At 39.9% G+C, this 65000-nt stretch overlaps 2 protein-coding genes across 3 annotated transcripts; both read left to right on the top strand.

Annotated features, from left to right (window-relative positions):
• Positions 1-27663: 27663 nt before the first annotated feature.
• On the top strand, positions 27664-39586 carry LOC110168535 (60 kDa lysophospholipase-like). 2 transcript variants are annotated; one of them, XM_055158663.1, is made up of 16 exons: positions 27664-27935; positions 30349-30472; positions 31847-31967; positions 32243-32368; positions 32446-32529; positions 32809-32935; positions 33025-33137; positions 34857-35042; positions 35131-35244; positions 36530-36649; positions 36760-36855; positions 37150-37313; positions 37832-37918; positions 38491-38587; positions 38678-38745; positions 39359-39586. In XM_055158663.1, exons 1-15 carry the CDS (start codon positions 27767-27769, stop codon positions 38729-38731), a joined length of 1782 nt encoding a protein of 593 aa, XP_055014638.1. In that variant the 5' UTR covers positions 27664-27766; the 3' UTR covers positions 38732-38745; positions 39359-39586. The 2 variants fall into 2 exon arrangements, with proteins under 2 accessions (XP_055014638.1, XP_055014637.1); XM_055158662.1 differs by having other exon boundaries at positions 38491-38590.
• Positions 39587-46928: 7342 nt separating this feature from the next.
• Positions 46929-63095, top strand: parn (poly(A)-specific ribonuclease (deadenylation nuclease)). The gene is made up of 26 exons (XM_020933973.2): positions 46929-47051; positions 49387-49464; positions 51084-51163; positions 52600-52667; positions 52756-52837; positions 52909-52969; positions 54535-54700; positions 55113-55175; positions 55278-55316; positions 55403-55445; positions 55528-55608; positions 56114-56170; positions 56266-56343; positions 57727-57770; positions 57839-57881; positions 58119-58194; positions 58555-58665; positions 59654-59723; positions 59791-59846; positions 60376-60462; positions 60545-60619; positions 60845-61022; positions 61441-61559; positions 61959-62016; positions 62081-62244; positions 62480-63095. The coding sequence occupies exons 1-26, from the start codon at positions 47033-47035 to the stop codon at positions 62524-62526; spliced, it is 2043 nt and encodes a 680-aa protein (XP_020789632.1). The 5' UTR covers positions 46929-47032; the 3' UTR covers positions 62527-63095.
• The last annotated feature ends 1905 nt before the right edge of the window (positions 63096-65000 follow it).

Genomic DNA, 65000 nt, shown 5'->3' with positions numbered 1-65000 from the left:
CTCGTCTTTTCTTCTCTACAGTAAAACAAAAGTCTGTTCATGGAGACTTGGACTCAACAGACAATTTGAAGAACAAACAAGAATTTTCAGGATGTGGTTGGTACATTCATGTAGTTTTCAAAAACATGACAATATCAAGTAATCCAAAGTATTCAGATTACGTCACTCACTTTAAGTAATTTAATGGATTCCGTTACAAACTATATTTTGGGATATGTAATCTGTAATCTGTAGGGGAATACATTTTAAAAGTCACCTTCCCAACACTGCGCTTGCCCAGAGTGACGAGTGGTTTCCATCAGAAGCACAGGAGAAGATTTAGAAAGGGGGAAACAGGCACAGAGGCGCTGTGTCCAGTAGGGGGCGTGGTAGCTTTGCAGATAAACGTGGGACTCTTCTTCATGCATCATGGTCCAGGCAGGAGGCTGTGTCCAGAGGAGTGCCTGTAGGGGGCGCTCTCCTCACTGCTACTTTTGCAAAACGAATCAATCATGAACAAAACAATACAAGACTGTGATGAAATGACAAGAGACTGTGTTTCATTGGCTCATGTGTTTTTCCAATTCAAATCAAAAATATGAAAATGAAAAAAACAACAATTTTCTTCATGTTTTGTCTCCAAAACCAAAATGCAAAAACTGATAATGATATTTTTTGTTCAGTTTTCAATTTTGTGTTTAAATGAAAAATGGAAAAAACTGATAACGGCCGTTTCCCGTTTCTGTAACTTAAACTGCAATACCGAACTGAACCAGGACTAAACCAGGACTAAACCAGGACTAAACCAGGACTAAACCAGGACTGAACCAGGACTGAACCAGGACTAAACCAGAAACTAAACCAGGACTGAACCAGGACTGAACCAGGACTAAACTAGGACTAAACCAGGACTGAACCAGGACTAAACCAGAACTAAACCAGGACTAAACCAGAACTAAACCAGGACTAAACCAGGACTGAACCAGGACTAAACCAGGACTAAAGTCCAGGTCTCAGTCCTGATCACCTGACAGTCTGCGCACCTATGGCTGGTCCCGATACTCAGTCTTGTTTCTGTCCTGTTTCAGTCCTGGTTTAGTCCTGGTTTAGTCCTGGTTTAGTCCGGCATGGCAGTTTAAGTCAAAGAAACGGGAAATGGCCGTTATTTTTTTTTTTTGTTTTTGTTTTGTTTTTTCAATTATTTATTTAAACACAAAACTGAAAAACTAATCGTTATCTGTTTTTTGGGGGGGGGTTTTGTGTTTGTTTTTTGTTTTGGTTTTGGACACAAATAATGAAGAAAATTGTTGTTATTTCGTTTTCTTATTTTTGGTTTTATTTTGAAAAACAAATGAATGAATAATACACGGAGTGAGAAGGTCGACCTGTGGAGCCCAATGGCACAGTGGCAGAGTGGTTAGCTCTCTGCTCAAAACAAGATGGTCTCTGGTTAGATTCCTTTGTTCTCTCTGGTTAAACACATTTCAGATAAATGAATGAAACTGCTGTGGAATTTTGACTGGATTTTCAAACTAAAACATTCATGTGGAACCTTGGTTTGATGGTTTGTACAAATTATAACCATTTGGTGAGTCTGGAGTTAAACAGCTGACAGAATAAAACACGTCACAACTGGACATCAAACTGACCCTTCACATTCAGAGTGTTTCTTCGCTTTTGTTCAGGTGATAGAAGTGCACTATGGAGCTCCTGGGCAGGTCAAACATGAGGGAAAGCTCTAAGTCTCAGATTTACAACCAAAAACTCACACTGACAAACACGTTACAAGTTCTTCTATCCAGGGTTTCAAAATGTACAAATATTCTTCATTTGAACAAGTCACAACCTGCAAATGCACCGATCTCTGAAATCTGGGTCAAATCTGTCCAGCTATAAACTCTTCACCAGCATCTTCTTATTGTTACAGACATGACATATACATTATTTATATATATATATATATATATATATATATATATATATACCACTTTCCAGACCTTCTCCAGCTCCTCCTTGAGCTCCTGGTATTTCTCTAGTTTCTCGTGTTCCTTTTTCCTGATATTACCATCACTTGGTATTGTGATGTCCACCACCACGGCTCTGCTCTGTTTCTTCTCCACCACCACTATGTCTGGTTGGTCCATCACCATCCTGTCAGTCTGTATCTGAAGTCCCACAGGATCTTGGCTCGGTCATTCTCCACAACCTTTGGAGGTGTTTCCCACCTTGATCCTGGGGTCTCCAGCCTGTACTCTGCACAGATGTTTCTGTACACTGTGACTCCACTTGATTATGTCGCTTCATGTTTGTTTCCCTGCAGCATCTTACACCTGCAGTTCTGTGCTGGACTGTCTCAGGAGCTTCTTTGCACAGTCTACACCGTGGCTCTTGTCTGGTGTGGTAGATCTGGGTCTCTATTGCTCAAGTGCCCAGGGCCTGCTCCTGTGCTCCAGGATGAACCTCTGTGTGTTCTTCAGACCCTCTCAAGACATTGGTAGGATTTCTTGATATCAGCCTCTTCAGTTCTGTTCCGGTGGTTCGTCCCATGTAGGTGTTTGTCCTGCCACGATGGTTCCTCCAGCTCCTCTTCCTCTGGACCCCACTGTCTGAGACATTCTCTGAGCACCTCATCTGTCGGGGCCTTGTCCTTGATGTACTCAAGGAGCTTGGATGTTTCATCCTGGACAGTGGTTCTCACACTCACTAGTCCTCGGCCTCCTTCCTTCCGGCTTGCGTACAGTCTCAGGGTGCTGGATTTGCGATGGAACCCTCCATGCATGGTCAGGAGCTTTCGTGTCTTCACATCTGTTAGTGGAGCTGTTAAGGACCAAAATAGTTTGCTTTTATGATACAAGCATGGAACTTTTCCAGATTACCAACACCGCCAGGACTAATATTTCTGGATGTTTAACCAAGTCTAATTTAACACTGGAGATGAGAACTGCACATGTCACAAAATGCACTGCATGAAAAAGAGGCTGTCAAAAAACAAAAATAAATACTGCATAATCCCTTTTTTATTGTCTAATCTTCTTAGATATCAATTTTTTTAAATGTTGAACAGCTATTTTTCTAAACTTCAAAGTATTAAGAAGGTCATGTGACCATTTTCCTCCAGAATGTAAGGGTTGTGTGGGCTTCCTGTGGTAGAAATCCAAGTTAATACAATATTTTATGTTTCAAAGCCATATTTATTGAGTTTTTGATAACAAAAAACATTTCAACATCTCTTTTTGTGATCAAATTTTTATTCAAGTGTTATTATTTGCAGTTATACATATTCCAGTTAGCATTGCTCCCTTTTAAACCCCCCACCCTTAAACTCCCTATTGATGGGCATCAACATACATATGTAGACACATATATACACATACATACATTTACAGCATACACACATATACATATATAACACATATACATATACATATACATATATTATAGTGTATATGTTTTATATACATACACAGTATATACACTTTCACACACACACGTACACGCACACACACACAAAAACACACACACACATATCCAGGTTTATATTCCCTCTGTACAAAACACGACAAATTTCCTCTGTCAAAAGACATGAGCAGAAATTGCTTTATACATACTTGTTATGTACCATACATAGAAAGTCGACTGAGAGGATACATATTGTGTACATTCTAAGAACATATATTATAATGAAAAATCTCCAGGTAACAACTATACGATAGATTCAGATCTCAGTTTGATCAATAGATTGGACCAGCAAGAAATGTTTTTGGTTTTTGCTCCGTGCATTCGAGCAGCAGAAAACTCCAGTTGAACGATTTCTCTGAAAGATAAGAGCCATTCTGTCACAGTCAGAGGTTGAACTGATTTCCATCAGCATATTACCCTTTTTTTGGCAGCTGTAAGACCTGCTAGTAATATACAACAATCGTTAATTGTCAGATTTAGTTTGGCCATGTCGTTTAGCAAAAGAAACCTCTGAGTGAAAGGTATGGTTATTCCTGTTAATTTAGACATTGTCTTTGTGACGTTTTCCCAAAATTGTGCCACCTCCGGGCACTCCCATATCATATGTACAAGGGCTCAGAGTTTTTTCTGTGCAAAAATTGCAGCATGGATTGTCTTATTTTCATTTGGTGTAATTTTCTAGGGTATAAATAAGATCTAGGAATAATTTTGTAATGAATCATCTGGTGATTGGGATTCCTTGATGAAAGCAAAATGTTGGACCAAATCTGGTTCCAATCCCACTCTGAGTGATCCCTCAATTCAATTTCCAAAGCTGCTCGACAGGTACAATTTTTTGTGTGCACTTAACAATTAGTTTATATAATTCAGAGATCATACCAGAGCTTTCTGCTTTGTTCAAAATAGAATGAAGAGGGTGATTTTTTAGCATGCATCCCCAAGGAACACCATGGGACTGCAATGCTGTGCGCAGCTGAAGGTAAAAGAAGAACAAAGTACCTGGTAGATTAAAGCATTTTTGTAAATCATGGAACTCTCTTAATCCTTTCTGGCCTATGATATTACTGAAGTTAGTAACCCCTTTGTGCTCCCATGGTGTAAAAGAGATGGGTTTCTTGTCAATTAGCAGGGAATAATTATGGAAGATTGGTGTCTGAAGGAAATATTGGTCACCTATCCACATAAAATTGTTAACTTTGTCCCATTCTGATATAAGATGTGTAACAATGGATCCATAATGGCCTTTAATGGTTTTGTGTGGCAATATAAGTATAAGAGAGTGGGCATACTGGTGTACTCATACACCATGAGTACCATTCAAAGTTAGGGAGGCCCACTCCTCCTGAAGATTTTAATCTATGTAGAGTTGTAGCCTTAATTCGGGGCTTCCTTTTATGCCATAAGAATGTGTTTATGAGAGAGTGTCATTTCTTAAAGTAACCTTGCGGTGGTGCTAAAGGTAGCATGGAGCTCCAAAAATGAATGCGGGGCAATAGATTCATTTTGATTACTGACAAACGAGCCTGAAATGACGAAAGACCAAAAATGTGGCTGTTTGCTACAGGTGTTCCAATCAGTAGGAGCAAAGAGGGTGCTCTTGGAAAAAAGGATCAAGACTCAAGACACAACGGATTCCAGGCACTCCAAAACAGTAGAAAAAGTAAACACATCGCACAAGGAAAAATATAATTAAAAGGCCTTTATTTGAATGGCCAAAGCCAACATGTTTCGACCTCAACTGGTCTTCATCAGGGCTTAATTAAGAACAAAGCATAGGTGTGGCCTTCAAATAGAACACATCAACCAATAGCAAGACTGGAGTAAATTGGAGGCAGACAAAACAGGTGCACAAAAACAGGACATGGTACAGGCAAAAAAACAAACAAAAAACAAAACAAAACATAAGGTTCCCATTATTACTGTTACCAATAATTTATTAAAAATAAAATTAATATTTTAAAATATTTATAGTCTAGATCATAATTTTTAATTATATATATATATACATATATATATATATATATATATATATATATATATATATATATATATATATATATATATATATATATATATACACACACATATACACATATTTTATAATATTTATATTATATTAGTGTAATTCTATCATATTCATAAATTATATTTAATTGCATCCTTATCAATAATAACAAATAATATACATAAAGGACCTATCAGCCTACAGTGGTTGTAAATGCAACATTGATAAAAAACATTATTAAACCTTATATTATAAGAAAAAATATATTATAAAAAAAAATTAAAAAAATTTAAAATTATAAAAAACAGGACAGATCAAAGTCCTCATTTAAACCTGGATGTTCACATGCTCTCAGTTTATGGATCCAGAAAGCTTCTCTTTGATTTAATTTTTGAAGTCTGTCTCCACCTCTTGCCAGTGGTTTCACATGTTCAATACCCTCAATACGAAGCAGAGTGTCATTGCTATTATGATTCTCACAAAAATGTCGAGCCATTGGGTAATCATGATTCTTAACCCTGATCGCGTACTTGTGCTCAGCCAAACGATCTCGCAGACGCCTTTTAGTGCGGCCAACATAGAAAAAGCCTTCTGGACAAGGGCAAAACAGACGATATACCACATGAGTAGTATTGCAATTAATGAAATAATTTTGTGTGAATGATCTACTATTGTGTACATCCATGAACGTTTTTGTTTGAAGGACATTTGGACAATGAGGACAATTCAAACACTTAAATGTGCCCATGGGTTTTTGTAGCCATGTACTTTTGTTTTCTGGAGGAAGATAAGAATTCATTAATCTGTCTCAAAGATTTGGAGCGTGTTTAAAGAAAATAAAGGAGATTCAGGAAACACTTTGCTTAATACAGGGTCACTTAAAAGTATAGACCAATTGTCCCTAACAATCTTTTTGATTTGTGCTGAACAAATCAAAAAGATTGTTAGGGACAATTGGTCTATACTTTTAAGTGACCCTGTATTAAGCAAAGTGTTTCCTGAATCTTGAGAAAACACAGAAGTGAGCACTGTGCTGTGGTAATAAATGTTCCAGCAAATATAATGTGTACAGAAGTGATTTCTCCACTATCAGCATTTTAGCAAGTGATTCGGAGAAAACAGAAACATTTGATGAACCTTGTACAGTTTTGTTCTCTAGTCCTGCTCTTTTAGCTGCAGCGTTGATCAAAAACACTGACATATTCAAAATTCAAGTTTCACCGGTGAGTAAATATGTCAGGGAAGTGAAGGAGGAGGTGGGGGGTGGTGTCTGTAGTCTTAGCATGTTCCGTGGAAAATGATGACTGGAACCGATCAATTAAAATCACAGAAGTTTATTCCCTATTCAATACAAATCTAATACAGAGCTCTGGGTCAAACCACTGTCCCTGATGGCCTACAGCTACACAGGACTTACGTCAGACAGTCTGAACGCCTGCGTCTTTTCCCTCCACCCAGAAATATACAACCACATGAATATGCAAATGATATGGTGACCAGGTTCACGCCTTGGATCCTCCCTGAAGCCTCTCCGTTTATGGGAATGACCAGATCTATTTAGGTTTGGTGCCAGCCAGGATAACCCCTCATCAGCTGCTCTGTACAGAATTTCCTTAAAAAGACACAACCTACACAGCAGTATCTTTAAACACATACATCAGATTTCAGTGGTTAAGCATTAGCTATTCAAACAAATATATAATTGTAGTATTTAATATATGCATGCAGTACACACACTGAGCCTTTCTGTGTGGAGTTTGCATGTTTCTCCCCGTGTCTGGATGGGTTTCCGCCATCAACCCAAAACATGTTATCGGTCTCCAGAACAGTTGATAGTCAAGGTCAGTTAAATACAATCAGTCAATGAACCCAGGGACAACAGGTGGAAATCAGCACTTTACCTACATTGCCTAGTATAAAAGTGGTGTGTGTGTGTGTGTGTGTGTGTGTGTGTGTGTGCGTGCGTGTGTGCGTGTGCGTGTGCGTGTGCGTGTGCGTGTGTGTGTGTGTGTGTGTGTATGATGGTGGTGGTCGGAGGGACCGATGGTGCAGATTGGCACGGCTGCCACGCTTCTGTCAGTCTGCCCCAGGGCAGCTGTGCTTACCATCACCAGGTATAAAGTGAATGAGTAATGCTGAATAATGCTCTGTAAAGTGTCTTTGTGATAAAAAAAAAAATGTCTGTGAAAAGTGCTACATAAATAAAGACTTACTTACTTACTCACGATACTTTATTTCTCGACATAGTCTGCTACGGAAGCCCTGAGAGGCAAGAGAAAAAAAAAGAAAAAAAAAAAAGGCAGGTCATTTGGGCTCTATTTTCAATTTTTTTTTTTTTTTTTCACCAACTCAAAAATAAATAAATAAATAAAAATCTACAAAAAAATATATAATAATTTCTACAATTGTTTTTTATTTCTATTATTTATTTATTCTATTATTTCCTTTCATGTCTGTTCGGTGCACGGACCTGTGGAGGATTAGCTCACAGTGTTAGGCTCCCGGTTAGGATGTGGGGGGCCGGGGTTCGAGTCTCCTTTGTCCTCAATTACATGTGTATTCATCCTTGCTGAATTCAAAACACTTAGGCTCTGAGTGGTGTTCACATCAACAGTGAAAAAAAAAAAAACACAAGAGAAAAGAAAAAAAATGTAGAAAAGAATTTTTTTTTTTTTTAGAAAAAAATTGAAGAAAAAAAGTGTGTATATATATATATATATATATATATATATATATATATATATATATATATATATATTTTTTTTTTTTTTTTTTTTTTTTTTTGTTTTTTGTTTTTTTTGAGTTGATGAAAAAACACTTACAAACTAGAGCCCAAATGACCTGCCTCTTTTTTTTTTTCCTCTTGCCTCTCAGGGCTTCCATAGTCTTCAGTAGTCATAACATTATTTGTTTTTAGGAGAAACATTCATATAAACTCATCCTATTTGAAGAGTTGTGAGTTTCAGCATAAAACAGACCAAAACTGCCAAACATTTTTCTCCTCAAATACATTGTTATGTTTGATATGAAACTGAGTGTGTAATCGGGTGCAGCTGTAGTCTGTTATTCATCGATAACAACTGAAAAACATGTCGTATAACCATGTCAAGGCTATTGTGTCATGTTTAACAATAAAAAGGCTGTGGGGAGGACGAGAGCTCCAGTGTTAGGTCGAGGCAGGTAGCTCTCGCATTCCTTGTGCAAGTAAAACGAACCACTGTGTCGTCTCTGGCTTGTTCTTTACTAATTGAGTCTTTGGGTAAATTCCCTGACACTGAGGCAGGAGAGGACTTTCAGGAAACGGCAGTAAAGGTACAAAATCTTGTCACATTTGGACTGGATGGTTGTGTTGATATACACATCACTTTTCTGTCATGTTTTTTTTACTCGAAGTGCTCTTCACATTTCACACATAATATGCATACGCTCGTTCATATTGTATGCAGACACAGACAGCAATGGAGGAGAAGTGTCTTGCCAAAGGACACAAAATATAGGGTTCAGACTACCAACCTGGGTTAGTGTCTCTGCCAACTGACCAGTTTCTGCCTTTGAATGAGAATAGAGTCCATTGTCCCTGATAATGATCACTGTAATATTATCCACATAACTGAGAAGAAAAACACATTCAATAATATTAATATGTTCTTAAGAAAACAGATTTAAACATTTTCTCCCACTTGATGGTTGGTGGTTCTATTTCATCTATCATGCAACACTGTATACTGTCGTAAATCCTGTTGCTATTTAAAATATTTTTTATTAGCATTTTTATACATAATCAGTGAGTGGGAGAACATCACCTATAAAAAATGTTTTGCTCTTTTTTCCCATATGACATCGAAAATTGAGAATACATATTTTTCTTTATAACCTATACAATAATTTACCATTATTTAAAAAAATAAAATAAAATTAAAAAAAAAGGTGGTTTAAGCATTAACTGAGCTCCCAGCCTCGTTTTCATGTGAGCCATTTTGTGACATGTGCAGTACTCGGCTCCAGGGTCGACTCGGCCTTGGTTCCATATCCACAAATGTTGGTCCTAGGGATGTTCATAATCTGGCAAAGTTTCATGCTTGTACCATAAAAGTGAACAATTGGGAACTTTTTTGGTCTTTAACAGATCCACTACCTGTCAGTCGAGTCATCAGGTGAAAACAAATCCCGACGTTTAATTGAACCTCAACAGATAGTCCGGTTCCTTATATACTTTTGTGGAAATTTTTGGGGGATTTGCTAACCTATATATTTTTGGAAAGGTTATAGTAAATGGAGTCAGAAAATCAATGTTTGCATTTGCCCACATGTCTTTATGGCGGCCATATTGGATTTTTAAAAAATTGCTGCCAAAAAACACTTTTTGGAATATCTCAGCCTCTGAATAAGTTGAAATGTTGATTTTAACTGCTAAACCCACATTTTCAGGGTCAGGGAATCAAATGGTGCTAGTTACAAACCTGTAAGACCTACCCACATTAACCCTTAGATGAATAAGTGGGTCAAAAATGACCCAGTTTGGTTGTTTTCTTGCAATTTCACTGTAATATTCACATGTAATACTCCATGTTCCTCCAAAAACATGTTTTGTTTTTTGTTTTTTTTTAATGATCCTGCTGAAATACATCAACAATATGGGTAAAACAAATTATAAACATCACATGCAGCTGGTCAGATAACTCAAAGAGTTTAAAAGTAGCTAACATAAAATTTGGATATTGGACGTAAACACACATATTCAGACACAATATGATTACACAACTTTTTTATGAGACATTTTCTATACATCATCATTATCATCATCACTTTCATACAACCATAGACTGTATATATGAGTGGACAGATACAACACTGTAGCCGCCATGTGCCAAATAGGAAGTTCTCCAGGAGGCTCTTCCGGCTCCTTCTGACTCTGGCTCCAATGGACTTACATTAGGATCTTGTGGCTCCTCTCTCTGTACCTGCTGCAGTGAGCCTTGACATTTTGGTCTTAAAATGTTTGTGTTAACCCACGACACATCATCCTATTCATAATATAGAGTCTGGCTCCAGATTGGCTCCTGTAACTGTGAACATCATAAGCCTCATTTGAGAGGTACTGAACTCTGTGGGTCACACTCACTTAGTCCACTTCTTTTATACAGTTCATGCAACAACATGGCTTCGGAATCATCGTCATTCTGGCACTGGCTGCTGCACTGACACATGTCGGTACAGGATAAACCTTTAGTTTCTGGTGTGCAGTTCTGCAGTCGCCTTTGTACTTGGCAGTGGTGAACCGTGGACCTGGACCCTCAGCCTTCATTAGGACCAACTGCTGCTATCATGACATCATTTATTTAAAGAAAACTAAATGAAGCAAATTGCGCATGCACTTATTGCATATATTTGCTTAATAAACATTAGGTACTGTTTAACAAGATGGATAGATCCACGGCTGTCCGGGCTCCGAGCTCTGGTCTGCCCGTGGACTCTGAGCTCCAGTTCTTCCGTCATCCAAATAGGGGTGTCCTGCTTGTTTTTTGACACTGCGGTCTCGCTTATATTTGCTATCACAGGGTATTCACAAGATGTTGTGGTATGTGTGTATATATATATATATATATATATATATATATATATATATATATATATATATATATATATATATATATATACATATACATATACATATACATATACATATACATATATAGGGAATGTGGCTACGGCCAAATACCTGCAAAGAGTGAGGCAAGTCCTAAGAAGCCAGCTCAATGGCAAGAACAAGGCGCAGGCAATCAACAGCTCTGCCCTGCCAGTGTTCAGATCCCTGCAGGAATCATAAGCTGGCCAAAGGACCACAGATGTTAAGACACGAAAGCTCCTGACCATGCATGGAGGGTTCCATCCCAATGGCTTGAGGGTCTGAAGGACACACAGAGGCTCATTCTGGAGGTCAGGAGCAGGCCCTGGGCACTTGAGTAATAGAGGCCCAGATCTACCACACCAAACAAGAGCCACGATGTAGACTGTGCAAAGAGGTTCCTGAGACAGTCCAGCACAGAACTGCAGGGTGTAAGATGCTGCAGGGAAAGCAAACATGGAGCGACGTAACCAAGTGGCGGGCATAGTGTACAGAAACATCTGTGCAGAGTACGGGCTGGAGACCCCAGGATCAAGGTGGGAAACTCCAAAGGTTGTGGAGAATGACCGAGCCAAGATCCTGTCTTCAGATACAGACTGACAGGATGGTGATGGACCAGACATAGTGGTGGTGGAGAAACAGAGCAGAGCCGTGGTGGAAAATAGAAAATTGAAGAAGTGAAGTGGCAAGATGGCGCCAGCAGTGAGCACGGCGCACCATCTCTCCGTCCTGTTTGGACTATTGCTAGTTATTTTTATGCAAGTTTGGAGCCAAAAAGCCGCAGCATTAATAGTTTATGATCGACAAACACTTTTGAGCATTCGTGCATCTTATGAGGCACTATCGATCCATAATTTGGAGCCGCACGCTTCAACACATTTTACACCACCTTTTCTCTCATCTATACCGGCGTTCCTGCGCAGGGTCCCCTACTTTAATCTACGGAAAAAGCGCTCAAGAAGACGGCGTAAGCGAGGCGGTGTCCTCGTCCGAGTCAGAGCTTACCTAAAGGCGAATTCTGGTGGGAATTGCCTCCCTCACGCCTTTCAGCGAGCCAGGATCCGATGGATTACTCCAGTAACTTTGGACGGATGCTACGCTATGGATCACCTGTCTTCTCCGGCTTCCTGCTTCCTTCCCCGGTGCTCGAAAGGCAAACGTGGCATAGACCGGCGGAATATACGCGAACTAGCCCGTGCTCAATCTTTGAGTTCCGGGCACACCAAACTTCGCTTGGCGCTGCTGAACACCCGGTCGTTGGCTAATAAGACTTTTCTGCTTAATGACTTTTTTGTCTCCCGCGATCTGGATTATTTGTTCTTGACTGAGACGTGGCTTCGTGAGGGTGAGTGCTCAGCCTTTTCCGAACTCCTCCCACCTGGCTGCACATACTTTAATTCTCCCCGTTCCTCTGGGAAAGGTGGAGGGCTTGCTACAGTTTTTAAATCTAGCTTCCAGTGCTGCCAGTCTTCAAATATGGGTCCATATTCTAGCTTCGAGCTTCAACTCTTAAATATTCAGGCAAGCCCACGAGTTGTATGCGCAGTTATCTACCGCCCTCCGAAATTCAACAAACGCTTTATTCAAGAATTCTCTGATTTTCTGGCGGGTATTGTAACTGTTACGGACCATCTTTTAATCGCAGGAGACCTTAACGTCCACGTTTGTTGCGAGACCAAGCCACTGGCGAAAGAATTCTTAAGTGTCATTGACTCATTCAATCTTAGGCAGTGGATTTCTGGCCCAACCCACGAGAAAGGACATACGCTGGACCTTGTACTCACTTTGGGTCTAGATGTATGTGTGGAGGAAATTTGTGACATGCACATTTCGGACCACTTGCCAATTCTATTTAACATTGAACTGCCGGGTCCGGTTGTAAAACAGGATACCTCAGTGCGCACAGTGCGCGCGTTTACTCCACTAACCGTGGAGCAGTTTTCGTGTGCTTTTGCCTCCTTTACGCCTCCTGCACTCACATTCTCCGGTGCTCTGAGCGCAGAAGAGCTCAACACAATGTTCAACACTATTTGTACGGACATTCTGGACGCTGTCGCCCCACTTGTAATGAAGCGCGCCAAGCCCACGTCGGAGCCTTGGCTCAATGAAACCACTCGTGCGCTTAGACGCGAGTGCAGGCGCGCAGAGCGGAGGTGGAATAAGGACAAACTACACGTATCGCTTGAAATACTTAGAGCCTGTCTAGCTAATTATCAGAAAGCGGTAAAGACTGCAAAAGCTCAGTATATGTCGAATTTTATTTCAAATAACACCCAGAGACCGCAGGTTCTTTTTAATGTATTAAATCGTCTAGTTAACCCAGAGTCTTCACCTAGTCTTGTGCCATCAGTTTCACTGTGCAATGACTTTTTATTGTTCTTTGTCGGAAAAATATCCCAAATCAGGGCCTCTATACCAGTGTGTAGTCCTAATGATTCTTTGAACACTTTTGAATGTTGTGCCACTTTTAATGAGTTTCTGCCTGTATCGCTAAACGAACTCTCAAATATTGTTCAGCGTTTAAGACCCTCTAACTATCCACTGGATGCTATTCCTGCCCATTTTCTAAAAAGTGTTTTTCATGCTGTTGGCCCCTTTATTCAAAATATCATAAATGCCTCCCTTTTGTCTGGATGTGTTCCAGGAGCGTTCAAACAGGCTGTAGTCCAACCTCATCTAAAGAAACCCACCCTGGATCCTAAAATTCTGGCAAATTTTAGGCCAGTTTCAAAACTGCCATTTTTAGCAAAGATTCTTGAGAAAATAGTCTATTATCAAATGCAGTCACATTTGGACTCAAATAGAATTTTTGAAAAGTTTCAGTCTGGCTTTAAATCACTTCATAGCACAGAAACAGCACTTCTGCGCGTTTTTAATGATCTTCTTTTAACTGTTGACTCTGGTTGCTCTGTGATTTTAGTTCTTTTAGATTTGTCTGCTGCTTTTGATACTGTTGACCACTGTATTTTACTCTCCCGCTTGGAACAATATGCAGGTTTTAAAGGCACAGCACTTAACTGGTTTAAATCTTATCTCACAGACAGATGTTTGTCAGTACATCTTGGCCCCCATAAATCTAACTCTGCTCCACTTACCTGCGGTGTTCCACAAGGATCTATTCTAGGTCCTGCATTATTTTCTCTTTATTTGTTGCCTCTAGGCTCAGTTCTTAGAAAACACAATGTGTCTTATCATTTTTACGCTGACGACCTGCAAATCTATTTGCCCTTATCACCTGCCCCTGGCTCCATTAGTAGCTTGTCCTATTGTTTAGAGGAAGTGAAATCATGGCTAGCCCAAAACTTCTTAATTTTTAATGAGAAGAAGACAGAAATTGTGGTTTTTAATCCTAAATCCTCCACTGGTTTACATCACAACCTTGGCGCACTGTCTCCTTTTGTGAATTCCTCTGTCAGAGACCTTGGAGTATTCTTTGACAATTTGTTCAAAATGGACAAACAAATAACCTCTGTGGTAAAGGCCAGCTTCTACCAGCTCAGAATACTGAGTAAAGTGAAGGCTTACCTTCCAGCCAGTGACTTTGAACGACTTATTCACTTGTTTATAATGTCTCGTCTGGATTACTGTAATTCGCTGTATTGTGGACTAGACCAGCTCTCCTTACAGCGCTTACAACAAGTCCAGAATGCTGCAGCTCGTTTAGTAACAGGGACGAGAAAGAGAGAGCATATCACACCTGTACTGGCCTCTCTCCACTGGCTTCCTGTTCCTTTCAGGATTAATTTTAAAATTCTAATATTTGTTTTTAAATCCCTGAATGGCCTGGCTCCTGAGTATCTGTCTGAGCTGTTATCGCGCTATGTTCCAATCAGACCCCTCAGGTCAGAAAGCGGTTTGTTATTAAATGTCCCAAAGTCATGTTTGAAAACTCGGGGTGACAGGGCCTTTGCTGTGGCTGCCCCCAAGTTATGGAACAATCTGCCTCTCCACGTTCGAGCTGCTCCATCACTGGAGATTTTTAAATCTGATCTTAAGACACATTTCTTTGCTGCGGCTTTTAACTCTAATTAAATGTTTTATAAGCTATGTTTAATTTTTTTTTTGTTTTGTTTGTTTGTTTTATTATTATATAGATATATTTTTCATATTTATTGTGCTGTATTTTACTATCTTTATTGTGCATGTGAAGCACTTTGGGCAGCTTGTGTTGTTGTAAATGTGCTATACAAATAAAGTTGACATTGACATTGACATTGACAAACTTAAAAAGGAAAAGAGCCCCTATCAAAAAACTCCTTGAGGAGGAGAATTTTCGCTCCCAGAGATTCACAGCGTTCACCACCAGTGCTGCAGTCTGTTGATAAGAACAGACACTGTCTGGACAGAGGATGGATCTGTGTCCCAACAACCTCGGCCTGACTGCACCGAGAAATTCTGTCCATAAATACAATGAACAGAACCGGTGACAGTTGCGGCCCTGGTGGAGTCCAACATGCACCGGGAACAGGTCTGACTTACTGTCGGCAATGAACACAGCTCCTGTTCCGGTCGTACAGGAACCAGACAGCCCTTAGCAAAGGGCCCCGGACCCCATACTCCCAGAGCACCCCCCACAGGACACCACGAGGGACACAGTCGAATGCCTTCTCCAAGTCCACAAAGCACATGTGGACTGGTTGGGCAAACTCCCATGAACCCTCGAGTGCCTGATGGAGAGTGTAGAGCTGGTCCAGTGTTCCACGACCGGGACGAAAACCACGGTCGGATTCTCCTCTCCAGTCCCTGGCACAGACCGGAGAGGCTGAGAAGTGTGACTCCCCTGTAGTTGGAACACACCCTCTGGTCCCCCTTCTTATACAGAGGGACCAACACCCCGGTTTGCCAGTCCAGAGGTACTGTCCCCGACCGCCACACGATGTTGAAGAGGCGTGTCAGCCAAGACCCACAACATCCAGAGACTTAAGGTACTCAGGACGGATCTCATCCAGCCACAGGCTTTATATTATGAATAGGATTTTTTTGATCTACAAAATAGCAAAAAAAAAACTAGAAAAGCACTCAGAGAGCGCAGACCTCCACCAAGCACTACCCCCATTTTTTATAGAAATTGCGATAAAATCAGTCTTCTGGATCAGATCCGCATCAGCCTTTGGAATATGAAAGAGGATCCCATTGTCCATCCCTGAGTCAAATTTCATGGGGTTTGGTTAATAATTAACCGAGATATTGAGAAACAATTTTTTTGGCCCCATTTACTACAATGTTAACTAAAATTTCAAAGTGATCCAGAATCCAGGATTTCTTCCGGATCACCCCCAAAATGAAATCAGTTCTTCCTTTTCACATTTCCAACAAATCCTGAAAATTTCATCAAAATCGGTCCATAATTTTTTGAGTTATATTGCTAACAGACAAACAAACAAACAAACAAACAGACAAACAAACAAACAAACAAACAAACAAACAAACACACAAACAGACAAACAAACAGACAAATGCCGGCAAAAACATAACCTCCTTGGCAGAGGTAATCAGGATCATGTAGAGCGAGTTCATACAAACATTTTAAGACCAAAATGTCAAGGCTCACTGCAGCAGGTACAGAGAGAGGAGCCACAAGATCCTAATGTAAGTCCATGGGAGGCAGAGTCAGAAGGAGCCAGAAGAGCCTCCTGGAGAACTTCCTATTTGGCACATGGTGGCTACAGTGTTGTATCTGTCCACTCATATATACAGTCTATGGTTGTATGAAAGCGATGATGATAATGATGATGTATAGAAAATGTCTCATAAAAAAGTTGTGTAATCATATTGTGTCTAAATGTGTGTGTTTACATCCAATATCCAAATTTTATGTTAGCTACTTTTAAACTCTTTGAGTTATCTGACCAGCTGCATGTGATGTTTATAATTTGTTTTACCCATATTGTTGATGTATTTCAGCAGGATAATAATTTAAAAAAAAGAAAAACATGTTTTTGGAGGAACATGGAGTATTACATGTGAATATTACAGTGAAACTGCAAGAAAACAACCAAACCGGGTCATTTTTGACCCACTTATTCATCTAAGGGTTAATGTGGGTAGGTCTTACAGGTTTGTAACTAGCACCATTTGATTCCCTGACCCTGAAAATGTGGGTTTAGCAGTTAAAATCAACATTTCAACTTATTCAAAGGCTGAGATATTCCAAAAAGGGTTTTTTGGCGGCCATTTTTTAAAAATCCAATATGGCCGCCATAAAGACATGTGGGCAAATGCAAACATTGATTTTCTGACTCCATAAACTATAACCTTTCCAAAAATATATAGGTTAGCAAATCCCCAAAAAATTCCCACTAAGGTCAAAAAATGGCAATAAGGAACTGGACTAAGAGAGAGAGAGAGAGATGTTAGTGCTGGACAAAAATTAAAAAGAAACATATTGCATTAAAGGTTGTATGGAGGATTTTTTTGTTTCAAATTGTCAATGATAGCATTATAGAGATGCAGTAGCCTTGTAATTATGATGACCAAAAAAAAGAGAATAAAAATTCATCAACTCTGGACGTGGTGGGGCTAAACATTTGCCAATAGATAATGACACTGCCTCGTTATCTGTGAGCTGACAGGCTGTCAATCAATCTCCCTACGTTTCTAGCGTAACTGACTTGCCTGCGCGCTGCTGTTACGTGGTTTACGTACGACTGTCACACAGTCCACAGACGCAAGACGCACAGACTCCACCAACGCAACAGTTCTTAGCGGCTTTTTTTTACCTATATCTTCCTCGCAGTTCGCACAAAGTTTGTTGCAATGGCAAACAAGAATCCAGGAGCAGTTAGCCGCAAAAGAAAGTCCGTTTTTGAGGTCGCTGAAAGAAGAAGACAAGGGGAAAAGCAGCGAAGACAAACTAAGGTGATTCTTGAAGATTCATTCCAGCGATGGCGCAACTGAAGCAGACGCAGGGTCTAAAGACTGACGCACTGGTCGCCAAATTACTCCTGGACAGGTCACTTCTGCTTATTATGAAAACGTACTTTATTTCCAAGAGCGAGACAAACGTTTTTCAGGACACGAAAGCGATATCCTATGTCTGAAAACGTAATTTTCAATGCAAAGAAAGAGTCCGCTTGCTGCTGCGTGTTGTAGTTAGTTCATTCGCACTGAATCTCCGCGCACTCTTCTCTGCTCCCCTTTCCTGCTCCTGTCCCCGCTGCCCGATCCACTCTTCCCCCTCCTCCTCACTTCTCCGGGCACGGAATCTCCGCGCACCGCTCCCCTCTCCTCTCTCCTCTCCCTGCTCCCTGCTCCGCTCTTCTCCCTGCTCCTCACTTCTCCGGGCACGGAATCTCGGCGCACCACTCCCCTCTCCTCTCCTCTCTCCTCTCTCCCTGCTCCGCTCTTCTCCCTGCTCCTCACTTCTTGTCTGCGCATGAAATGTCCGCGCACTCGCTCCCCCCGCTCCTCACTTCTCCGTCTTGCCTAACCAACACTGTAGTTAGTTGTTTACAAGTCATGTGCAGCGCACCGGCCGTAAACAAACCTGTTTCTGGCGTAAAGAGGAGGCGGGAGAAGGCGTTTCTACGTAGGAGCTGTAGGGGAGGGGGGGGTTTCACGCATGCGCAACATTTGAAAAAGGACAAACAGTCGCTGGATTTCTCGTTCCTTGGAAAATCCTCTATACAACCTTTAATTACATGAGTTCCTGTGATTAATACACAATCACAATTACCCGCAAAATCAATTAATGAATTATGAATTCAAAAGTAGTGTATAGTGACTTTTATTGGAAATGAAAACAAAAGTGCCACATCTGTTGTGCAAACAGCATTTGTTTATAGAGGAGCAGAGCACTCGTCTGTAAAATCCATGTTTATTCTTCTTCCTTTGGAGAATCTCACTCAAAAAAAGAAAAAAGAAAGAGTTTCAGTTTGTCAGTTCCTAGAATTTGATTGAATGAATTGAATTCAAAAGTAAAGTGTATGTGATCAGCAGCAGTAAAATAAAGTATTCAGGGTAAATCTCAACTGAAAAAAATCAAATGAAACCAAATATAAAACTTAAGTGCATTTCCACTGCTAGTGAAAATACTAATGTTTCCTGTTTGACATAAAAATGAGAATCTCACCAGAAAACAGAACACACAACCAGAAAACACTTTCACTGCAGTTTGTCAATTCCTCGAATTCCTTCCAATTACTTTTTTTTTTTTTTTTTACTTTTCTGAACAAGGTAAGTTGCTAAGGCATACAAGATCATTATTATGATTAAGAATGAGATCAGTGTCACCAGCTTCTCGCGGAGGAAAAAGTGAGACCAAGGAGGGGGGAGGGGGCTTGCGACAAAGAGTTTTGTTACTTGTTTAAAGGAAGAAAACTTGTGTATGGGTGTGTTTCATATAAACTTTGCACTAGAAGTGGTTTAACAAAGACTTTTAGTGTCACAGCCATGATTTTCTACATAAGTACATTTCCTTCAGTATATTTTTACTTTTTTACCCTGTGAAATGTTGTGTTAGGATTGAGAAAACGCTTTCAGCAGCGTCAGATCATCCCCAGAGCTCACATATTTACTAGGAAACGATGGATGCTTGAACTTCTTGTCAATTTGGTTTTGATCAGTTTGTTCAGTAGGCCAAATTAAAACAACGTCCAAAGCACTGAAAATCATAAAAATCAAGTTTTAAACAAGAATGGACACACCAGTGTGAAAGACGAATCAATAGCGTTTTTTCTTTTCTTTTTTTTTTTTTTTTTTTTTTTTTTACATCGATAGACCTTGTATTAACTTAGTTTTATTTATTTTTAGATAATGGGGAAAAGATGCTCATATTGCTGCTTCAGGTGGTTTCTGACCTAATGAATGAAATAGTCAGTGTAGTACTGTCAGTACTGTGACAGTGAGTGACTGACAGTCTTGTTGTCAGATACTTGTTTGAAACTATCTGTTGTATCTATATCTGCCTCCAACAACATGTGATCCCTCTGCTCCTGTACACAAGTTGAGATTGAATAAGTGTGTTAATACGTTGTGTAACACAGTGTATTAACACACTCATTTAACCCTTGTAAGGTCTTCAGGTCTGTGGGACCCGTTTTCAGTTTTTAACTTCAGAAAAATTATACAAAGAGTTATTTTTTCAGCCTGAGATTATTTGGCCTTGGCTCATTTTGAGTGAGGAACATGAATCAGAAAAAAAAATGTATTGACCCCCCCTTGATTCCACCCCTACACACTTATATTACATACAGGGTCTTCGGGTCCACTGGACCCGGAGCTACTGAAAGTATGAAAATCATAGCTCCTCATTTCCCCTTTCTCCTCTTTGGGCCTGTGTGTGTGTTGTGTGTTGTGTGTTGTGTGTGTGTGTGTTCTCTGTTGTGTGTTGTGTATGTCTGTGTGTGTTGTGTGTTTGTGTTGTGTATGTGTTGTATGTGGTGTGTGTTTTGGATGTGTTGTGTGTGTGTGTGTGTGTGTGTGTGTGTGTTGTGTGTGTTTTGTATGTGTGTTGTGTGTGTGTTGTGTGTGTTTTGTATGTGTGTTGTGTGTGTGTTGTGTGTGTTTTGTATGTGGTGTGTGTTGTGTGTTGTGTGTGTGTTTGTGTGTGTTGTGTGTGTGTGTGTGTGTGTGTGTGTGTGTGTGTTGTGTGTTGTGTATGTGTGTCTGTGTTGTGTGTGTGTGTGTGTGTGTGTGTGTGTGTGTGTTGTGTGTGTGTGTTGTGTGTGTGTGTTGTGTGTGCATCCAACACTATCTGCACCCACATCTCACCCTCTGTCTGAATGAATAAATGAATGAATCTCGGGTTCCCCATAAACATCTCTGTCAGTGAGAATCCCAATCACAACTGATCATGATGGTGAAGAAATTCTCAGTTCAGACTGTGATGGAACTGATTCTAGAAGAGGCAGAGGGTTTTGATGGTGCAGCTGAGGAAGATGTCTCTGAGAATGAAAATCAATTTTGTGAAAATTCAGGGTCAGAGAGTGAGTTTGAAGAGGAAGGAGACAGGAGGGTGAAGATCAGCCAACAGAGCCAGGAGCAGGAGCAACCATGAGCAGCCAGCAAAACACAAGCAGACCTCAGCCATAGGCCCAGTCTGCCAGCAGCTGGTCCAAGGACCAACTTATGAGAGGTGAGCTGGTGAGCAGCCAGACATAGGAGGGGACAATGTATGATTGAGAAAAGATGGAAAAATTCAATGGTGTTCCACTTCAAGACACCTGGCTTCACACGGCTGCCAACATGATACTGAAGGCACCAGGGCCTAGACGCTCGACAGTCACACATGTAGATGACATCAGGTCTTCTTTTGACATTTTCATGCCACCCCAGATCAAGAACATGATCGTGGACTGCACCAATATAGAAGGAAGGAGTGAGGAAGGGAGGAAGGTTTTTGATGAAACTAATTTAGATGCCTACTTTGAGATTTTTATCCTTGCCAGTGTTTTCCATGTTTTTCTGTGTTACACTTGGTGTTTCACCAAGTGTAAAAAGTACATCTGCAATAGACACAGTGAAACTCTGCCCCTCGTGTGATATAGTCATGAAAATGTCTGTTCAGTGGAACTAGTGTGTTGTTCAGAGATGTTGTGTAAACTCACCTGTGTAAGTTAAATTTCTGATGAAACTCAAATGAATAGATCACTATAGTGTTGTGAGAACTTTTTTCATTTGTACATTGTTTAATTATTATCCAGTCATGACTGTTATATGATGCATTTCTTGATTTTATTCTATTTTAATAACCCTAACCTTTACAAAAACAAGTGGCCTTTTTATTCATAAATGTAATTTAACAAAGGTAAAGGGAGCAAATTTAACAATAATTTGTTAATACTAGTTCCAAATGAGATGAATTAAGCATCTGGTGAGAATTTGAACACAAAAGGGTTTAAATATGATGATGTAAAAGCCCCAAAGTGCAAAGGGTCCACCAGACCCAGCAGGACTCCCCTGTAAAACGAAGACCTTACAAGGGTCAATCAGATCAGAAAGCTGACTGTCAAATTAACAGAAGGAAGTTTCAGGATTGGATTTGTCATTTCTGAAGAACTGGTTTATTTTTTTGATATTGCTCCAGTGTGTCAGAGGTCTGCTGTGTAAGCTTTCAGTAAAAATGTCAACAGAGTATGCAGCAAGACATGCAGCAAATTAATATCTTCTATTTTTTGTCCTGTCTCTCTGGTGATGAAACGTAATGTACTTTTTAGGTATGTGCACTTTACTTCAGTACATTTTATAGTGGATACTTCTTACTTGTACTTTATTACAGTGGGGGAAAGATATTTGTACTTGACTTTCCACCACAGTTTTGAACAGAACTGAAAAGTCAAAGTATTATTCATTCTTGTCTGAGACCTGCTGAAAACAGAAAAATACACAAAGAACAACAGCTAGGAAAAAATCTATTGTTTCTGTTGAAAAAAAATCTGGTGAGATTTTCCGTTTCAGGTACTACTCTTACTTTTACTTGAGTATTTTTTGCTCTGGTATCTGTACTTTTACTCAAGTAACAAAATGAAGTACTTTATACATAGTTAAAATGTACTCAATTACAAGTCAAGTACTGCTGCCATGGAAGGTGAGAAACACATTTATATATATAAATGTGTTTCTCACCTTCCATGGTGGTAGGTCTCTCACCCTCATCCAGCTCGGCTCTCTACCAGAGGCCTGGGAGCCTGAGAGTTCTGTCTTTGCTGTCCCCAGTTCTGCACTTTTCTGGACTGAGATGTCCTGTTGTTTTTCCTGGTTTCTGTTGTAGCCACTTTTCCAGTTTGGGGGTTACGGCCCCGAGTGCTCCGATCACCACAGGCTCCACTGATGCCTTCACTTTCCAGACCTTCTCCAGCTCCTACTTGAGCCCCTGGTATTTCTCTAGTTTCTCGTGTTCCTTTTTCCTGATATTACCATCGCTTGGTATTGTGATGTCCACCACCACGGCTCTGCTCTGTTTCTTCTCCACCACCACTATGTCTGGTTGGTCCATCACCATCCTGTCAGTCTGTATCTGAAGTCCCACAGGATCTTGGCTCAGTCATTCTCCACAACCTTTGGAGGTGTTTCCCACCTTGATCCTGGGGTCTCCAGCTCGTACTCCACACAGATGTTTCTGTACACTATGGTTCCACTTGATTATGTCGCTTCATGTTTGTTTCCCTGCAGCATCTTACACCTGCAGTTCTGTGCTGGACTGTCTCAGGAGCCTCTTTGCACAGTCTACACCGTGGCTCTTGTCTGGTGTGGTAGATCTGGGTCTCTATTGCTCAAGTGCCCAGGTCCTGCTCCTGTGCTCCAGGATGAACCTCTGTGTGTTTTTCAGACCCTCTCAAGACATTGGTAGGATTTCTTGATATCAGCCTCTTCAGTTCTGTTCCGGTGGTTCCTCCCATGTAGGTGTTTGTCCTGCCATGATGGTTCCTCCAGCACCTCTTCCTCTGGACCCCACTGTCTTAGACATTCTCTGAGCACCTCATCTGTCAGGGCCTTGTCCTTGATGTACTCAAGGAGCTTGGATGTTTCATCCTGGACAGTGGTTCCCACACTCACTCCTTCCTTCCGGCTTGCGTACAGTCTCAGGGTGCTGGATTTGCGATGGAACCCTCCATGCATGGTCAGGAGCTTTCATGTCTTCACATCTGTGGTTTGTATCTCCTCCTTTGGCCAGCTTGTGATTCCTGCAGGGTATCTGATCAGTGGCAGGACGTAGTTGTTGATTGCCTTGTTCTTGCCATTGAGCTGCTTCTTAGGACTTGTCTCACTCTTTGCAGGTATTCGGCTGTAGCCGCTTTTCTTTGTTGCCTCTTCGAAGTTGCCCTTTGCTTGTGGGATACCAAGGTACTTGTAACTGTCCTCAACGTCTACTATTTTTCGCTCTGGGAGTGACCCCCCCTCTGTGTGTTCTACCTTCCCTCTCTTTGTCACCATCCTGCTACAATTTTCAAGCCCAAATGACATCCCAATGTCTGTACTGTAGATCCTTGTGGTGTGGATCAGTGAGTCGATATCTCGCTCGCTCTTGGCGTCCAGCTTGATGTCATCCATGTAGAGGAGGTGACTGATGGTGGCCAGTTGATGATTTGGCTGAGGGGGTTCAAACCTGTGCAGAACAGTAGTGGGGACAGTGATGGTAATTTGATGGACATTTATGCAAGTGGCTTCCCATTGGCTTCAAGGGTGGTTTTCCACAACCACATCGAGTTTGCAATGAAGGCCCTTAGAGTCCTGTAGATATTGTACAGCTCCAAGCACTCAGTGATCCATGTGTGTGGCACTGAGTCGTAGGATTTCTTGTAATCAATCCAGGCGGTGCACAGGTTGGTCTTACAGGTTCTGCAGTCGCAGGCGACTGTTCGATTGACCAGAAGTTGGTGCTTTGCTCCCCTAGTGTTTTTGCCGATGCCCTTCTGTGCCGTGCCGATCACTTTTTTTTTTTCCCACGAGTCCGAGTCCTTTGATTTTGAGTATCTGCTGATATCGAGTCCCGATCCGATACTTCTATAAAACATTACAAAATGAACTAAGAGCAAAGAATAAAATTTAGGATGTATGGGGGGGATCAGATTGTATTGATTTCATGTGTAGTATTTGGGCTGAACTTAGTGTGAAAAATCAAATGTCCAAAACTAAAAAAAAATTTTATTAACTTTTCTAATCATTTATCATCGTTGTTGAAAATCTTTACTTTTACCACAATCTGGTCTTAGAATGTGTAACTTAGTAAACTTAATGCACTGGACAAAACAGGAACCAGACCAGAATCAGATCAAACCTGAGACTCTGCACAATCTACACTTTGTATATTTGATATTATATGGAAGCATGTGCATTACATTTGAAACATTTACGCTTGTCAAATGATCTCCAAATAATACAAGATCTTACCAAATAAAAACGAGATGACAGAAGCTCCACAGCCTCTCTCCCCTGGCCGCCCCCACTCCCCCGCACCACCACATCCACAAACCCACCGCGGAACACACACCGCAACATCAGTCCCACCACTCAATAAACACTCCACTCCACTGGACGGACCCTCACCGCTAATAGCACCAGCTCCTCTGCGCAACAGTGTGCTGTTTGTTTTGTTTGCAACATACAGCGCAGTGGAATGATGCCATCGGCGGCGCAGGTGTGAACACGGGCCACAGAACCACAGGTAACAGCACCTGAGCACGGCATGGCCCAAAAGTCCCAGAGCGAGTGCGCCTCTAGTACAACATACATTAGGGCAGAGCAGTCTCGCTGACTGGATGTCCCGCGCCTCAGAAAAACTGTTGTATACTGTGTGTCCTATGTGTTATACACTACCGTTCAAAAGTTTGGGGTCACATAGAAATTTCCTTATTTTGGAAAGAAAAGCACTGTTTTTTTCAATGAAGATAACTTTAAACTAATCAGAAATACACTCTATACATTACTAATGTGGTAAATGACTATTCTAGCTGCAAATGTCTGTTTTTTGGGGGCAATATCCACATAGATGTATAGAGGCCCATTTCCAGCAACTGTCACTCCAGTGTTCTAATGGTACAATGTGTTTCCTCATTGTGTCAGAAGGCTAAAGGATGATTAGAAAACCCTTGTGCAATCATGTTAGGACAGCTGAAAACAGTTTAGCTGGTTAGAAAAATAAGTTTTATAAAACTGACTTTCCTTTGATTGGGTTGAGTATCTGGAGCATCATCACATTTGTGGGGTCATTAAACGCTCAAAATGGCCAGAAAAAGAGAACTGTGATGTGAAACTCCACAGTCTATTCCTGTTCTTAAAAATGAAGGCTATTCTGTGTGAGAAATGACCAAGAAACTGAAAATGTGTGAACAGTATGAACTTCTTTCTTCCTAGAACAGCACAGTGCAGTCACCAGATCTAAACCCCATTGAGCTGTTGTGGGTGCAGCTTGACCGTACGGTACACAAGAAGTGCCCATCCAGCCAATCCAACTTGTGGGATGGGCTTCTAGAAGCATGGGGAGAAATCTCTCCAGATGACCTCAACAAATAAACAGCTAGAATGCCAAAGGTCTGCAATGCTGAAAATGCTGCAAATGGAGGATTCTTTGACGAAAGCAAAGTTTGATGGAAAAAATTATTATTTCAAATACAAATCATTATTTCTAACCTTGTCAAAGTCTTGACTATATTTTCTATTCATTTTACAACTCATGGTGGTAAATAAGTTTGACTTTTCATGGAAAACACAAAATTGTCTGGGTGACCCCAAACTTTTCAACAGTAGTGTATATGTATATTGTTTATCCGATACCTGATTGGCACATAACGTCCAAGTCCGGATCGAGCCCACAGTCACATGATCGGCGCCAATTTCCGATCATGTAATAGGATCAGGACAACCCTAGATAGGACTGAGAAAATTCTTGTGTTATACACACTTGTAGCAGCATCAGGTCATCCCCAGACCTCACATATTTACTAGTAAACGATGGCTGCTTGAACTTCTTGTCAATTTGATTTTGATTAGTTTGTACAGTAGGGATGGACTAATTAAAACAACCAGTGACCAGTATTAGAAATCTGAACTTGATTAACTCTAATTTTGAGTGTAGCCCCCGTTGTGTAACACAGTGTATTAACACACTCATTTAACCAGATCAGAAAGCTGACTGTCAAACTAAAAGAAGGAAGTTTCAGGGTTTCTGAAGAACTGGTTTATTTCTTGATAATCCCCCAGTGTGTCTGTGGTCTGTTTTACTGGTAAACTTTCAGTAAAAATGTCAATAGAGCAAAACATGCAGCAAATTAATATCTTCTATTTTTTGTCCTGTCTCTCTGGTGATGAAACGTAATGTACTTTTTAGGTATGTGCACTTTACTTAAGTACATTTTATAGTGGATACTTCTTACTTGTACTTTATTACAGTGGGGGAAAGGTATTTGTACTTGACTCTCCACCACAGTTTTGAACAGAACTGAAAAGTCAAAGTATTATTCATTCTTGTCTGAGACCTGCTGAAAACAGAAAAATACACAAAGAACAACAGCTAGGAAAAAATCTGGCAATATTTTCTTTTTCAGGTCCTACTTTTACTTTTAATTAAGTATTTTTTGCTCTGATATCTGTACTTTTACTCAAGTAACAAAATGAAGTACTTTATACATAGTTAAAATGTACTCAATTACAAGTCAAGTACTGCTGCCAAATTTGTACTTAAAGCAACACTTTCAATCCCAATCTACTCATTCACAGTAACACAAGTATTGATAATAAGATACTTTGCCTTCCTGATCAGATTGTAATTGTAATTGTTTCCAACTTCCCCAGACTTATACCTGGTCCTCGCCCTGCCACATCCAGAGATACACACAAACTAAATAATAAATCTTTCATTTTGCATTCAGTACATGAAACACATTTTTATATGTTTCAGTTGAGTGTTGTGGTATCAAGGATCCAGATTATGTGTTTTGTTTAAACTTCTTGGGTTCTTTTTAAAGATTAAAATACAGTAAAGTGTATTGTCTTTAAAAAGAGAGTACACAGTGTGTTTTGCTGGATGTGTTTCCTCAGGCACAGCTTAAAATAGAATGTGAGTTTTTAAAGAGCTCACATCACCACACGCACCTGAACGTCCACGCCCACAGTCACATCATTTTGTCAGAGTCAGATAAAACAGAGACGACTCTCGGAAACATGCAGTGGTTCACAGCTCTGTTCTCGAGGGTGTTTGTGGACTGTGATAGACTGAAGACTCAGGGTGCTCTAGGAGGCTGGTGCACACGGAAATCATCATGGCGCAACTGATATCATTAGCCCAGGCACTTTCACAGCCAATTTTAGATACCATAGCATCTACTGAGATGCCACATCTGACCAGCAGAAGACAGCCGGTGTTAAAGGAGAAGGTGCTCCTTGTCATCTACACTGGAGGAACCATCGGGATGAAATACAAAGATGGCGGTATAGTATTAGCAATATCATACTGGTCTTATTTGGTCTTTTTGTCTTTTTAGACCCTGTTGTGTCCTAATGTTCATTTGTTTATAGAATAGAAATGACACTTGAACCCACTCAAACTGCAGATATGACTCAGGATTAGACGTAGTGGGATTACCTGACTGGTAACCCCACTACTTCTACCTGACAGTAGGCAGTGGTCAGGCTGGTTTCCCAAAGCACCACGCAGCCCAAACTGCTGATTAAACAGCAAAGGGAAGACTGGCTCAGAATGGCAGTGATTCTAGACTTTCTTTTCTCTTTCATAGTCTTTTCTTTGGAGCCTCTCATCTGACCTAACCAGCCCGCACGCACAGTGAAGAGGAAACACATTTTTGCTTGGCTCAACTTGTTCTGTGGGCTGTGCTCTGCTCTAGACTTCAGTGAAAACAGAGGACCTCCTCTTCGCCTGCTGCCTATCCGAATGTCCAACTAGTATATAATTAATCCTGATCAAACAAACCATTAAGATGTAGATAATACGTCATCAGTTATAGTTACAGGCCTAATGTTTGTGGAACGTAAAAAGCTCCAGTGAAATGTGAGATCTTCATATCTTCCTACCAAACTAAGCAATTATTCAGAAGAGATAACTTTTCTTCCCTTATCTGACTCCTTTAATTTGACATTTGTTTTCCACCTCTAATTAAGACAGTATTACTACAGTACTATAGTACTTTTCCACCTTCTTTAAGAGCAGTACTTAAGTTCCAGCTCTACTTAAAGACAGTACGATACTTTTAAACTTTTCCCAATAGCAGTACTTTAAATGTTCTCTATTACCTTAACCTCTTTGCTCCGAGTGCTCGTTGATGGAGAAGGATTCAAAGACTAGAAGAGTTCAGTTCACTTCTATTTATTGAATACACTCCAAAATATTGATTAATAAAGCAGGAGGGTTCAACTCCCTGTCCCTGATCTCACACAAACCTGGGATCGCACAACCCTGAACGCCTTTATATAGTCTTTTTCTTCCTAGTCTAACACTGTGGTTTCTAGTCTTTTTTGGTTGCATCCAGGCATTGGCTTCTTCTTATTGGTCCACACAGTTCCTCATTGTAGATTTCCAAGACCCGCAGACTTGTCTTCTCCTCACACCATCTTTTCACTTTTCCCCCAGTCCGCTCTGTCTGTCACACACTCGAGAAATTATGTTGCACAAAGAGGAAGTAGCATCACATTGACCTTTATTTGACTCCATTTTTGCAACTCTGAACTGTTTTCCCGACTGTGTAGTTTCTATTCCTGTCTGACTTCATGCACATAGTATTTAACATAGATTAACTCCTTTAAACAATAAGTAATCATAAAGTAATCCTGACGCACCCTTACACACCAATAATCAAACACATAATATCTAACGCAGTTCAGACATCTTTTATATCATGTCTGTCCCCTAATAATCCATGTATCATTCCTTCATTCGTTTTTCAATACAAAACCAAAAATAAGAAAATGAAAAAACAACTATTTTCTTTTCAAATTCGAGTTTGTTTTTCGAGTTTGTGTTTAAATGAATAAAGGAAAAAAACGGATTTCCCATTTCCATGACTTAAACTGCGATCCTGGACTGAACCAGGACTGAACCAGGACTAAACAGGTCTCAGTCCCGGTCTCAATCCTGATCACCCGATAGTCTATGTGGGTTCACCTCCGGGCCCATCCCGATGCTCCTGGTTCAGTCCTGGTTCAGTCCTGTTTTAGTCCTGTTTTAGTCCTGTTTTAGTCCTGTTTTAGTCCTGGTTCAGTCCTGTTTTAGTCCTCAGTCCTGTTTTAGTCCTGTTTTAGTCCTGTTTGTCCTCAGTCCTGTTTTAGTCCTGGTTCAGTCCTGTCCTGGTTCAGTCCTGTTTTAGTCCTGGTTCACTCCTGGTTCAGTCCTGTTTTAGTCCTGGTTCAGTCCTGTTTTAGTCCTGGTTCAGTCCTGTTTTAGTCCTGGTTCACTCCTGGTTCAGTCCTGGTTCAGTCCTGGTTCAGTCCTGTTTTAGTCCTGGTTCAGTCTGTTATCCATTTTTTCCAATTTTCATTTAAAGATAAAATTGAAAACTGAAAAAACAAATCATTTTCCGCTTTGGTTTTGGAGACAAATTATGAAGTTTTTTTTTGGTTTTATTTTGAAAAAACAAATTAAGGAATAATAGACAGATTCCTGATATTTCCATTTTCCAAGTTTCTCATTTGTTCATCCATACTTTGTTTAGTTCTGCTCTGTAGATCAACTACCTAAATCTGTGATGCACATGAGCTCATTCATTTCACTTCCCTTTTTTGAATGAATTATTGATGTGAACTAACACTAGATGTCAGAATAATAGCAGTATTTGTGAAGTCTCCTGTCACCATTCATCATGTCATATCTGTCTGTATTTGTTGTTCCCAGGGCTTGTCCCCATACCCCATGCACTTGAAAAGTTCCTACGTGAACTTCCCATTCTCCACGATGAGGAGTACGCCAAAAAACACGACCTCAACAAACGTTATGGAGAACACGCTCTGGTCCTACCGTGAGTTTGAACTTTTCTTATTTTCTATGTTTTTAGGCACATGTTTTCCTAAGCTTTAGACTGCAAGACCACCAACAGCCGAAATCTGAGTTGGACTTGTGGGTTTCGGTGGTTTCATTTGCCGGCCTTCTCTGCTGCCTTTCACTTACTTTTTCCGCATTTTAGGCTCATCTGTGATCATGTGAACGGGGGTGTTGAGCAAAATCAATTGCTTTTTCTTATAATATAATTGTACTTTAGTGTAAAATGCTTTAACAGTGCATTCACAGCAAACAAGATATGCATCTTGAAAATCAAATGTACTGTTATTTATGTTACAATTTATCCAACACCAATCACCTATTTTTTACCCTTCCCATGGGCTCTGCCAAAAGTATAAGCATAATAGATTTTTCTTGCTTCATAAACTCACTGTGAGTTCTCCAGTTTCCAGAGCCCTCTGTAAAGGGCCTATATTTATGGAGTAAGAAAACTTTCAAAAATATCTGTGTGCATATTTGAGAAATCCATGTAGATTTGTCTGTAGTTGAGCATAAAATAATAAACTCTCAAATGAGTCCATTTGTACATAAAATGCATTGTGTGTATTTTATCCATCAGAATACAAACTGAAAAGTTACGACATCAAGAATTACAATCACCAAATTAAAATTTAAGATCATGCTTTCTTCAGTACGAATACGAATTCAGAGACGTGACTCTGGGGGTCTGGTTTGGGGAGCACAGGATCATCTCTGCTGTTCGCAGATGATGTTGTCCTCTTGGCTTCATCAAACCAGGACCTGCAGCTCTGGGGCGGTTTGACCCGAGTGTGAAGCGGCTGGGATGGGGATCAGCTCCTCCAAATCCGAAGCCATGGTCCTCGACCAGAAAAAGCTGGCTTGCCCTCAAGTGGAGGAGTTCAAGTATCTCGGGGTCTTGTTCAGGAGTGAGGGGAGGATGGAGCGTGAGATTGACAGGTGGACAGGTGCAGCATCTGCAGTGATGCGGTCGCTGTATCGGACCGCTGTGGTGAAGAGGGAGCTGAGCCGAAAGACAAAGCTCTCGATTTACTGTCAGTCTATGCTCCTCCCCTCACCTCTGGTCATGAGCTCTGGGTAATGACCGAAAGGACGAAATCGTGGATACAAGCGGCTGAAATGAGTTTCCTTTAGAGATAGGGTCACAGTAATCAATTTTGCATAATAGAACCTTGAAATGAAATTTGACCAACTTTCTTAGATTAGTTCAATAAAGACATGATCCGATTTTCTTTCGAGGGACTCATGACCATGTGTTTGTGCTCTGTCATTTACACATAAACTAAAGCAGAATGTTTCTGATGATGAAATGAAATCTGAATGATGAAAATTGTGTGAAAATGTGTTTTTGCAGGAACAATGAAAAGGACTCAGAGGCCAGTAGGATAGTCTACATAATAGAGGAGTACAACCCGCTGCTGGACTCTTCAAACATGACTCCAGAGGACTGGGCCAAGATTGGAAAGGACATTGAGGTCCACATTCACATTCACACGTTCAGTTTATAAGGACAATACATTTGACATGTTTCTTGTTTAACTCTTTTTACAGTCAGCACAGTAGGAGATGTGTTTACCTTGTTGACGTGTTTCTGAGAGTTCTGAAGACCGCTCGCAGAGAGCATTCCAAACATGTCAATAAGATAAATACATCTCCTATCCTATTGTCCCTAAAAAGAAGAGCACACGTGTACAAAAGAAGACAAAAGGAACAGTTTTGGATTATGTCTCTCATTTGTGTTTTGTCTCAGAAAAACTATGGGTTACATGATGGGTTTGTGATTCTCCATGGGACAGACACTATGGCTTACACAGCCTCAGCCCTGTCCTTCATGTGTGAGCATCTGGGCAAACCGGTTATAATCACAGGTGCACAGGTAAATAGGATTTTGTCAAGATTTTTGTGGGTGTAAAAATCTCTCCAATATAATAAGTTAAAACGGTCTGATTTCAGGTGCCAATATATGATGTACGAAATGATGGCATGGAGAACCTCTTGGTGGCGCTGTTGATCGCAGGAACATATGACATCCCTGAGGTAAAAAAATAAATTAAAAAGTTGATAGGAATTCCTGCATAATTGATCAAATGTATTCAAATATATTCTTGAGATAACAAATATAGTTTATTAGCACAACAAAAAGAACCAAAGTGAAATGACGGTATCTAGAGAGGTTACAATGACAGCAGAAGCCCTGGTGTCTTCTGTCAAGGCAGAGATTTGTGTTTCATGACATTGAAAGGCAATTAACAGAGCAGAGAAAGGAGTTCAGTCTCTAATAGTTCTCCTTGTGTGTTGATCTGTTCTTCTCTTTAGGTGGGTTTATACTTCCATGACACACTGTACAGAGGCAATCGTGTGACCAAGGTGGATGCTGAGAGCTTTGGAGCGTTCTCTTCTCCTAATCTGGCACCTCTGGTCACCACTGGAGTGAACATTACAGGTAAGCCAGAGGGACGGTCTGTTAGATCAGACATATTTAATGAGAGTGTCTTGATGTGTGGAATTAAAGCCTCTGTCCTTCACTTGTAGTTAACTGGGACATCGTGTGGAGGGACAAATCTAAGCAAAAGTTTCAAGTGAGCACAGAGATGAACCAAAATGTGGGGCTGCTGCGGATCTTTCCAGGCATCACTGCCACCACTGTGAGTCCCTCAAACACAAGCACAGCACATCGGTAACTCCTGCACAACAGTAGATTTGTGAAAACACAACTGAATAATGCATATGGTCCTTTAATGAACTGAGCATCTTTGAGTGTTTCTCTTGTCAGAGATTTGGCAACATCTGCTGTTCTTTTGACAATTCATTTCTGATCGTTTCTTTTCCCTTGTGGTTGGAAAACATTAAACCAAGTGTGGACTTAGTTTTAGACTTAGACTTAGAATTAGACAAACATTAGTTATCCACATGGGAATTGTGCTTTTCCTCAACTCGAGTTACATCAGAGTTACAAAGTACTAATGATGAGGGCTGAGATGAGACAGAATTTTCACGAGAAGAGACACAAGACGAGATGAGATTTTGAAATATTTTACTCTTTAAAAATTAAATCAAATAAAAATTATAATTATAAAATAATTAGATCAATTCACAGTTTTGTTCACATGATTTTTAATTAGTTTAATGGTTTAAATATACATATTGTGTTGTAAATTAAAAAAATATCAAATCAAGTCATTGTCATATGACACTTTAGACACGTTTTCATAGAATACAGAAAACTGCAAGTGGATTTGCTCCTCTCTGTCGCTCCAACTTCTCCTCCCTCTCCTCCTTCTTCCAAAACCAGTGTTAAGTGCTGCAACACTGTGCCAGTGTTCTCTGAATACCTAGCAAACTGTCTTGACAAACCAGTGTGCTGAAAAACCAGATCTAAACCAGTTTTTAGATCAACCTCATGACCTAAAACCAGAGATCTCGAGATCCCATCCGTCTAAACCAGGACTAAACATCAGATTTTCTCCAAAACCCAGTCATCAATCCAAGAGTCTGAATCCAGGTCATAAACCAGGACTAAACCAGTTTTAAAACCCAGACTAAACCAGAGCTGAAACCAGGTCTAAACCAGGACTAAACCAGTTTTAAACCCAGACTAAACCAGAACTAAACCAGGTCTAAACCAGGACTAAACCAGTTTTAAACCCAGACTAAACCAGAGCTGAACCAGGTCTAAACCAGGACTAAACCAGGAGTAAACCAGGTCTAAACCAGGACCAAACCAGAACTAATCTTGGGCTGAGAGAACCCCGAGCCCGTGGAGCAGGGTGTCCTCAAAGCATGATTGGGTGTCAGCTGCTCTTAGTCTCGTGGAACATGGAGTTCTGTGTCGGTCCTTTCACCAGCAGTCACCCGATGGTCTACGCGGGGGCACCTCTGAGCCCGACCCCACATTCAGAACCGTATGGTTCACCAATGGTGTTTCACCGCTGCTGATATTGCGATAATTTTAGTGAATTTGTATGAAGAAAAACGAAAAACCCACCACTTCAGTCCAGGTTAAAAATGCATTGTAATGCGCGTTACTCACAGTGCCCAGTAAAATATTAAAATTTTTTACCTGTAATGCCACATTACTGTGTTACCGCAAAAAGCAATGTATTACAGTAATTTGTTACTTTTATAACACGTTACTCCCGACACTCCCAACACCAACCAGAGAGAGATAATGTGTGTGGAGGGGGTTCCAGATGGGTGTTTAGGGGACTGGATGGTGTAAGAGGGTTTCAGGAAAGATAACGTGGAAGAATCTTTTGTTTTAATCCTTGAACAGTTGAACAGTCGGCTGTGGTCTGTACAGAGATGACCAAAGCAGCACTTTACTGACAGAACGCAGTGAAACCTCATGTTCATGTCTCTTTCAGGTCCGGGCCTTCCTCCAGCCTCCGATAGAGGGAGTTATTCTGGAGACGTACGGCTCTGGAAATGCCCCAGACAAAAACCAGGGACTGCTCGATGCGCTGAAGGAGGCCACGGACTCTGGGGTCATTATCGTCAACTGTACACAGTGCCTGAGGGGAACTGTTTCCTTAACTTATGCAACCGGGGCGGTATGGTCACTTACAGAAATTCTATCACTGCTCTTTTAGCCAACTTATCCAACTAAGGAACCATGATTTCATTCTTTTCTTTTGGTAGGCTTTGGAGAAAGCAGGAGTGGTTCCTGGTGCTGATATGACGCCTGAAGCTGCACTGACAAAGTTGTCCTATGTGTTGGCAAAGAAAGACTGGACTCTAGAAGAAAAGAAAAGGGTATGCCCACCCAATACTTTTTCAACTTTCAGCCAAGAAATGCATTTGATTGCACATCAAAAACATCAACTTTATTTTATGTTATGCAATTGGCTTGATTGTGTTGGTACAGAACAGGTGAGAAAATATGCAACTGAAACCAAACACTGCAAATGTGTTTTTAAAAAAGTACTGTATTCTTCAGACTATATGGCTCACTTAAAATCCTTAAATTTTCTCAAAAATTGACAGTGCGCTTTTTAATCTGGTGCATCTGATGTATTAATTCTGGTTGTGTTACTGACCTCGAACTGAATTCATGTGGTACACAGCGCTCAAACATCTGTCAAAATGTTTTAGTACGACTTTGGTAAACTACGAAACCTCACCGCTTGATGGATTGTAGGAGCATTACGGCGACTGTAGTCAGGAGCCTCATGGAGTTAAGGGCAAATTATAATTTGCGTCGATGCACACTGCCGCCATCATCTTATCGCCGTTGTTTTTGATTTATGGGTCTGTGTCGAGGTCTATGCGCCATGAAGTAATTCACCTTTACAATGTTAGGAGACTACGATTTAAACCTGCCGTTTGTGTACCTTAAATACTCAAAGAGCCATTTGGAGCATCTCCCACAGAAAAGAAAACATTTGTGGGAGATGCTCACAAAACCCTTTTGACTGTAAAATGAGGAGAACACTGCAGATCATTTTTTTACCTGTGGCTCAGTATAAAAGACTAGAGTGTGTTGCATTTATGAAATCAATGAAATGCTACAGAGCAGCGGTTTTCAACAGGGGAGACACGCCTCCTCTGGGGGGCACCAAAGAGCCGCTGCAGAGGCGCGACACACGCAGACTGAACCAGGACTGATCCCAGGACTGAACCAGGACTGAACTAGGACTGAATCAGGACTAAAACAGGACTGAACCAGGACTAAAACAGGACTGAACCAGGACTGAACCAGGACTGAACCAGGACTGAACCAGGACTGAATCAGGACTGAACCGGGACTAACCAGGAGTGTCTAGACAGGCCCAGAGGTGCGCCTGCGTATTTTGTTGGGTCACCACAGAGAGAGAGAGATGGGTGTTTGTTGAAGGGCGGGGCTGTCTTTACCTGCTCTAAAGGGGAGGCTCACATTCACCCAGTTTAAAAACTCCTGCTACAGAGAATATTTGTCCATTCATATATACACTCTATGTGTACGACCTGCAGACGTATAATCTCTAAAAAGTTTCACATGAACCATCTCATGACAATGTCATCTCTGTATGCATTGTTCAAAGTAATGTTGTGTTTGTAGATGATGAAACTGAACCTCCGAGGTGAGATGATCCAAGCCGAGAGTGAAGCCAAGCTGTGCCTGAGTGACAGTTGTGTCATCCAGGCCATTGCCAAATCTCTGAGCCTCAGCTGCACCGAGGTGAGAGCCGGGGCTGGAGCACTGAAGCTTATGAGCACTTACAAGTTTGAATCTGTGCTTTTTGTTTTACAACGTCTTTTATTTATGATATTCCACTGTTTTGTCTGCAGGAGTTGGGAGCAGTCCGTGATGCCCTGACCCCCTCGCTCGCCTGTGCTGCTGCTAAGACTGGAGACATTGAGGCGCTCGAGGCCTTAAAACAATTGGTACTTCATTCACATCATTCAGACTGCAGTTATTTCATGAAAAACTGTTACTTTCCAAATGAGGTCATGCCTTCATCTTGGCCATACATTTTTGTTTTTTTTCCTGATTCGGACAGTATGTTGTGGTTTTGTTTTTTTTTATTTAATACATTTTTGAATCAGAAGTTTACAAAATGGATTGCAAGTCCCATGTGACGATAAATGCCAGATAGACAAAAAGAAAAAGATAACATGAAACTGAACATGAAGCACTTCTTTGTTTGTCTCCAGTCACATGTCTTTTTTCTGTGACAGGGCAGCCATTTGTTTTTCGGAGACTATGATGGACGGACGCCTCTGCACGTGGCGTGTTGTGAGGGAAACCTCAACGCAGTGCAGTACCTGCTGAGCCAGGGTGCCACAGTGCATGCTAAAGATCGCTATGGAGCCACTCCCCTGAGCAACGCAGTACACTTTAGGTAAGACCTGCGACGCCTCCTGCGGGTCACTAGCATCTGTAGCACTTACACTTTGGTTTCCACCAGGGATCATGTTAATGACTCTTTCAGGTGCATCTTTCCTCAGAGGACTACTCCCACTGAAAAAGGGAATTCGACTGTGAACCCTACAGAAAACTAGCTCACTGACTGTTATCAGACTTAGGCTAGTGCAGGCTTTTATAAAGCATGTGTGCTTTTATTCAATGACGTGGCCAAAAGTGTGCACCAGGACTCCTCTTCTTCAAGTGCAGTTAGGCTGTGTTGAGTGGGTGGTTTATTATGAGGGTGAGGGACTTGACACAACATGTGAAAGAAGAGTTCTTTCACATGTTGTGTAGAGTACACACCTGTATATTTATTTTCTTTAACATTGCTGTTGTTCTAGTCCAAATGTCTAAATCAGGTTTCAAGTTTATGAGAGTAAACCGATTTTATTCTCTGTTTTCTCTTGGAATGGAATGTAACGACTAACACTGACGTAAACTTCTGAATTCTAGACACAAGGAAGTGGTGGAGTTACTGAGGAAGACTGGAGCTCACTTGTCTCGTGATGAACTGAATGAAGCAGGTGTAGAGCTGTGCAGGTGAGAAACTCAGGAAAAGAGTGTCTGTCCACAGTGACCCTTCTACACAGCTGGTGCAGGCCTAACCTGTCGTCCTAGTCAAAGTGGAGGAACTCTGCTTAGCAGCACATCTCAGCATCTCTGTGTATCTCTGAAGTCCGATAACCTGCTCCTTATTGTATAGCATCCAAAAATGAAGAAGAATTATTTCAATCCCACCTGCTCACAGGAAGAGCTCAAATAATGGCTTTGACTCTGCCACTACTTACTGTAGTTATTGTAACATATAAAACACAGGAGAAAAAAAGTAACTGGATCAAAATGTCAACATTATCATCCTTAAAGCCACATCATGTTATAATCCAGCAAAAACTATTCAAATTAAAGCATCAGTTCAATTATGTGTTGTTTTTTTAATCTTTCATAAGTCATGAAACACATGTTTCTTTTCTGTGACTGAGCCTGCCTCTCCACAGATCTGACATGTAACTTGGCCTGGGGGTATGCCACCTGCATGTCTCCATGGAAATGTTATGTCTATGCTGCCCTGTTCTGCAGTGTGGTATAAAACTTTGTCTTTTTGGCTTTGTCAGCCTGGCAGCCAGGGGTGACTTGGAGGGTCTGGAAATCTGGATCCTCGCTGGTGCAGATTTGACCAAACCAGGACCTGATGGACAGACCGCCCTTCAAGTGGTGTGTTAAACATTAACACAACTTTGTAACAGTAAAAGAAAATGTGCTCAACATTTTCCTGAGAGACGACTTTTCTCATTGTCACAGGCTCAGTCGGCTGGACAGAAAGAAGTGGTAGCAACTTTTTTCAGCTGCTCATGAGCAAAAGAACCAAGGTAAAAGAAAGAGTGGGCACATAATATGGGTGGACTTGTTACTGATGAACTGTAAAACATGAAAACATTTGCAAGAATGTTGACTTCAAAATCAAAATTATTGCTCACCAGTTTAGTTCTTTTGAACGTCTCCAGTGTTTGCATTTTTAAATGTGGATTTAGCACAAAGTCCCATTTGTGTGAGTTGAGGTTTTGTGGGTGTGGACATACATCATAGTCCACTGAAGTTCACTGGTCTTCTCATCATTTATTTTGATCAATTCTTTTTTCAGAGCAAGGTTTAGTTTGTTTTCATGCCTGACTGTTTCAACTGCCAGGTCTGAAGTCCAAACTGTCACTTCGACCTTGGTCTGAAAAAAGAACTGATCAAACGAGAGTCATCCTACATACATCCTACAGTTAGAAAGAGCTCACCTCACCCTTTGTTTTGTGTCCAAGCCTCGTCAGATCTAGTGTAGTGGTCTCTCATTCCATTTGGTGAATGTTGAAGCAGCAGCCTGCCTCTCAAAGTGTCAGACTGTGTGTTTTGTCTAGTCATGGCAGTTTTAACGCCCATGGACTAGTTTCCCATTTTGTGCTTTTTAGTAACGTTTTACTTCTGTTTTTGTCTTAGAAGGGGATCAAGTTCATTGTATCAGGACTGTGAAACCCCACAGGACCATGCCACCTTTCCAGCCACTTTGCAGTCTTCCTTCCCAGCTTCATTTAGCAGTAAATCATGAACATGTCCACTGTCCCTGGGCTGTCATGGGGCTTTGAAATATATATAACCTAACAATGTGCATGCCAAATTTATCTTACTTTACTCTGCCTTGAATAAATGATGTTTTCAAAACCATAATTTTTGTGTCTTGTCATTGTTGTTGGTATTCTCTGGTTTGCAGGTTTGAAAAAAACATATCTTATATCATTTATGTAAATATGTGTTCTTTGGGTCTGTTTTATTGTGAAATTGTAATTTTGTTTTTGGGTAGAGAACAAAGAAATGCTTCATATTCAATTAATCATTATCAAACTTTGTAAAATCAACACTTTTGAATCAGCACAACCCAGCAAGTGAATGTAGATGACATAGTCAACTTAACCCACTAGATAGTGCCATATGACTCTATAGTCAATGGTTCTACAGCTCTGTACAATTTAGTCCACTGAAAATTCATATTTATGAATATCTATATCTATATATATATATATATCTATATATATATCTATATATATATATATATATATATATATATATATATATATATATATATATATATACACATATATGTATTAGATGGCAACTAAATGTAATCCTGATAGAACAAATGTGCAAAACCAAGTAAAAATGCTGTTTACTACCACTAACCCACCAACACACATTCCAGCCCAAAGTGAATAGTTCATGTAGGTTTGTGGATAGCAAAGCATTTACTAACCCAGGACATATAGTCAGGTGATCTGCAGCAGATCCTGGCCCCTGACAGGTGAAAGTACCAGTGAAAATGGCTATCATTTAAGCACAGAACTCAGAGGAGATGGTGGAACTCCCCAAACTTGGAGTGCCGTTGGAGGATTGGTAAAAACATCTCATCAGCATTAAATAAAGCACAGTAACCTGTTGGATGTCCAAGTCTGCCATTTTTCAAAATGAAAACAACAGATGCAGAGGGCATCGTGTAGCTGCAGTCGATCCTTCTGAAATGTACAAAGACAGCAAATGTACTCGTACAACCAACCCAAAAGTGAACATTTTAAAGGAGAAAGTGTGTGTCATGGAGCACAGACGAGTGTAGGATGTGTGGAGTGACGTCAGAGACTGGAGCTGCTCTTTGTCACTGCAACAACAAACCACACACACCTCACATTTAAACTGAAAAGAATATGAAAAAGATGTGTGAGAGGCTCTGAAACTAAAGGAAATATATACAGTCATTATGAGATAAATATAAGACTGCAATGATAATAAATCAAATAGTAACAAAAATACATTCATCATCAGTCATGAATACATTTACTGTAACTATATTAGGAGACTGTACTTTCACCACTTCTGTTTACTCTGTACACGTCCAACAACTCAGAGCTGTGTCACCTGCAGAAGTACTCTGATGACAGCCACTGTCAGAGCTGTCAGGAACAGTGATGAAGGGGAGGACAAGCAGCTCTGAGGACTTTGTGGTGCACGGCTAACCACCTTCAACTGAACACTGCAAAGACCAAAGAGATGTTGGTGGACTTTAGGAGGAGCAGGCCACAGCTGCTGCCTGGGATCATTGAGGGGGACACTGTGGAGGTTGTAGAGAGATAGAAAAAGGGTGTACATCTCGACCACAGACTGGACTGGTCTGAGAATACAGACCTGCTCTACACAAAGGGACAGAGCAGACTGGACTTTCTCAGAAGGCTGAAGTCTTTTAAGATCTGCCAGAAGTTCCTGCTGATGTTCTACCAGACACTTATCTCCAGTGTCCTCTTCAGTGCTGTGGTCTGCTGGGGAGGAAGCCTCAAGCAGAAGGACATTGTGCAGTTGGATAAGCTGGTGAGGAAGACAGGATTTGTAGTGAGTGCAGAGCTAGACTCACTCACATCCGTGGCTGAGAAGAGGCCCTAAACAAGCTCCTGTCCGTCCTGGATATTTTTGTTTGTTTGTTTTGGTCAATAAAGCATATTTAACTATTTGTAAACAATGTAATTGACATAAATATGATTACCAATCAATAGTCACTCTTATAGTTGCTTTTTGTGGTTATGTTTGAATTTCTATAATGAAAGTGACAGAGTTAGTCCATTACTACGTGCCTTTCAGAGGCGGTGCTATCATTAGGTAAAAGTAGGCGGCCGCTTAGGGCCCCTGAACCTGGAGGGGCACCCAAACAACTGCCCTTGCTATTACCACTCATGGCCGAGGCCTCAGAGCAATTGGATTTTCTCTCAGTATGACATTAAATGAGAAAAAAAAAAAAAACATCAAAAAAGTATCTGATTGTCAAATCTATTTTAATTGTCAAAGCATCCCCCCTTCATGTTAGAATGGACTAGTCAGCTTGACCCTGATTTGAACAGAATCATTTATAATGGATGTAAACAAAAATGTAAATGTACGAGCAAAAAAATAAAACTACTTTCAGCTCTAGTTTTCTAGTGGGCGACCGAACTAATAAGACAAGTTTCAATCCACCCTAATTCAAATAAAGACGTCTCAAGAAAAATGGGGAAAAAACACAATAATTATTGAAAAAATATAATAAGAAACAAACAAAATAAACAATAAAACAGTGCATAATAGTAAGGGCCCCAAACTCAAGTTCGCCTCGGGACCCCAAATTGTTAACTCTGCCACTGGAGCCTTTAGTATGAAGAAATGTGAACAATAATCTCATATTCATTTCATACTTTTTTTTTTTCCGACACATTTTTATAAATTTTCAGACAAAATCTTTACATGAACAATTGACCACATTAACATAGGTCAACACCAAAAACAGGCCAATTCACACACACACACACACACACACACACACACACACACACACACACACACTCACACACACACACACTCACACACATTGCACATTCACATATTGATGAACAATGCTTGCACAATACAATTTATGAGTCGCAGGTAAGTCAAAGATCCATATTCAGTGAAGATATACATTTTAAAAAGGGAAAATTGGTAGAAGAGAGAGAAAAAATACATAAATTAGAAAAGCACTCAGACCTCCGCCAAGGACTACCCCCATTTTTTATATAAATTGCGATAAAATCAGTCTTCTGGATCAGATCCGGATCAGCCCATTGTCCATCCCTGAGTCAAATTTCATGGGGTTTGGTCAATAATTAACCGAGATATTGAGAAACTAAATTTTTGGCCCCATTTACCACAATGTTAACTAAAATTTCAAAGTGATCCAGAATCCAGGATTTCTTCCGGATCACCCCCAAAATGAAATCAGTTCTTTCTTTTCACATTTCCAACAAATCCTGAAAATTTCATCAAAATCGGTCCATAACTTTTTGAGTTATGTTGCTAACAGACAAACAAACAAACAAACAAACAGACAAACGCCGGCAAAAACATAACCTCCTTGGCGGAGGTAATAAATATTATTATCATTATTATTATCATCATCACTAATAACAACAATAACTATATATATATATATACACACACACACATATATATATGTATATATACACACATATATATATGCACACACACACACTCATTCCTACATTCCTATGTTTTAGATATGATATTTAAATAAGGTTCCCATAATTTCACAAAGACTTTTCATTTTCCCTTTGCTATAAATGTCAGTGTTTCATTCTGAAAGTTCTTTAATCCACTGTTTTGTAGAAGAGGCTTCAATATTTTTGCAGTTCAAGGCGATGGCTCTTCTGGCATGTAATAGTCCAAAGTCCAGTACTTTTGCTTGATTTTGTGTCTGTAATAAACCTTCTAGTCCCAATATACACAGTGTTGCACACATAGGAATCTTTACATTAAATATTTCTGTTAAACATTTTATAATCTCTTTACAAAATATCTGAGTTGCTGAGCATTCCCAAAGACAATGTGAGATATTGTTACAGGCTTATTGTTTAAGTTTATGAGCATTATGCCACATAGTTATTGTATGTGTTAGAAATTGATTTTTGTCTCTCTTTTTAATGTTTTTAAATATTTAGATAGCTATTTATAGGTAGATCTGGAACTGATTGTTTCTCAATGGATACCCAACCTGGAGGAGTGTCTGCATCAAAATAGTGTGACGCTGCTGTCAGTTGTGCAGCCATATAATACCATCTAAAGTCTGCCCCCCCCCCTTTCACAGGGCAAATATAGTAACTTGAAATGAAGTCTTGTTTTCCTGTTGTTCCATATGAATTCACTGAATATATTATTCAAATTGTCAAAAAATGATTGAGGTAGTGGTAAAGGACGTGTTTAGAAGTAATATAAACATTTTGATAAAATTGACATCTTAATTATATTTATATGTCCTTTCATGGAAATAGGTCAATTTGAGCAGTGACCAAGTGTTTCAGTGACCTTGTCCACCAAGGGGTCGTAGTTAGCAGTAGTTATTTTGTCTAGATCTGGAGGAATTTTTACACCCAAATATTTGAACCCATCAGTAGCAATAGTAAATGTATTTTTTTATTGGAGGGGATTTCCTGTCTTTGTCATTAAGAAACAAAGTACCGATTTACTGTTGTTGATTTTTGTATCCGGAAAACTCACCAAATTTCTCAAGTACATTCATCAGATTAGGAATGATATTCTTTAAGTCTGTCAAAAAATATATATATAATGTCGTCTGCAAATAAAGATACCACATGATTTCTACCACCAATGTCAACCCCTGAAAGTCCCGTCTACGTCCTTGCCAGTGGTTCCATAACTAGTGTGAATAGGATTGGTGATAACGGGCATCCTTGTCTTGTAGAACGCTGTAAATTGAATGGTCTGGACATGTTGTTGTTGGTTAGAACTTGGGCAGTGGGGTTTGTATATAGCAATTCAACCCATTTAATGACTTTTCCCACAGCCCATATCTTGGAAGTAATTTCAGAAGATAGTTCCATTCAATTCTATCAAATGCTTGACAAGCGAGCCTTGCTGTGTCCTAATATTGTGATATTGTGATAATTGTGATAGCCTTGTCTCTGCTTAACAAATCCCTGTTGGTCATCTAATATCAAACCTCTGTGTCTCTGCGCCTATGTTTTGGAGTGAACAATAACAATTAGGCCATGGGCAATGCCACCGTGCCATATCATGCACGTTTTTGGATTTTACCAGGGTTAACGATTAAAATTATGCCATTATCGCGGCAATGGGCATTGCCACTCTGTACTATTGGATGTCATGAGTGGCACTATTGAGTGTGCTACTTCGCACTGCTGAACAATCACTATAGGCCCTACTCCACCCATGTACTCCACCCTAATAATAATAATAATAATAATAATAATAATAATAATAATAATAATAATAATAATAATAAATGGTATGAGTTGCTTCACATTATCTGAAGTGTCACACTGCTCCCTGGTGGCCACTTTGCATGCATACAGTCCATTGTTAAATGTTTGTTTAATGAAGTCCATTCAAGAAAAAATGTGTAAGTTTCTTTTAATCATTATAATATTGTAAACTAACCATTAGCAGTGCGGGGTTGGAATTCTTGCCTAATCTGCCCTAAGGCAGAACGCCGTAACATCAGGTTTGGTCAAAAATGTCATGTCCATGTCATTTTGTTTGTATTTGAGAGCTCCTTTATCATGTGAATAAATATTGTGAAAAATACTGAGCTCAAAATTGACCTTTGAACCTTATTTGTCAGTTCCTGTTCTCTGTATTTGTATCATGAGACAAAAATAAGTTTTTGTGCAAAGGCTATAGGCAGAAACAGTGTATGTTTTGTTTGTGATTTAGTTTATAAATATATTTTATTTTAAAATACAACCTCTGGCCTCCTTCTTTTTGTTGTGGTCTTGGCAGAAGGTCTTAACACATTCAATAAATATATCTTTGTATTCAATTATATTTTGTAATAACTGATTTCATTGTAATTATACTACAACTGACCTTTAATCTGAAAGTATTGTGTTTATTTATTCATACTATACACACTACACAAGAAATCCAAAACTCTTCTAGATCATTTCACACTAACACATGATGACTGGAGCTTGGTGACGTGTTCTTAGATTGGATGGAAGTCTGGAGAAAATCAAGAAAATAATGATAATGTCAGTTTCTGCCGTTTGCCTTTGCTCAGTTCCTTCTTTTTGGCTCATGATACAAAGGCAGAGAACAGGAACTGACAAATAAGGGTCAAAGGTCCATTTTGAGCTCAATATTTTCCGCATGCAAATATTCATTATTGCAACTAGTTGTCAAATTTTGGGAGACCTACCTATTATACTTTTTTAGTTTCACACTCGCCTTTGTAGGGCAGTAATGTCTAATACAGAGGTGTCAAACTCATTTTGGTCCGGGGGCCGTATCCAACTTACTTTGATCCCAAAGGGGCCGTATCAGAAAACTCATGGCATATATACCCCAAAAAATAGCAATAAGTTCAAATATTTGTGCAGAGAAACAAAAATCTATTACAAAAATATGTTTTAATTGATGAACTCTTTTAGAAAATATTATAATATTATGAACAACCTGAAACTTTAAGAAAAATGCAATTTCAACACAATATTTAAAAAAATAACTTGTATGTAAATAGGAATAAGTCCATTTTTCTTGTAAAATCCTGCACTCGGCTCCACTTTTCTCATTTTTGACATTTTGCTGATGAGGGTGTCACGGTCAACAGTCAAAACGATCGTCCTTTAAGAGCTTTTGGAAAGAGACAAGTCTTCATTTATGCTGCTCTGGTGGGAGGGGCCACGTACAGAGACACTGGACACACCGCTATACTAAGCACCACAGAAAATTACCAATATTTTAATAGAAAATATAATTAAAATATTTTAGTAGAAAATCTGCCGAGGGCCAGATTAAAGGTCTTGGAGGGCCAGGTCTGACCCGTGGGCTGTATGTTTGACACCTGTGGTCTAATATATTCTTATTTTGACATTTTCTGTCATTTTGAAATTAGCAAATTAGGATAAAAGTCTTGTAATATTTTCCAGTGCATTTGTCTGCTGATTTAGTTATTTATAGAATAATTAAAGAAGGCAATAATGTGAACCTAAAAATATATATATAAAAAATTAATGAAATAAAAAATAACGTGAACCTAAAAAAAAAAAAAATATATATATATATATATATATATATATATATATATATATATATATATATATAATAATATAATGAAATAAAAAATAACGTGAACCTAAAAATATATATATATAAAAATAAATGAAATAAAAAAATAACGTGAACCTAAAAATATATATATAAAAAAATTAATCAAATAAAAAATAATGTGAACCTATATATATATATATATATATATATATATATATATATATATATATATATATATATATATATATATATATATATATATATATATACAAATAAGTGAACCTAAAAATATATATATATAAATAAATCTAATAAAAAATAACGTGAACCTAAAAAATATATATATATATAAAAAAAATAAATAAAATAAAAAATAACGTGAACCTGCCGCCGCACGTGACAGGTCCACCCCGGAAGTGTTTTTAAAGCTAGCGGGACTAGCACACGTTTAGTGTTAGCCTCATCATCAGGAGCAGCGGCGGGACGTGAGGAGCAGCGGCGGGATCTTTGTGCTGCTGCGGGATGGAGCTGACACGCAGGAGTGAGTATGACCGTGCACCGGGGTCCTCTGCACCTACAGGCTCCACACACCCGTGCTGTGTGTGTGTAAATGTGTGCATCAGTGTGTTGAGCGGGCTGCAGAGCGGGGCTACAGCGGGGCTAGTGTTAGCCTCAGCCCGCAGCACACCGCACACGCCGCGGCTGTGATCGGGACACACGCCGAGGCTCTGCTCCGGACACGTTTTGTGCTTCTCGATCAGTTCGTTATCATTGCGAAATATTATATTGTATTATATTCTATATCAGTGCAAATGGGCAAAAATACCTCGCACACAATAATATAAAGGTCCTATATTACCAGTGTTGGGAAGGTGACTTTTAAAATGTATTTCCCTACAGATTACAGATTACATACCCCAAAATGTAGTTTGTAACGTAATCCATTAAATTACTTAAAGTGAGTAACGTAATCTGAATACTTTGGATTACTTGATTTGCTGTAGAGAAGCAAAGACGAGGATATTGTATCATAAGATGTTTTGTTTGCTGAAAGAAAATAAAAAGCCCACACTTTACTGAACCGTATTAAAAATATTATTGATAGTTTAGTCCTGTTAAATCCTGGTTTAGACCTGGTTTTAGTCCTGGTTTAGTCCTGGCTTTGGACCTGGTTTAGACCTGGTTTAGACCTGGTTTAGCCCTGGTTTAGCTCTGGTTTAGCTCTAGTTTAGCTCTAGTTTAGCTCTAGTTTAGCTCTAGTTTAGCTCTAGTTTAGACCTGCTTTAGTTTCTGGCAATGAGTGGAATTACCGAGAAAAAAGGGGCTAAAGCCCAAAATGTGAAAACAGTAAAATACTGCCATGTAATCCATTTATTTTAACAAAGTAACTGTAATCCAATTACCACTCACTGAAATAGTAACTGTAATCGAATACAGTTACTCATAATTTGTACTCTGATTATGTAACTCTGGTACATGTAATCCATTACTTCCCAACACTGTATATTACACAGCTTTAATCTGTATATTATAATGTTGTTACCTGCTCAAAAACAGACCTGGAGTTGTGTTTTGTTTCATTCACACATGTTTGAGTAACCATTTATTATTATTCTCTCTACATCTCCGAAGCTCAAAAGGCTCTGTTCCCACGGTTGTGGAAATTGAAAATGCCATTTTCCAGGCCTAGAAATGTCATAGAATTTTAGTATCTCTTTCACTCCAGCATTCTGTTAAGTTCTCATTAGGCTATTATGATTATTTCTGAACATATGGGCCTTTTGTTTAAAAGAGACGACAATAAATGAACTGACAGTATTTTGAATGTTCAAAAACTATAATCCCAAACCATAAAGTGAGTGGAAAGAGTTAACATTTCAGATTAAGCCCTAAAAGTCTGATCAATTGTACACATCTAGGGTACCGTAAAGTCATGGAAAATTCACTTTAGGTCATGAAAAAGTAATGGAAAAGTTTTGAAATTTTGTCAGTGAAAAAGATTGGGAACCCTGCACCTTGTAATGTCATGAAGCTGTAGTTTTAGAAGACAACTGCTCCTTTTACCTTTTTAATTCAGTGGTTTTTGGCAATTCCAGGTCTGAAATGATTCAGACCTGGAATTGAATCTGAAACCTGAAATGATTGTAGAGAAGGTGTATGGGGTTTCACAACACCGTAAGCACTTCCTTTATTACCACATGACATCACAAGGTGGAACAGCGTGTTTTCTGTTTAAGAGAAGAACTCAGCCTAAATGTGCAGGGTTTGTGTGCTAAACGTGTGAAACAAAACAAAACACTCCAGGTATGTTTTTGATGAGGAAATATTATAATCTGAATCAGAAAATAGTGTAATATGGGCCCTTCAACTTTGAGATGGACAAATACATCACAAAATGGATAATTAAAAAATCTCCAAAAATGTCATGGATGTATTTAGGTTGTTCGTTAGTTTATTTACAACCCTTTTTTCAAGAAAAACTCCTGGTTTTCTTTTTATTAATGTGACATTTTGTGACATAAAATTCCTCTGCGGCACTGAAGAGAAAATCATGCATCTTGGATGCATTAACTTAAATTTTCTGTAAATCTGCTTGTAATGAGACAAGACAAGCCCAAATGAAATTCTTGCCCACACAGTCAAACCTACTAATACGAATACACATATATCTATATTTTTGCCCACCTAAAACGTCAGTCTGCCCACCCAAGTTCAGCTGGCTAGAACCGGGCCCTCCTGATATGTTAAAAAAAAACAAAAAACGGTTGTTTAGTTTTTATCCTTCTGTTGCCTTGTGGGAGGATTACATATTTGTTTGAAACATTATCTTGAAGTGTGCACTGAAATGTCCTGCTGATGTTGATGTGTGTTTTCAGATTTTAAGGAGAGCCTGGACACGGTGTACGGGGCCATAGAAGAGGCAGATTTTCTGGCCATCGATGGGGAATTTTCAGGTGCTTATAGATCTTTGTCAGTGTGCCGTACTACTTTTAGATTCATTCATTGGATGCTTATGTACGGAGGCCGAGAGGGGTCACAACAAACGCAAGCACCGCAACAAATACAAATGTGACAACACAACAAAAAGCCACAACAGAAATGACCGCGGGATTCTATTTTAATGCAAAAGCCACAACACATTAAAAAGCCACAACACATTAAAAAGCCACAACGGAAGTGGCGAAGTGAAGAGTGAAGAAGAACTACAATGTGAAACGAATAATGATAAAACAATAAAGTACTTTTACTTGCATTTCCAACTTCTCTGTTCCTTCACTTTTCACGTTGTAGTTCTTTTTCTTCACTTGCCGCTTGATCGGTTTGTCGGAAAAGAGTCCCGCGGTCACTTCCGTTGTAGCTTTGTAATGTGTTGTGGCTTTGTAATGTGTTGCTGCATTTGCATTTGTGTTGTGGAGTTTGTATTTGTTGCAGCGTTTACATTAAAATAGAATCCCGCGGTCATTTCCGTTGTGGCTTTTTTTTTGGTGTGTTGTGGCTTTTTGTTGTGTTGTCGCATTTGTATTTGTTGCGGCGTTTGCGTTTGTTGTGACCCCTCTCGGCTTCCCTACCTATGTGTGTGCATGTCATCTGCAAATAATGACACCCAGTCCACAAAACAGTGCTGTGAATCCAGTTTGAAGCCTTCTTTTAAAATAAAAAGGTTAGATAGTTCCGCACGTGTGTCTGTTTACATCCACACAGCGCACAGATCGAGGTGACACTGCTTTCTGTGTACTTTAATGTCAAGCTTTTGTGCATTAAAAATCAGGAAACGGCTGACAAGGTGTGTGTTCACAACTTTTAGCTTGCAGTCTACAGCCATATCCCGATGCAGTCTTTTTGCTCAGAGATTTAAAATCTCATCTGATTCTCCTTGTGTCTGTGGTGTGCGCTTTTTGTTGCACGTTGAAAAAATACTTTAAGACTGAACAATCCTGTAGTGTGTGGCAGCCTTTAGTCAACCAGTAAAAAAGATTTATATTGGACAAAATGAGAAAGGAGAAGATATGTGGTGAGTTCACTGCCGATTTTGGAAGTGAACCTTAAGTTTAAGTTGATAGTAATTATTGTGAAAGGCCTATTTACTGAGATATTATTGTTCAATATATGAAAACTGAGACAATATACTTTGGGGTTCAGAATTTATTGTGTGCACAATTTCTTTGTAAAAGGGTGGTGTGGAGATTTGAGGTATTTTTGTTGTAATATGATACTATTTGAATTGTTGAAAATATAACTTCTGTGGCTAATAATAATCCTTGTAAACTATTTTCATATATTATCTATCCCACCTTATTGTTATTGTGTCATTAGTTTCTGTTTTATCTCTAGCAATATATCTTGCTTCAAAATGAGTTCTCGTGACAGGCCTATGAGTACTTACAAATACATTTTTCCTAGTACTTTTATATAGTATACTGTATAGTCAGTTTGGTTCAGATAGAAATACTGAAAAGTTTTGAGAGCTATTTACTTTTTAGGACTAGGACATGTGTTTAGTCGACCAAGAACCAAGAACTTCAGGCGACTACCTATTTGCTGATACTGACACTGACCGCTCCTCTGTGTGCAGGCATCAGTGACGGTCCAAACGTGAGCGCGCTGACAAATGGACTGGACACACCTGAGGAGCGCTACGCCAAGCTCAAGAAGGTCTGAGCACCACACCCCACCAGCAGTGTGGCCACCATACTAAAATCTCAAACTCAATTTTAATACTAAGGAATAGACTTGATACTCAACTGGTTCCGATACCACGATGATGATAAAAACCTAAGTTTTTTGACAATAGAATGTAATTTTAATCATCTCTATATTACCATGTTGCCTTATACATGTGTGTCCTCAGTGGTCTGTAGGTGTTTACTAGTCTATGTGCTCTTCTACTTGTTCTGATACAGCTCAACATCATTCTAAAGCTTCAGGAAAGGTTCAGTTCTGCCCTGCGAATGGGACTTATTTAAACCTGCTCAAATGAGTACTCAGTTTTGAGTAATGATTTAGTATAGGGATGGGCGATATCTCGATATTTTAAATATATCTAAATATTTTTAAAACTCTATGGATATAATGCTATATTCAATTTTGATTTCGCCACCTTGCTTGTTTGCCTTCTCTTTCATCGCTCCCTCCACCATGATTTTGCTGTTTGTGTCTCATTCACTCCTCACTGCCGCCGTGAATACCGAAAGTTGGTGCCAGTGAAAAGCTTGTAGCACCACGAAACTTTTCCACCATTTACAGACAAAACCATCAGCAGCACATCCTCACAGAGAGAACACTCATATTCCAGAGTCGTGTCCTTTAGGCCGAAAGAAGCTGAACCGTATGAGTGGAACAAGGAGCATGCTGTTTATGCAAATGAGCCATGCGCGTTTAATTTTCGTTTCTGTTAAATATAAACAAATCTGTGCAAAACTGTATTAAACACATGATAATGTCAAACGTGATGATGTGGCTCGTAGTCATTATGCTTTATACATTGTAAAGTTTAGTAATGTAAAGTTTGTTTATGCAGAAGATTTAAATTTATAATCTGTTGCAGTGTCACTTGTACAATAGTGTTTGGAAACTTTGGGTTTGATCTGCAGTGGATTGTGGGAAACCTCACAGCTCCTTATGCTGATGAGGAACATGGGTCAGTTAAAATAAAGAACATCCTGAGCTTCCTCTGCTAAAGCAGCTCATGGTTATGGTTATGGTCTAGATAACAGAGTTAATACAAAGATAAGCTTGAGTTGTTTTACTTATGAATGAAAAGGAAGTATGTATTACTTTTGTTTTACAGTTAAATATTTTTTTTTATGTAATTAGGTTTTTTTTCTAATTTTAAATGTTCCTACATGAACTGCCTACCTCTTACACTTCAATAAAAAAGACCTTGTGCAATTTAGGCATATTTGCTTTTGCAGTTTTCAGATTTAGGGGGTTATTTTTCCTGTACAGATATCGAGATATATATCAAGATATATTTTTTGATCCATATCGCCCAGGCCTAATTTAGTACCTGATTTTTGACTGATTTTCCACTAGGCTGTGGGTTGAATCATGTTTGTCATCTGTAACACATGTCCTTCTCTCTCCTCCAGCATTCTATGGACTTCCTCCTCTTTCAGTTTGGGCTATGTACATTCAAATATGATCAGTCACAGTCAAAGTAAGTAGATAAATGCAATACAAAATGCCAGTGCTTGAAACGTCAATCTCGTACTTCATCAAATGCTGTTCTATCCCTTCTCCCCCAGGTACATCACAAAGCCTTTTAATTTTTATATATTCCCCAAGCCCTTCAACAGATCCTCTCCGGACATCAAGTTCATCTGCCAGGTGAGCTCAGGTTTGTTTTTAATAGCTGAATTTTGAATCCAGTGGACTGACCAGTGTTTCTCTCACTGCAGAGTTCCAGTATAGACTTCTTGGCGAGTCAGGGTTTTGACTTTAACAAAGTCTTCTGCCACGGTACGTATGGACCATAGACTCCTGTATATACCGTATTTTCCGGGCTATTAGGCGCTCTCTTAAGCCTCCAACCCCATCAAAAAAAAAGACTGCACGCCCCACAATCCAGCCCTATACACAAATCCACTGGTGTCCCAACACGACTTCAGTAAACTACAAAACTGCACCACCCACAGAACACACAAACACACACGGAGCAGACAGCGACCACACAGAGAAACACACCCACAGACACACTCATCACTCCACGCTGACGAGGAACGGAACGGAGGAACGAACTGAAAAAGCGAGTGCAATGTGCCACTTCTAGACACAACTGAACAACTGAGTCACTGTGAACACGCCGACAATCCGTTGGTCCCAGACACACCCTCCCTACACGCCACAACTGAACAAAGCCCAGAGTCACCGTGAACGAACAAACAAACAAAACCACTCACCCATCACACTGTTGTGTTTCCTTTAAAGTCCAGTGCCATTTATTTGTGAAAAAAGTTCGAAAATAGACCATTTAATGGCAGTGCGTCTTATAATCCAGAGTGACTAATAGTGCGGAAAATATGGTAAATGGACATAGTTAGTCTGCTAGCTGATGCATTCCAAATAGGAAGTGAGCATGGGTGCACTTCTGGCTCAATCTGCCAGGCTCAACTTTGTTTTACAAAAAAACATCACTCCTCTCTCTGTAACTACTACTGTCAGGCTCCTCATTTTGGTCTTTAAATTTTCGTGTTAACCTGCTCTACATGATCCTGGTGTGTTAATGTATTTTGCTGTTTTGTTCATAATTCAGTTCCTACTCCTAATATGGAACCCAGGTCTGTGTGCCATTCGTTCTTTTGAATTTAAATTAAAAGCGAAAAACAATAAAATGGGAAATTTATTTTGGTGTTATTTGAAATCATTTTTAATCAAAAAATGGTCATCGTGCCCATTTCAATTTTGACATTTTGTTCTCTGGTATATTTGCTCTGGAAGTTCTGCTGCTACAAGGACTTACCTGAAAAATTGTTGCAATTTTGTGGACAAACGTGTTTTCTTTTATAGCGACGAGTTTACTTTTGTGTTTTGGAAAGTCATTGTTGAACTCCATGATGAGAAATGGGAAGCAGCGCTAAGCAGCAGAACCTCTGTGGCAAATAAACCAGAGAATAAAATGCCAAAACTGAAATAGGCACGATGACTTTTTTTTTTTGGTGTTATTTGAAATAAACCTTATATTTAAATATTGGAAATAGAGATTAAAAGCAGTTTTTTTTTTTTTTTTTTTGGACACTAACAGAATAATGAAACAACAAACTGTTTTCGCATGTATTGTTTTTCGTTCCTAATTGAAATTCAAAAGAACAAATGGACTAACCCGGCTCCAAATTTGGCCCTATAACTTCTACCCTCATGAGCGTCATAAGAATGCAGCTGAACACTGTGGGTAACATCATGCTCTTGGTCCACTTCTTTATAGAGTCTGTGAGGTGGGCTCATGGTTTGATGTTGATGGTCAGCGGTTAGTTACCTGTTAGTACAAATGCTGAGAGGTGGTTTGTAAGCGAGATGCTGTTTTACAGGAATCCCCTACCTGAACCAGGAGGAGGAGGTACAGCTGAGGGAGCAGACGGAGGAGAGGAGGAACCAGCACGCCAACGGTGTGGGGACGCCATCTTTCATCTCTCCCTCCGCCAAGAGCCCCGCCCACGTGCCTGACGAGCACAAGGAGTTCATCAACAGGGTGGTGTAAGTCCTCTCACCGCAGCTTCAGTCCTGTAAGGTCATGAGTGTATTTAGACTGGGCGCTATATTGGTTCCTGTATTTATTTTGGCTGATATTGATACTGATCATTTTTGGTGCTGCTCCGATCTGTGTGCGTCAGATTATCTTTTGAACAGACTAAATCAGTAAAAATGAAAATGACACAAACGTCTAACTAATGATTTTATTTCCCAGATAAATACACTGCTATTTTTTTTTAGACAAGTGAAAAGTTAATTTGTAATATTTGCCTCAATCTAAGCTCAATTTGTGGGCCTTGCTTTAAACTAGTTGTCAGCCACAGCAGCAGAGCAAATATCGGATATCGTATCCGCTCAAAAAATCCACATTGGCACATCCTGGAGTGGTAATGTGAGAATCATCTGTCTTTTTCAGACAAAAGGTGGAGGCCCTCCTCAGTAACTCAGACAAATCTCTGGACTTGGATCCGTGCACAGGGTAAGACTTGTGTGTGCATTTTTATATTTTTTTTTCAGCATTTTAGATTTGACAAAATAGCTTGAGGGCTTATGGTGTAACTGTGCATCATTCCTCCTTCAGGTTCCAGAGAAAGCTCATCTACCAGACACTGAACTGGAAGTGAGTGATTTTACACTATGCAGAATTATTATAGAATTATTGACATTGTGTAAAATGGGCACTAACCTGTGTGTCACTGTGTGTAGGTTTCCTAAAGGGCTTCATATAGAAACGGTGGAAACTGAAAAGGTAAGTCATCTATCAAACACGTACAAATACCAGCTTTGATGATGGGTGTGGTATAGAGGAGCTCCCTGTGGTGTTTTCACAGAAGGAACGCTTCATCCAAGTGAGTAAAGTGGATGAGGAGGAGAGGAAGAGACGAGAGCAGCAGAAGGCGGAGAAGGAGCAGGTGAGACTGTGGAGGTCACTGTGTGGGTGAGATGGGTCATCAGGGCTAGGAGTATGCACCCAAGTTTAAGTTGGAAAAGGCTTTGGTACAAACAGATAGACCCTCATCTGAATTTACAGGGCCCACATTACTCCATTTTCTGATCTGTGGTAATGTTTGAATGAAACAAAACAATTTCAGGTCTGTTTCACACTTGTTTGACACATAAATCCTGCATATTTAGGCTGAGGTCTTCTCTCAAACTGAAAACACTCATTTCAGCTTGTGATCTTACAGTTTCATGACATCACAGGATGGAGATTAGACTTTGAGTAATCCTGCATTATTAGTCTGTCTACATCTCCAAACATGTGTGAGTGAACATGGCTCAGGGCTCGCAAGAAGTTCAGATGTTTTTTTGCTCTTACACAGGGCCTTTTGTATCACACACTTTGAATGCAACATATTTGGTAAAGATGTATGAATTGTGAACATCTTTAATCTTAAAGATCTTTTCACATGACAGGAGGAGTTGAATGACGCAGTGGGCTTCTCTAGAGTGATCCATGCCATCTCTAAATCTGTGAGTCATCTCAACTATTCCTCCAGCTCTTTATACAATAATAATGATAATCTAATGATGTGTTTCCTGTTCTAATGTGGCGTGTGTTGTGTCAGGGCAAACTGGTGGTGGGACACAACATGCTGCTGGACGTCATGCACACCATTCACCAGTTCTACTGCCCCCTGCCCGAGGTATGACTCACTATAATGAAACTACTACTACTACGGTGGGATGGGAAACAAATCACTAAGGTTGCAGTTTTTCATGAAGTACAATTTCCTCCTACAAACAACAAAATCTCCTGTCTTTTTCTTTATAAAAACTGCTATCCCTGTAGTTTTCTGTACAAACATGTCCTGTAATAGGGTTGGGCGATATCTTGATATTTTTAATATATCAAGATATTTTTTTACTCTATATGGATTCTGACATATCGAATATATCGATGATATGCTTATATTCAATTCTGATTTTGCCATTTCGCTTATTTACCTTCTCTGGCATCGCCTCCGCGCCCCCACCTTCCTGATTTTGCTCGCTTGTGCCTCATTCACTCCTCACTACCGCCGTGAATGCCCACAGTTGGTACCAGTGAAAAGCTTCAAGCACCATGAAACTTTTCCATAATTTACAGACAAGACCATCAGCAGCACATCTCATATGAGTCATGTCCTTTAGTCTGAAAGAAGCTGAACCACATGAGAGGCACATGGAGTGCACAGTTTATGCAAATTAGTCATGCAGTTTTAAGTTTCATTTCTGTAAACACATTTGCGCAAAACAACATTAAACATTATAATCTCAAATGGGCTGATGTGGCTCTAGAGTCGTTGTGCTTTATACATTGTAAAGTTTATTCGTGTAAAGTTTATTCATGGAGAAGATTTTAATTAATCTGTTGCAGTGTAACTTGTACAATAGTGTTTGGAAACGTTGGGTTTGATCTGCAGTGAATTGTGGGAAACCTCACAGCTCCTTACTGCTGGATAGGAACCTGGGTCTGTTAAAATGAGGCACCTCCTGAGCTTCCTCTGCTAAAGGAGCTCATGGTTCTGGTTTATCCTATGGTTAACAAAGTTAATGCAAAGATGAGCTTGAGTTGTTTTATTTATGAATGAAAAGAAGGCAATATGTATTCTTTTATTTTACAGTTAAATTATTATTTATGTAATCAAGAATTTTTTGGCAGAAGCTCTTTGTTCCTACATGAACCTCTTGAGCTTTAATAAAAAGACATTGTGGAATTTACTGCAAAAACAAATATGCCAATTTTTGGGTAGTTATTTTTCCTATACATATAGAGATATATATCGTATATCAAGATATAACAAAATATATCGAGATATATATTTTTACTCCATATCGCCCAGCCCTATCCTGTAATGTGATGTATTTTTCAGTTCAAATATCTGCCTTTCTGTCAGTTCTTCTGGATGTGTTTTTAACAGAATCTTATTTTAAAACATAAATTGCAAATCTAATCACAATGCTTGTCTAAAAAACACAATTGTATGTATTTGGCCCTACTTTATACCATTATAACTAATGTACCACATGTCCCACTGTGTGTCCAGGATCTGCAGGAGTTTAAGGAGGTCACCATGTGTGTGTTTCCCAGGTAACATGTTCAGTTGTCTTGAATTGTTTTTCAGTGATATTTCGCTGTATTCATTCTCTCTGTTACAGACTTTTAGACACAAAGCTCATGTCTTCAACTCAGCCTTTTAAGGTAAGATGACGTGCATCTGTCATTAATGATTTTCCATTTTTTAAAACAAACACTTGTATTTATCCATCTGATATCTATGCGTTTTAGTAAAATGAATAGTCCAACCTGTCATTTAAATAGAAAATAGCCTGTAATAGTGTTTAGTCTGTGCACAAACGCAGTGTGTTCCGCTTTGGTTCTGTCAGACTAGACCCTCCAGCACCAGTCCTCTCACCACAGTCTTGGCCTGTGTTTCAGGAGCTCATCACAAACACGTCCCTGGCAGAGTTGGAGAAGCAGCTGAAGGAGAGCCCCTTCAAATGTCCACAAGTCGGTCAGTCCATAGTGTATCCTCTCGGTTTTAAAAGACGCTCTACCACCAAACACACGAGTTAATTTTAAACAGTCTGCAGTGGTTCAGTTATTCCTCACTTTCCTAACACGTTCGTGGTGTTGTATATAATCTATTATTCTTGATGAATTTATTAGCACTTTTTGAAGCTCTGAGGCCACATTAGAAAATGGCCATCACAGTAAAGTTAATAATAAATGGCATGCTAACAGCCCACTTCACTTCACGGAAGATAAAGGCAGACACCTGATGTCTGTACTTGGGCAAGACACATTCAACTTTAAGGGACTATACTGTATTTTACTCATGTAGTAAAGACTCCTCTGTTGTGTTCTTTATCAGAAACTGCAGAGGGTTTTCCCAGCTACGACACAGCCCAGGAGCAGCTGCACGAGGCGGGCTACGACGCCTACATCACCGGCCTCTGCTTCATCTCCATGGCCAACTACCTGGGTACACACATGATACTTTTATGGATTCTACATATTAGGATGGGGGCAATCTTTGTGTAGTAGCCTGCTGTTGCAACTCTTTTCAAGATGTGAAAATATCTATATAAAAATTTTTGTATTTGAAAATGACTGCAAAAAGTGGTTTTGGAGTGGTGATAAAAATTCAGTTGTGATCTGATCCCTGTTATTTTGGTTATGTTGTAAATTACTGGTTTTCCAATAACTATTGCTATTAGTCTGCCTCTGTAAGGCTCTGGGTGATTGACAATTGAACAAATCACAGTGAAGTGTAAATGATCAGAAAAAGCAGATGACTTCATCTACCTCTTAAAGGTAATGGAAAAAGACAAAGTTACGTAAACCATGAGAAGATCAAAAATCATGATCTGGCTTCAAGTTTTGAGCAATACATGAGGTGGCAGACATTAAAGAGGCACTATTTTACTTCTATAGGGTTTTAACAGTGAATGTTTGTTTTAACTTGAATGATCGCAAAACAATCGGCATGCATTTCGCTAAAGAAACTACTGTACACAGCAACTTGACAGAGCTGAAATGATGTGCAGTATTGTATCGTGTTTTTGTATATTTATGGATATAATTGTTGTATGGAAGCATGGATGACATACATACGTGTGTGTGTGTATATGTGTGTATATATATATATATATATATATATATATATATATGATCCAGGAGAGATCACTAGATTACTCAAACATGCCTGGATGAACTCTAACATGTTTTGATGAGGGAATAACGTTATAACATGAAATGCCCCTCTTTAAACACTTTTTTTCTTCATAAATGATATTGAAGACAATTGAAATGATCTTGTCCGTCCCATCTCCTGCCCCTCATCCTTTTGGAGCCATATGTCAAATGAGAAATGCCACCAAATGCCCTGAGTGTATCTTGCGTCCATCAGAGTGAAGGATGGTAGTGAGTCAGATCTTTCTAACTGTATCGTGTGTTTGTGGTTAATTTAGGCTCATTCCTGACGCCCCCTAAAGGCCACATCTCTGCTCGCTCCAAACTCATCGAGCCCTTCTACAATAAGTAAGAGCTGATCCAAGTGTCCCCTGTGACTGTGAACTGTGTTAGCACTGTCTTTTTTTGTGTGCAGGCTGTTCCTCATGAGGATCATTGACATTCCCTACCTCAACATGACTGGACCAGACTGTGAGTGACACACACACACACACACACACACACACACACACACACACACACTCATTCATGCTCTTTGTAAAGGGGAGATATGATTGTTGGTCTTGGACACAAGGGATGTCTGATTACCTGAAGTGATGTAGAAGTGTGTTAAGTTCTAAAGAGAAGTAACCATGATTATAATCAATTATTTGGCCAATAACTTTAAAGGTACAATATGCAACTTTCTGGAAGTGGGATATAGCCGAAGGAACATTTCATGGGGAAAAACAGCAGAGTCCAGTTAGTGGAGATGCAAACCCACTCAAAGTAAAGAAGTTTTCAGTGCAGTAAACACGGGTTTAGTTAGTTTTTTGGGATAAAAAGTTAAGCACTGTAGCTTTTAAGCAGAGTGATTGGCTGATGTGAGCACAGCGCTCTGTACTGAGGAGTGAAAACTGAACATGAAAACTGTATAAAATGCGCTCAGGTTGTGTGTATTATGATGTAGCCAAAATGTAGTAAAGCAATGTCAGCCTGAGAGAAACTGTTGTTTATGCAGTGCAACCCAAGAGGGACCACGTCCTGTACGTGACCTTCCCAAAGGAGTGGAAGACCAGCGACCTGTACCAGCTCTTCAGTGCCTTCGGTGAGTCCACATGTAGACCTCATGTACTTCTATGATACTGAATGTACTTGCATGTATGAGACTATGTCACCTGTGCTCTTAGGGAACATCCAGGTGTCATGGATTGACGACACCTCTGCCTTTGTGTCTCTGAGCCAGACAGACCAGGTGCAGATAGGTGAGCCATGTTTCATGTTCTGTGTGCACTTTACATACAGAGGAGCTGAGAATCAAAAGTGACATCTGGAATTAAAAAGCATCTTTATCTAATAAGGTTTTCCAAACAATACATTTAGCACCAACTCCACACATAAAGCATGTGCTTTTCCAGCGCTTTAACTCCAGCTGAACATGAGCTGGCTCTGTGTGATTGAAACATTGAAACTCTTTTGATCTGGTGCAGCGATGAACACGAGCCGCTACGCTGAGAGCTACAGGATCCAGACGTATGCAGATTACGTCCAGGCGAAACAGCAGGAGAAGGACAAGCACAAACAGAGCCAGGCCCATGGCTCGTGGGGAGACGGCTGGACCAAGAGCCACTACCCCTCCAGCACCTCCTCCAGCCTCTCATACGCACGGTGCGTTTGGATGCTCTGTCTCCATGGACTCAGCAATACTGTTTTTTTTATTTAGTTTTTTTTCACTGAACTGCTTTAATAGTTTTCTCACGATGTGTGATGCAAATGCTGAATCTTTTTGCAATTTAAAACCTTTCATATAGGTCATTCTGTAGTTCATTTAGGCACATGTACTGTACATGTTTCTGTAAGTGGAATGTTTCCATTTGGTCTTTACACTTACATTTTAAAATGGCACCTTGAGGAGTGCATCTGAATCTGTCACAGCTTTATCACAGCAACAGCCCTCCAAGTGTGAAGTTTGTTGTGTGTTGTCAAAAACAAGCTCTTGACAAAGGCTTGTAGTGCAGACCTCCTCTAGAACAGCCCTGCTCCAGGACTCCATGGCCTTCTAAAGAGTGTCCTGTGTGTCCTACAGGGCTATGAGGAAGCGCAGCATGAGCCCGGTGCAGCCTGAGCAGGCCCGAGCCCAGGGAGACGGCTGGGCTCACTACTCCTACGCTGAGGTGGCCGGAGGAAAGAAGCTCAAGACTGACGGTAAGAGTGTGTACGTGTGTGTGTACTGCACTATTCAGGAGTGGGGGGTATGTGTCACTTTGCAGTCGCCTGTGCAGAATGCTCCTGAAGCACATGTCTAATAGGTGTACATGTGCATATAACACATTAATAATGTTTTATCAGACCACACTTCCCAAATGCTGCTTTATTTTTCCTTGTATTATAAAATCCAGACACAGGCTAAACCTTCAGAGCCTCAGCTTCACACAGTCCAGCCATGTGTCTGGCTCATTTTCCCTGAACCACTTTCCCTAGTTCAAACTGACTGGCACCTTTTGTAGCAGAGACTGAAGAAGTTGGGGTCATTAGACCCATGCAAACAGTGTGTGTGTGTATGTGTGTGTCCTCACTGCATGTGCTTCTACATTGTCATTTCAGGAGAGTCCAACTCTGAGGCAGTTGAAAGCACCACCACAGAAGGCTGGTTAAAAACAGGGTAAGTCTCAGGGTGTGTGTTTTTGTAATTGTGGAGCTTTGTCTGACCCACGTCTATGCTGTAGAGACATGTCAGAGTCCTCCGGCTCCAGCCCAGACCAGGACCAGAGTCAGGGTCCAGACCAAGAGCAGAGCAGTCCAGAGGCTGTGGACACGGAGGGCACAGGCGGCTGGCAGCAGGCCACCGGAGCGCACAAGAAGGGACACAAGCACAAGAAAAAGAGTGCAGGTGAGGACTGTAGCACTGGGTCTGTCTGTAGGGGGCACCATAGTGTGTTTGGAATATTTCACTTCTCTTAGGAAATGAGACTCTACCTCTAAGGAGCTATACATCATAAATAAATTGAGTATGGATTAATCACACACAACACATGGTTCATGTCAGATTTCAACTCAGTGACTCTTTAGTTTATGTTGTACCTCCCTTGACCTTGTGTTTATAACCTGTATGTTGTGGCCTCCAGGAACAGCGTCCTCATCTGCGCTCTTTGAGGTGCCTGAGGTCTGGTAGCATCAGCACCTCCTTGAGCTCCATGAGACTGGGCCTTCTCCCAGAGAGCCCCCAGCCCCAGGAGCCTGAGTGAGGCCAGACACTCTGAAGCCATAGCCCCACAGCAGCCCCCACAGCAGCCGTCACCACAGTGGGGTGAAGAGCAGGCTCCTCTTCTGCCCCGGGGCGACTGCGGCTCGTACTGTAGTGAGAGTGAGTTTGTGCATGTAAGAACAGTCTGTTTAGTGAATGTGACATAGTGCAGCTGGTAGCTCCTAGTTTACAAAGTCAGGGTCATTCAGTCTTTTTAACCTCGTCCCTTTTAAATGCTCCTGTCCTGTTCCACTTTTATCAGACTAATGTGAGCGCAGCAGTGAAATGAATATTTATTGGTGGTATTACGACATGTCTTTGAAAATGTTGTTTTTGTACAGATTTCGTTTTGTTTAAGTGTTTTGTAATGTCCTCTTGCAGCACTGTCTAATGTTCTAATGTATCCTGTGTGTAAAGACACACTTTTTGTATCAAACGTTTAAGAATTCTTAAATATATCCTTGTAAAGGGAAAGAATTAAAGAATGTTTCTTAGTACTCGTGCTGGTGTGGTCTTTACGTGTTCAAAAATGTATTTCCTCTTAACCTTTTTATATGGGGTGAATGTTAAAGGGCTGTTTTACTTCTATGGCGCATTAACTGCACATAACATTTAGATCACCATGATTTTTGAATGTTTACTGTATTTTCCGGACTATTAGACGCGCTCTTAAGCCTCTAACCCCATCAAAAAAACGACTGCGCGCCCCGCAAGCCAGAGCGCCCTATACACGAATCCACTCGGGTGTCCCAGCACGACTTCAGTAAACTACAAAGCCACACCACCCACAGAACACACAAACACACAAGGAGCAGACAGCGACCGCACAGTGAAACACACCCACAGACACACTCATCACTCCACACCGACGAGGAACGGAACGGAACGGAGGAACGAACCGAAAAAGCGAGTGCAATGTGCCGCTTCTAGACACAACTGAGCAACTGAGTCACTGTGAACACACCGACAATCCGTTGGTCCCAGAGAGCCCCCTCCCTACACACCACAACTGAACAAAGCCCAGAGTCACTGTGAATGCACCAAACAAACAAAACCACTCACCCACCCAACTGTTGTGTTTTCTTTAAAGTTCGGTGTGGTTTATTTGTGAAAAAAGATTGAAAATAGACCATTTAATGACAGAGCCCCTAATAGCCCGGAAAATACAGTAATTACTTGCAAATTCATTTTTGAAGCCTTGAGCCTCCAGTCTTTGCTCCCAGCACTAAACCACTCGGTAGCACTTTATAATAACTCCTTATTAAGCATTTATTAAGCATTATTTAATACATTTGTTAATCATTAGGAAACTGTTAACTCTTAATTATTTCTCATCAGTTAATCATTTATAGATGTATATGTTAATGCTTTGACCATGGTGAAGAAGTCATCTTACAGCCATTTGTTAAGCATTATTTAAAACACTGGTTAATCATTTGTACACACTTACCTCTTAATTTTTTCATGTGATTTAATCATTATTAAATACATTATTTAATGTCTTTGGTCATCATTAGTAAATCATTACTAATTCATTACTACTCATCAACTTTTAATGTGTAAAATCATTGTTACACCCAAATTTATCAAATTTTTAACCCACATACTCAACTAATGATTTGTTACTCATTTCTTAATGGGGTTATTCCCCAGTATTGATCAGTTACTAAGCACTTGTACATGGTAGTTAGAATAGGTTAAGCAGGGGGTGTTTACACTTACCACATGACGACCACCCTTCATGGACGCAATATGTTCTTCTAAAGAGAGACTTGTCTATGCTCTAAAAAACATTTACAAATGATTTGTTAAGCCTTACTCATGATTAATTGATCAGTTATAACTGGTTAATTAAGTATTTTGTGGGAGCTATTCTAAAGTGAAGCTTGTCTATGCTCTACTAAACATTTACAAATGATTTGTTAAGCTTTACTCATGATTAACTCATCAGTTATAACTGCTTACTTAAATATTTTGTGGGAGCTATTCTAAAGTGAAGCTTGTCTATGTTCTACTAAACATTTACAAATTACTTATTAAGATTTGTATGAATATGTTAAAAAAATGGACATGTCATGAAACCACACCACAGAGGGAAAGAAAATAACTAATATTTAACTGGTTGTGTTGAACACTCTTTTCAACAGAGAAGAATAGAATATGCTTGAGTTAATCATGAGTGAGCCTTACACTGCAAAAAGTGCCTGACTAGAAACAAGAAAAAAGAAACTAAAAATTAGACAAATGTTCTTGTTATAAGCAAAATAATCTGCCTATGGGGTAAGAAAGTGTTTCTTGCCTAGTTTTAAGAACATTAGTGCAAAAAAAAAAAGTCAGAAATTCTTATATCTTACTTACAACTTGCTTAAATTAAGCAAAATATTCTCAGTATATGGTCAATT

This window comes from Boleophthalmus pectinirostris, unplaced genomic scaffold (assembly GCF_026225935.1).
Source record: "Boleophthalmus pectinirostris isolate CB_2022bp ecotype Guang Dong unplaced genomic scaffold, ASM2622593v1 HiC_scaffold_22, whole genome shotgun sequence".
Classification (NCBI taxonomy): domain Eukaryota; kingdom Metazoa; phylum Chordata; class Actinopteri; order Gobiiformes; family Gobiidae; genus Boleophthalmus; species Boleophthalmus pectinirostris.
Note: the sequence above shows the minus strand (reverse complement) of the source record. Positions and strands in the feature narration are given on the sequence as shown.

Coding starts and splice junctions, on each gene's coding strand:
- LOC110168535 (XM_055158662.1), top strand. CDS start 27,767: ATGGCGCAACTGATATCATTAGCCCAGGCACTTTCACAGCCAATTTTA. Junction 30,473..31,846: donor GAACACGCTCTGGTCCTACC/GTGAGTTTGAAC, acceptor GTGTTTTTGCAG/GAACAATGAAAAGGACTCAG. Junction 35,043..35,130: donor TAACTTATGCAACCGGGGCG/GTATGGTCACTT, acceptor TTCTTTTGGTAG/GCTTTGGAGAAAGCAGGAGT.
- parn (XM_020933973.2), top strand. Junction 61,023..61,440: donor TCCAGCCTCTCATACGCACG/GTGCGTTTGGAT, acceptor TGTGTCCTACAG/GGCTATGAGGAAGCGCAGCA. Junction 62,017..62,080: donor GAAGGCTGGTTAAAAACAGG/GTAAGTCTCAGG, acceptor TCTATGCTGTAG/AGACATGTCAGAGTCCTCCG.